The sequence below is a fragment of the Meles meles genome, chromosome 20, assembly GCF_922984935.1.
Source record: "Meles meles chromosome 20, mMelMel3.1 paternal haplotype, whole genome shotgun sequence".
Taxonomy (NCBI): domain Eukaryota; kingdom Metazoa; phylum Chordata; class Mammalia; order Carnivora; family Mustelidae; genus Meles; species Meles meles.
In genome coordinates this window covers 4,413,605-4,474,552 of record NC_060085.1, presented here as the reverse complement: position 1 = coordinate 4,474,552, position 60,948 = coordinate 4,413,605, and the positions used below count along the sequence as shown (strand labels likewise).

The 60,948-nt window shown below is 53.2% G+C and overlaps 6 protein-coding genes across 7 annotated transcripts in view; 3 read left to right on the top strand and 3 right to left on the bottom strand.

Annotated features, from left to right (window-relative positions):
* Positions 1 to 217: 217 nt before the first annotated feature.
* On the bottom strand, positions 218 to 11,166 carry LOC123933116 (adenylate kinase isoenzyme 1-like). The gene is made up of 4 exons (XM_045992070.1): positions 10,775 to 11,166; positions 10,060 to 10,173; positions 984 to 1,178; positions 218 to 300 (listed from the first exon to the last, which is right to left on the bottom strand). The coding sequence occupies exons 1-4, from the start codon at positions 11,033 to 11,035 to the stop codon at positions 232 to 234; spliced, it is 639 nt and encodes a 212-aa protein (XP_045848026.1). The 5' UTR covers positions 11,036 to 11,166; the 3' UTR covers positions 218 to 231.
* Positions 11,167 to 12,697: 1,531 nt separating this feature from the next.
* On the top strand, positions 12,698 to 21,934 carry GTF2F1 (general transcription factor IIF subunit 1). 2 transcript variants are annotated; one of them, XM_045991538.1, is made up of 12 exons: positions 12,698 to 13,104; positions 13,187 to 13,233; positions 13,753 to 13,825; positions 17,241 to 17,434; positions 18,079 to 18,249; positions 19,729 to 19,913; positions 20,471 to 20,624; positions 20,709 to 20,887; positions 21,010 to 21,083; positions 21,162 to 21,300; positions 21,485 to 21,602; positions 21,692 to 21,934. In XM_045991538.1, the coding sequence occupies exons 1-12, from the start codon at positions 13,093 to 13,095 to the stop codon at positions 21,894 to 21,896; spliced, it is 1,551 nt and encodes a 516-aa protein (XP_045847494.1). In that variant the 5' UTR covers positions 12,698 to 13,092; the 3' UTR covers positions 21,897 to 21,934. The 2 variants fall into 2 exon arrangements, with proteins under 2 accessions (XP_045847494.1, XP_045847493.1); XM_045991537.1 differs by having other exon boundaries at positions 20,706 to 20,887.
* A 2,472-nt stretch (positions 21,935 to 24,406) lies between these two features.
* Positions 24,407 to 25,049, top strand: PSPN (persephin). Its single transcript, XM_045991541.1, has 2 exons — positions 24,407 to 24,539; positions 24,627 to 25,049. The coding sequence occupies exons 1-2, from the start codon at positions 24,407 to 24,409 to the stop codon at positions 24,932 to 24,934; spliced, it is 441 nt and encodes a 146-aa protein (XP_045847497.1). The 3' UTR covers positions 24,935 to 25,049.
* Positions 25,050 to 25,204: 155 nt separating this feature from the next.
* ALKBH7 (alkB homolog 7) lies at positions 25,205 to 26,827 on the bottom strand. The gene is made up of 4 exons (XM_045991540.1): positions 26,587 to 26,827; positions 25,801 to 25,974; positions 25,597 to 25,721; positions 25,205 to 25,423 (listed from the first exon to the last, which is right to left on the bottom strand). The coding sequence occupies exons 1-4, from the start codon at positions 26,788 to 26,790 to the stop codon at positions 25,270 to 25,272; spliced, it is 657 nt and encodes a 218-aa protein (XP_045847496.1). The 5' UTR covers positions 26,791 to 26,827; the 3' UTR covers positions 25,205 to 25,269.
* A 2,238-nt stretch (positions 26,828 to 29,065) lies between these two features.
* On the bottom strand, positions 29,066 to 34,362 carry LOC123932030 (caseinolytic mitochondrial matrix peptidase proteolytic subunit). Its single transcript, XM_045989659.1, has 6 exons — positions 34,137 to 34,362; positions 33,965 to 34,036; positions 33,352 to 33,448; positions 32,308 to 32,495; positions 31,249 to 31,354; positions 29,066 to 29,433 (listed from the first exon to the last, which is right to left on the bottom strand). Exons 1-6 carry the CDS (start codon positions 34,320 to 34,322, stop codon positions 29,261 to 29,263), a joined length of 822 nt encoding a protein of 273 aa, XP_045845615.1. The 5' UTR covers positions 34,323 to 34,362; the 3' UTR covers positions 29,066 to 29,260.
* A 23,568-nt stretch (positions 34,363 to 57,930) lies between these two features.
* Positions 57,931 to 60,948, top strand: part of ACER1 (alkaline ceramidase 1) — a 16,923-nt gene continuing 13,905 nt past the window's right edge. Inside the window, exon 1 of the mRNA XM_045989883.1 lies at positions 57,931 to 58,023. Within this exon, the coding sequence (XP_045845839.1) occupies positions 57,931 to 58,023 (93 nt within the window). The remainder of the gene's footprint in view (positions 58,024 to 60,948) is intronic.

Below are 60,948 nucleotides of genomic sequence, written 5' to 3'. Positions count from 1 at the left end.
GGGCCCACAGGCTTGAAGGGCAGCACCAGGCTGGAGCCGCGACAGCTTGTAGCCCACCCCTGTGGGTGCCACGGCCCAAGAAGGGGCTGTCGGTCAGGGTCTTGTGGGAGGTGAGCTCACATTACAGCCCGGCCTGCCGTCGCCGAATACTGTACCTTAGTGGCTGCACCCCTTCTGAGCCCTGCGTGGGTTCTGGGATGAGGGAAAAGGCAGAGCCCCCAGCCCCTCCCATCACTGCAGGCTTTCAACGACCGAGCAGCACTTGGCAAAAATGTTCTCTGGAGCTGCTTCTGCCAAGATCTAGAGGAGGGGGAGCAAAAGGTCAGTTCTGGGGAAGCAGGAAGTGCCGACAGAAAACCGGGAGCTGCGGTTCCTGGGCCATGCAAGTAAGGGAAGAGGGAAACGGGTCAGGAAGGCCGCAGCGCGGTGTTCCGCGTCACTGACAGAGGTACTGGCCCTCGGGGCAGGCGGTGGGAGGGCGGAGGGCTTGGGAAATCGCTGCCCCGGCCCCCCCTCCCATTCCAACTTCATTGGTCAAAGCTAGTTCCACAGGACACCCTCCTTTCACACTCCTGCCTTCAGCTGGAAATGGGGACATCAGCAAAGTTTAATGTCTTGATAGATGGGTCACTTGAAGAATTACAAGAGCCCTGCTTTCCCCCTGGGGGATGTATACGGTTGGACTCGGCTGTGGTTAACTGGGTGTCTAAGCTTACATTGTGCGGATACGTTCGAAAATGTAGTTAATGTTGCCGTTTTGGAGACAGTCGTTCTGTTCAGACCTTAAACGATCTAGCTGTGCCCATACGGCCTGTGCCCCGACTGCCCGATGGAAGAAGTGGAATTTCCCAAACTTCCCAGTGTATGCAGTGGGGTAAACCGGCCCAGAGAGGTCCAGGCTGTGGCCCATGGCATGACCCCCTGGCTTGGTCCCCTGCGGAGTCGGCTCCAGGGGAGGTGAGTGGCAAGCCCGGAGTACCTACATTACAGAGCAGGCTCTTCTGCTGATAGAAGGTCAAGACCGGCTCACACAGCGCGTAGTACGTCTCCAGGCGCTGGCGGATGGCCGGCTCACGGTCATCTGCGCGGTGCTCCAGGTGGCCCCGGCGCAGCACTCTCCGGACCATCGTTTCCATGGAGCAGTCGAACACGATGACGACGTCTGGGCCCCGGCCCACCTAGGCACCCGCAAAGGGGACTGGGTGAGGAAGAGGCTAGGTGCAGTGGCTGCCTGAACCCCTACCCTGGGATCAGGAGTCCAGAACTGTGTGGGCCCCCTGGGTTCATCTGATTCTTTACCTCCGAGTTGCTGTTTACATGTTTTTTGTTTCGTTTTGTTTTGATTTTATTTATTTGACAGAGATCACAATTAAGCAGAGAGGCAGGCAGAGAGGGAGAAGCAAGGCTCCCCGCCAAGCAGAGAGCCTGATGCGGGGCTTGATCCCAGGACCCTGAGATCATGACCTGAGCCGAAGGCAGAGGCTTAACCCACTGAGCCACCCAGGCGCCCCATACATGTTTATTTTTTTGAGATAAGAGGACCTTGGCAGAGCTCAGAAATAAACAACACTAACAGGGAAAAGTGAAGACACCCTCCCGTCCCCAGCCACCCTGTTTCACCCTCCCTGGAAGCAACTCCTTCCTGGAGTTACTTATTTTATTTTATTTTATTTTATTTTATTTTAGACTGGCTTTATTTATTTGACAGAGAGCACAAGTAGGCAGAGCGGCAGGCAGAGGGAGAGGGAGAAGCCGACCACTGAGCAGGGAGCCCAATGCGGGGCTCAAGCCCAGGACCCTGGGATCACGACCTGAGCTGAAGGCAGCTACTTAATCGACTGAGCCAGCCCGGCGCCCCTAATTTAGGCATATACTATAAAGGCAAATGGGCTCCGATGTCTTTTTTTCTCCTTTTTTATACAAGTGGTGAAGATACTGATTTGTCTTCGACTTCAGTCAGTATAACAGGAGATGGTTCCGTATCGGCACATAAGGAGGTCCCGGTTTTTACGGTATTCTGCTGTATGGATGTACCGTAACTTAGTCCTAGGCTGATGGATATGTGGATTGAAAAATTCCTTCTAAGATGGATTTAAGTAGTCCAGATACTTCCACTGGGTAAGATACAAAAGGCCCCAGCTCACAACTACCCATCCCACTGCTCTGCCCTCCCTGACTGCTCTCAAGGAGACCTTTCTAGATCTCCATGGCTGTCCACTGTGAGCTCTACCTCCTAAGAGTTCCTCCAGAACTTCCTTCTAAGATAGACTTCAGTGATGCATTAAAAAAAAAAAAAAAAATTACAGCCAAGTGGGATTCATTCCAGGAAAGCAAGGATGGTTCAATACAATTTGTTGTATTAACCCCTGAGGGAAAAGGCATATGATCATCCTCATAAACACAGAAAGGGCAGTTAACAAAATCGAGCATGCATTCCCGATTTTCAAAGAAGTTAGGAATTGGGGCACCTGGGTGGGTTAAAGCCTCTGCCTTCAGCTCAGGTCATGATCCCAGGGTCCTGGGATCGAGCCCCTCATCGGGCTCTCTGCTCAGCAGGTAGCCTGCTTCCTCCTCTCTCTCTGCCTGCCTCTCTGCCTGCTTGTGATCTCTGTCTGTCAAATAAATAAAAAATCTAAAAAAAAATTTTTTTTAAAAAAGGTTAGGAATTGATAAATATCTTCACCAGCATCTTAATGGAAATTTGCTTTCCCGTTGAAGTTGGAAACAAGACAAAATTACCCACTCCCGCTCCTATGACTTAGTAAGATATGAGAAGATCAGCTAAAGCAATGAGATAAAAGAAATCACTTTGAGAAGCCTGGATTTGAAAGAAGGGAGGTAGAACCATGTGTGTTTGCAGGTGATGTGATTACATTTCTGGAAAACACAAGAAAATCCATGGATAAACCAGTATAGACTTCAGAGAATTTGATAAAATATTTGCTAAAAATAAAAGGATATCACATTAACCAACAGAGGTGAGCAGGCTACATGTATACAGAAACCACCAGCTAGGAAAAGAAGGCCCCGTTGAGAACAGCAACAAAATGAAAAATAAAAAGCTCAGGCAAAACTTTTCCAAAAATATGCAAAGTCTTAAGGACGATCTTTAAGGAAAACTTGGATAAGGTTACCCCTGAATAACTCAAAGGAAACTTGAACAAAAGAAAGATATAAATGTACCTGGATAGGAAGACCATATCACAAAGATGAGAGTTCCTAAATCAGCTTGTAATTTCAACATGATAACATATTTTTTAGTTGAATTGGTTGACTCTAACATTTGTATACAAAAACAAGTGGGGATGTCCAGGAGAACCTAGGCAAAGGAAACCAGTGGCTGGTAGGGATGGGAGAGGAAATATGGAACCCTAACAGATATTAAAGCCTAACAAATTTGCCATAACAAAACAGCAGGGCACAGGGGGACAAACAGATCCCAGAACAGAGTAACATCCAGAAATTGACCCAAGTGAATATGGAAAGTTGTTGCCCGGTGTGGATGGTATCCCAAATAAATGGGGAAAGGACAACTTTTCAACTGGATGATTCTGGAACAACAGGATCCTGATTGGAAAAAAGATTAAATTGAATGCTTAGCTCATTCCAAAAACTAGGATAAGTCCCAAATGGATCAGAGATATCAATGTAAGAAAGGAGGTCATACAAGTACTAAATAAACCATGAATAGGGTCCCTTATAAGCCTAGGATTTGGTGGAGGGGGGATGATCTTAAAATCCAGAAGAAATAACAAAATATGATAAATTCTATTAAAAACTAAAACTTTTGCATGATAAAAAGACACCATAAAGCAAAGTCAAAAGATAACTGACAAAGTGGGGGTGTGTGGGGGGGGGATTTGCAACCCATACCACAAAGGGCTAATAGCCCTAATATGTAAAGAGTTCCTAGAAATCAAGAAGAGACCAACAATCTTTCAGGAACAAAAAATAATAAAGCTAAAGATATAAAGAGCACACAGAAGAAATAAAAATGGCCCTTAAGCTTTGGGGAAGATGTTCGACCTCACCCATAGTAAGAGAAACGCCCATTTCAAACAACCCCAAAACAACATTTCACACCCAAGCAGGGTGACAAACGTTCAGAAGTGTGGCAGCATCCTCTGCTGGTGTGGGTGTGTTGGTGGCAATGCAAAGACCATGGTGGGACCCAGCAGGATGACCCACACGTTTCTCTTTCACCCGACACACCCACTCCAAAGGACCTATCGTAAAGATATTAAAAATTACAAAATGCCACACGCAGGTCACTTCGTGTGGCATTGCTTGTAGTGACACAAGACTGTCAACAGCTTATGGTCTAGCAATAACACATGCTTCGACAATTTATGTCTCTGGGGGAGCAGCTAGATAACATGCCACTGCCACACCATGGACCAGAAAGAACCAGGAAGTCTTCGATGCCGACAGGAGAGCTGTAGCATACACTGTTAATTTTTTTTTAAATTTTATTTATTTATTTGATGGAGAGAGAGAAAGAGAGATCACAATTAGGAGAGCAGCAGGCACGTGGAGGGAAGCAGACTCCCTGCTGAGCAGAGAGCCCGATGTGGGGCTCGATCCCAGGACCCTGAGATCATGACCTGAGCTGAAGGCAGAGGCTTAACCCACTGAGCCACACAGGCGCCCCTGCAGGATATATTGTAAAGTTAAAAAGAAAAAAAAAATGAAGACAAGTACATACAGAATGCTAGCTTTTGTGTAAGGAGGAAGATCTCTCTTTCACACACACACACACACACATTTCCTTTATATTTGCACAATGAAACACGAGAAGGACAAACCCAAAACTAATGAAAATGATTGCCTCCAGGGGGTTGGGGACAGAGAGGAATGGCTGGAAACAAGCTCTCTCCCGCACACATTTTTGTGTGGCGCTGACTTTGGAATCATTAAGTAATATGCAACTTTAAAAGTTAAATTTAACAGGGGTGCCTGGGTGGCTCAGTGGATTAAAGTCTCTGCCTTCAGCTCAGGTCATGATCCCAGGGTCCTGGGATCGAGCCCTGCATCGGGGTCTCTGCTCAGCGGGGACCCTGCCTCCTCCTCTCTCTCTGCCTGCCTCTCTGTCTACTTGTGATCTCTGTCTGTCAAATAAATAAATAAAATCTTCAAAAAAAAAAAAAACCAGGTAAATTTAACAAAGCAATCCCTAAATATCCCAAACCAAACCGAAACAAATGTACCCAACTGGGTGTGATTGTCATCATAACTATGCAGAAAAAATAATTATTCGGGGTAGCTCGGTGTTTTTAGTGTACGTCCACAGGGGGGAATAGTACAAGGAAAGTCAGAGCTGCAACGAATTCTTAAACTTCCTTCGGTCGTTTTGTTCTTAGTAGTTAATATGGGTATATTCCTTGGAAACTATCCTACAAATGATGGAATAATGCAAGTGACCGCTTCATGGTTTTAGGGAAAAAGAAGAAGGCATGGTCATGGTGTGAACTAGAAACATCAGTATGAACTTGTTGTTGTTTCTAGGATTCAGCAGGAAGTGTGACAGGTGGGGGCGGGAAGTCGGCCAGAAATCCAGAGCGCAGGGGTGGGGATGAGAGGGGAAGGTGGCTGTGTCAGAGGACACGTGTGTCAGCGAGAAAGGCTTCCTCTGGCCACCGATGTGACAGCTCGCTCGACGGCAGCGACAAAGACCCCTGAGTTCCTAGTGATGAAAGAGAACAAAACAAAGAAGGCAAAAATGACCAACGTCGTGGTCGCCATTGGAAGGAACCGAACACCAACGCCTTAATCTGAAAAGTGGCCTTCGTCCGGGAAGGCATTAAGCTTTTCTTCCACGTCCGGTAGGAACTGTGTTTCCGGAGAATCCAAGAGCTCTCGATGAGGACAGAGATTTCTTCTTTAGGGAAGAATGCCCATTAATCGATGTGGGAACATTGATCTATCGAACATCCTATCGATTTGTAGGAAATCTAGCAGAGAGAGGAACGTGGTCCACAACGCTGCGCAACCAGGGAAATCCAGGCTGTGCGAGATAAAGAGACCCGAAGACGCGGCTTCTTCGGTAAACACGACGGCAAGGAAAACAGAAGCAGCGGGGATGGGAGGAGTGCCGACGGATGACGAGGAACGCGAGACCCTGGTGACCCGCGGCGGTGTCCGCCTCATCTCAGTCCTCATTAAAGCCAGACGTCCGAAGACAAAGATTTTGAAGATGTTCACGCAAATCTGAATATCGTTTGAGGACGTGAAAGATACCAACGTGGGATAAAGGGAAGTGTTTTGATTTTATAAATTTGGAAATGTACACTGAAATATTTACGGGTTAAAACACACACGTGCACGCACATGCACGCACGCACACGCACGCACCCTGTATTGAACCTGAATCTGAGCAGGTCGGCAGTTAACGTTGCGTGTGCAGCGCCAGCGAAGGATGGAGAGACGAGTAAGGAACTCCCCGAGGCAGGAAGCCCCTGGACAAGTCCGAGCGCGACCCAGGCCCGTTGGTAAGTCAAAGGCAGGAGGGAAGCGAGCGGGGCTGACCGCCTGGCTTGGGTTAGGAGACAACTCGTGAGGCGTGGCCCTCGTTTTCCTTGCAAGTCTAACCGGAGGGAAGCCAAAGAGACGTTCTTCAGGCCCTGGGGAAACTGAGAGGTGGCCTGGACATCGGATGGTCTCGAGGCAAGAGTGTTAACCACGTCGGAGGTGTCGGGGGGAGGGAGCCCCCAGAACGGGACCTGGAAGCTGCTTCGAGCACACAGTTGGCAACCGCAACAAGACTTTTTCGTGTGCGTTTTTTTTTTCCTTCCAGATTTTATTTATTTATTTGAGAGAGAGAGAGAGCCGGAGGGAAGGGCAAAGGGAGAGGGAGAAGCAGGCTCCCTGCTGAGCCGGGAGCCCCGGACCCTGGGATCATGATGTGAGCCGAAGGCAGATGCTGAACCCACTGAGCCCCCAGGCGCCGGCGACGGGGCGTTTTGGCGCAGATGAAGCCAGTGTGGTCCGCCCTGGATGATGGTTGGATTGGGGACGGGGCAGTCCCTTAGATCATCCCCGTTGTGTGCGTGTTTGAAGCCTGGCACCAGAGAGACACCAAAGACTGGAAGCCCTCGCACACACACGTGCATAAGCCCCTCCCCTTCCTGGCGAGGACAGTGAACAGGACGCGGACGCCTTCATTTCTCTTGGGTGCTTCTGAGCACGAGGCCTTGTGGGAGGTCAACGTCCACAGACAAGCCTCTACGTCATGGTCAGCGCTGTTCCTTAAGACACGGACTTCACCCAATGCCTTTTCTCTACGTTTTGCCGGGTGGGGAGGGGAGCAATGAGAGACACTTAGGTAAATGGAAAGGGAGCATCGCTCCGGACAGAACCAACGTCAATGACACAGCGACGCCGACAGTCTGGTGGCGTAGGATGTCACCCCCTGCAAGGAACGAGGGGAAGGGCGCAGGGCAGTTTCCCGCCAGGCTCTGACTAACAAAAAGTTTTGACAAATACACAATTACTTAAAAATCCTCTGTGAACAGGGGAGTCTCCCTGCAGGTGGCACTTTGGGGAGAAACACGGACCCAGAGAAACAGACCTCCCGGGTCTGGGCGTTTCAGGGCGACTGGCCACGGATGCTCCAACCACGTCCGACCTTGATGATACTCCTTGGAGCTGCAGGGGGTCATCTGGTCCCCCTCGCCGCCCCTTGAGCAGAGGGCTTCCCGGTGGGGAGTCCCCCCGTGCTTATTCGACATAGGCCACCCGCCCTGGGACCTCGACCCCCTGGAGCGGTGCTCTCAGACAGGTGCGCAGGGGACCGAAGCAATCTTGGAAACAGACCGGAAACTGTCTCAGGAATCAGCCTTCCCCGTGTCCCCGCTGTGGGGAGACGCCAGTAGCATTTCTGTCCACATTCATCAATGAGGGCCCTGAGGCTTAGGAGGCTGAGTCGGAGGTGGAGAAAGTGACCGAGTGGGACCCGAGGCCCAGTCTCACTGGCTCCCAACCCACATCAGCATCAGAGACCACCCTAAAGCAGACGCTACGGCCCAGCGGGGTGGGGCACGAAGGGCAGAGCTGGGTGCCTCTGGGGACTGACCTGGGTCAGACCTAAGGCAGGGGCCTACCGGGTCCTCAAAGGCTGAAGGGGCGGGGCAGCTCTCAGAGATCTAGAAAATTCCCCACAAAGAAAATGCACTCTCCTAACACAGAACCCCGATATACTGCATTTTTTTTTCACATCTGGCAGCCACACGCACACGAGGAAAGTACACGTCCTGTTCCTCTCAGCATGAAAGCACAGCGCGAGCACAATCAGGTGGCGCTCGGCCTCCATGACAGAGAGGCAACCCTCCGCCCGAGGAAGGGGGAGCCCAACACGAGGTGCAGAGGGGTCCCGCGCCGACGTGGTTAAAAATCTAGGCCTCAGAACCAGCTGCGGGGCCCGAGGAAGGCCTGCACCCACCACCTGAATTGCACGACCCTGCACAAGCCGCCCAATCCCTCTGTAAAAAAGCAGGAGGCTAATGGTGCAAGAGACGTTTTTCTGGAATGTTCCGAAAGATCAGAGCTCCTCTGCGTAGTGTCAAGAATAGTGCGGGGCCCAGGACAAAGCTCAGGATGCGTTCACGCTGCTGTTGCCATGGGGACGCGAGGGCCTATGCCTGCCAAGCGGGGCGATTTTCAAGGGAAGCAGGAGTTCCGAGGCAGCATCTCCCGAGTCTCGAAGGTTGGCCACTACTTCAGGAAAAAAGTCTTGAAAACCTGTAGAGTCCAAACCGAACCCATCGGGGGCCCACATGGGGCCCGAGGGTCGGAGCATGCAGCTTCTCTGCCGAGACCTTGCGGCATCCGCTGAGCTGGCCTCGAGGACCTACCGGGGACCAGGCGCTGGCCCAGGGCTGATGGGGACAGAGAGACTCACCAGCCTGGCCTTTGCCCTCAGAGCGCCCAGACCAGGAGAGGGAGCCCAGTATTTGCCCTGCAAGTCATTTCGAATTGCTCCCGAGCAGGTGCGGACAAAGGGCAGGGCCCCACCTCTCCCAGCCCCGGGCGACTTCTTTGAAAGCGTTTCGACCCAATCCAGCACGTTCCGGAAGAGCCTGGAGGCTGACGACCTGCCACAGTTTCTCTCTTGTCGCCGCTCAGCCGTTTCCAGACACTCCTGTCGGCATGTGTGGCTGCTGAGGTGTGTGTAGGGGCCTGATCCTGCAGTCAGACCCCGGGCGTGCAGATGGAGCCTGGAGAGAGGTAGTCCGGCTCGCCGGCGCCCGCTGGCTCCTGCTGGCACAGCTCAGCTGTCCCGTGTCCTCGCTTCAAGGAGGCCAGCCCAAACAGGCCCCTGTGGCCCTCCAGGACATTAGTCTGTCTCTTGCTTTTCCCTGTGTTACCGCTGCCAGAAATGTCCCTGTTTTGCTCAGCCAGTCACGCATTGGTCACTGCCCGTCTGTTGGCATCCTAAGAGCAGGGACTGAGTCTGTCTCGTGAACGCCTAAGGACACAGCCTGTTCTCAAGCAACCTGGAGACAGGTGGTTACATACACAGATGAATTATTCAACCACGCTTCATCCTCATGGCCCAGACATGAGGCTAAACCCACGTGCCACTCAGCAGGCAAATCATTTATGTGCAGGAAGATATTAATGTGACTTTGGGGCGCCTGGGTGGCTCAGAGGGTCAGAGCCTCTGCCTTCGGCTCAGGTCATGATCCCAGGGTCCTGGGATCGAACCCCTCATCGGGCTCTCTGCTCAGCGGGGAGCCTGCTTCTCCCTCTCCCTCTGCCTGCCTCTCTGCCTGCCTCTCTGCCTACTTGTGATCTCTGTCTGTCAAATAAATAAATAAAATCTTTAAAAAAAAAAGATATTAATATGGCGTTGTCCCGGCCAGCTCACCAGCTATCCACCCAGGTTCTAGAAGCTTCCAGCAATCTCCCAGCTGTCCTTTGACCATATAAAATAGCCTTGCCCCCTCACCATCTCCTCCCCCCATTCCCCCCAGTCTCACCCCGCCTGGACTCCATCCGAGGTGGGGAGGGAGGCGTAGTTTCACACCTCACCACACACTCACACAGCCCGGGGTCACTCACCATGCGCTCGAACTCCTTGGCCTGCCTCAGCTCCCGCGGGAAGCCATTGATGAGGAAGCCCCGGCTCTCCGGGCGAGATAACATGGCTCTGCTGATCATGTCTAGTATGACGCCCTGGGAAGGAAAGAGGCGGCGGATTCAGTGCCCCCGTTTCCCTCACCTCACCTCGTCAAGTTTTCTTCCCCGGTCTGGACTTCAGGTACCTGCCCTGCCCAGGGCCCAGGATTCCGGGTCCGCCCTGGTGCCCTGGGGCCACTCTGACGCACGGAGCCTGTCTGCTGGGCAAATGGCTACTGTGTGCCAACCTTGAGAGGCTTTGTTTACTTATCGCTACCATCTTACAGGTGAGGACAGGGGTGACCTTCATGTTACAGGTGAGGAAACAGGTGCAGAAGGGGCCGGGGATACAGACACCCAAGGTCACGAGAGGAATAAGTACTAGCAAACTTTACCCAGTGCTTGTGAAGTGCTGGGCACTTTGCTACGAGCTTGATAGGAATGACTCCAGCCGACTCTGGCTACAGACTCCTACTGTGGGTCCAGCTGGCCTCCCCTTTTTACAGCTGAGGACATGGAGACCCAGGGCACCAAGGCAGTGGCCAGGCCAAGAGACGTGGCCTTCTATGCCTATCTGCTTCTACAGGGCTTCCAGGGAATCTCCTTCTTACGCGCCCCCTTCTTCTTCCCTCTGCCCCCGGAGCCTGCGAGCTCTCACCGTAGGCACCAGGAGCCCCTGCAGCATGATGTCCTGGATCTTCCGGCCCCGCCGGGTACTGCGTTGGGCCTCCTGCCGCAGCAGCTGGCCCAGGCCCACATGGCAGAAGCCGTATTTGGTTGCCATGTTCTTGCACTGTGTCCCTTTGCCACAACCCGGGCCACCCATCACGAAGATGATCAAGGGGGACTTGAGGATGTCTGGGGGGGGGTGGCCGGGGAAGAGGGGGGGAGAGGGTTTGGTGCCTGCAGGGGCCAGCATGCACCGATGTGACTGTGTCCACCACCTAGTGTGTGTCCCTGGGTGAGTGACACGGGACTTGGGTCTCCTGACACACCTGCTTCTGCCCTAGGATGGTATCTGGGGGTCCATAGCCATGCCCGATGGTATATCTAGACACGACATGCCATTAGTGCTGCTATGGGTCACTGTGAAGCAGACATGAACCCGAGCAGTCCAGGCCCTCTGCACACAGGATCTCCTTGACGAACCTCAATGACTCTACCAGCCCACTTTCCAGTTAAGGGAACAGGCTCAGAGCGGGGGAGGGGGGGTTGCCCATCCTCCAGACCATCCCACACCACCCTCCTCTTCCTCCACTTCCTTGAAGAATCTCAATGACTCTACCAGCCCACTTTCCAGTTAAGGGAACAGGCTCAGAGCAGGGGGGGAGGGGTTGCCCATCCTCCAGACCATCCCACACCACCCTCCTCTTCCTCCACTCTGGTCCAGCCCCAGGGGCCCCTTCTGTCCCTTGAACTTGTCAGACTCAACCCTCTCCTGCTGCTCCCCCTGCGTGGTAATTCCCCGCTCCACGGCCGTCAGGTCACAGCCCAGCCACCGCGCTTTCCCTAAGAGCCTCCCACCCCTTCACTCCATCCCAGAGCCCCACGCCTTCCACAGCAGCAGCCATGAACAGCAGTGATTTTGCCTGTTCACTTGTTCTTGTCTGTCTTCCCTGCCAGCCTCCGTACCCCAGGAGGGCAAGGAGGCTTTCTGTCTTGCTGGCCCTCATGCCTCTACGACGGGGCACGGCTCCTGACGTGCAGGCGTGGGTGATGAGTAAATGAGTGTCCGCAGCTACCGGGCATGACCATGGAGTGCAGCGTTTGTAATGCAACGTTGGGTGTCTTGCTTCCCTCCCCCTCTGTTTAGTGAATCCCTAGGCAACCCCACAGGGCCCAGCTGAAACCTCCCCTCTTCCTCCCTCCCTCAGCGCCGGTTCCTCTTTCCCCGTGACAGCCCTGTCCCCTCCTGCCGGTAGATGCCGTTTTCGGAGACCGTCTCCTTCACTACACTGTCATCTCCAGGCGGCCAGGGAGCTCGCGGGACACATTCACCGCCTTGTGCCCAGAACCCCGCACAGCGGGCGCCGAGTGGATGGAAGCAGGCTGATCCCTGGGCATGTGCCGTTGTGCTCCTATGACGGGTTGGGGGGGCGTGTGCACACTGGACTTGGGGTGTGCCGTGCCTGCACCTCCCTCATGCCCTTCGCAGCCTCCTTCCTTCCCCCAGTGAGCCAGCCCCCCCGCGACGTTACCCTTCTCCTGGGGTCTCAGGGCCCTGCCCCTCTGGGGCAGCTTGGACTTGCACAGACCCATCCCACCAGCGGCTCGTGGGGGGTCGCGCCCCATGCCCACCCAGCCCTGACTCCTGCTAGCTCGGCTCAACGTCACAAGGGCCCGATCATTTGGCGAGGTGATGAAGTGACCCCGGGCCAGAAGGAGGAAATGAACCCAAAGAGGCGCAGGTGGAGAGGCAGCCGCGAGGGGCAGAAGAGGCCTCGGTCGCTATGGTGACGCGCCCTCCTCGGACTCACTTCCGGAGTGGAGTGGCGCATGCGCTAGGCGCTCGGGAGCTCGCGAGGAAGGCCAGGTTCTCCCTCCCCTCCCAGGATGCCCCGCGTTTCCGGGTGTGACGTCAAGGGAGGCGTGGCCACAGGGCTGATTAAATTAACCGCGCTATATAGAAGAGGGAGACCCCCCCCCCCCCCAGCCACGAGCCGCAGAGAAGGTGTGTTGTAGTTCGGGTTCGGCCTGGGGTCTTCTCTCTGGAAAGAGACAGGGAAACCTGAGGCGGAGGAGGTTGCCATCGCGACGCGGCCCGAGTTTCGCTTCCAGGTTAGGCGCAGGCGCAGACGTGGCCGGAGAGGTCCCCGAGACGGCCGGCCGACTGAGCGCTGCTGCTGGGGAGCTGCTCCCGCGATCGGCGGCCCCTCGGGCTTGGGGTCTTCCATCGCGGCCAGAGACACGACACCGCGAGGGCGGCTTGCCCGGGACTGAGGAGCGCGGACGGACCCGAGCCACCGATCGTCACCCATGGCGGCCCTCGTGAGTATGCGGCGGAGTGCGGGGGTCCCGGCGGCCGCCTCTGCAGACCCCTTCCTCACGGTCCTTCCTGCTCTCCCCGCAGGGCCCCAGCACCCAGAACGTCACCGAGTATGTCGTTCGAGTCCCCAAGTAAGTTCCTGAACCCTCCCCGCTTCCCCGCCGAGAAAGGATCAACACCTTCCTGAGCTTCGAGGCCTGCCTGGCTCCTGCTGTGATTCCCCCTCCAACTGGCAGGGACGTGGGGCAGGACTGGGCTTGAGCCGAGGCAGGAATGAATGAATGAGTACAGTAATAGACAGTAGGATGAAGCCTTCCTGGCCTGGCATTCCCTTGGGCAGGAATGCCTTTTCCCCAGTTGTGACTCTTCTTGGTCCTCTAAAACCCAGTTCCAGGATTTTCCTCCGGGAAGCATCCCTGCCTGCCCTCCCCCATCCCCAGGGCAGAGTTCCCCATTATTCCCACATCTTGGGTGCCCCCAGATCTCTGTGCCTCCTTCTGCTCTTCGGCACCCGGTGGGGAGAGTTTGGATCTGTTCCCTGACAGACAGGGAGCCCCTGAGGGCTTTTGTGGGTCCACAGGTTTGCTGAGCCAGGGAGGGTTTGTTAAGTGAACAATGGACTGAGCAGTGCCTCTTCTTGTCCGTTCCAGAAACACAACTAAAAAATACAACATCATGGCCTTCAACGCAGCTGATAAAGTCAACTTCGCTACCTGGAACCAGGTAAGTCCCTGTCGTGAGCGAGAGCCTGATCCTGCCCTTGGTGGTCGCAGTAGACGCTTAGTTCCAGTAGTAACTAAGGCTTGGTTTCCTCCACGTTCCCGAATGGAGATAAAATGAGGTACTAAGGCCCAGGCGGAGCTGCTGGGTATCCCTGGGAGGAAGATTTGGCAGGTCCCACCGCAGGCCTTGTGAAAGGAGAGCACTGCGAAGCTATGTCCACTGACAGGCATGTTTGGCCCTGAGTTATCTGGGCAACGGAAGGGGCTGCGTCCCGCAGATGGTTTCTGGAAGCTGCCATTCTCCGGCGGTGCTACTGTAGCAGAGTACCGCAGACCGGACGGCCATAAACACACGTTTATTTCTCACAGTTCTGATGGCGGAGGTCAAGGTGCCAGCAGATTTTCAGCCTGGTGAGGGCCTGCCCCCTGGTTCATGGATGGCTGTCTTTTCTCTGTGTGCTCCTGTGGCAGAACGGGTGTGGGAGCTTTCTGGGGCCTCTCATGAGGGCACTCATCTCATGCACGAGGGCTCCACCCTCGTGACTTAGCCCCCGCCAGGGCCCCACCTCCCGGTGCCATCACACAGGGGTTTGGTTTCAACGTATGCATTTTGGTGTGGAATGTAGACATTCAGTCTCTAGCAGAAGCCATTAAAGGGTTTTATTTATTTATTTATTTTCATTAAACGGTTTTAAATAGAGCAGTTATAAGGTGATCCGGGCGCTGTCGGGAGACAGGCTGTGCGATCCAGGGCAGACAGTGTGCGCAGGGTTGAGGCATCGGCTGGGGTCCCGGGGACTGACCATTGGGCCTGGAGCAAACAGGGGTATGAGAAGTGGGTGGATTCTAGGGTGCTTCGAAGTAGCGCCCACAGGATTTGTTAATGACTGGATGTTGAAGGATGACGGGGCCGTATGGATGGAGTATTTGGGAACTGTGGGCCTGACATCGTGTATTAGACATCCAGAGGAGACGGGAGGGAAATAAGCAGTTGAGCATATGAGCTGGGAGGCTGGAAGGGAGCATCTGGGCATTTGGGGTGGCATTTAAAGCCACGGAGCCTGGACTGGCCCAGCAGAGGAGTTGGCCCCGAGTCTAAGTGGGACAGCTTCTGGCCTTCTCTCAGTTGGGCGGCTCCTACCGCCCAATCTTGTTTTCCAACATGGGTCTCTCTTTTGACTGTTTTTAAAGGTCACTTCCTCTAATTGAACAGGTGAGACCATCAGACCTTGGGCAGGTGGATGCTTGCTCAGGGCACCCCCTCCCCTTGTAGGGTGCCTGCCTCCCAGCATCTCCGCCTGCACACCATTCATACGCGGACTAACACGCTCCCCCGACCTCTGGTCCCACCTGAATTATCCAGAGAGGGTGTGGTGTTTTCAAATCCCTGATCACTCAGTGGGGGGACCTCCTTTACCACTGATCATCCACGAGAGAAATAACTCACCCTTCGGGGGTACCCAGCCCCCAAACAACACTCACCCCTAAAAGAATAACTTGGTAAATACTTTGGGAACATACTACCTTCCATCCTTCATTAAGTAGGAGGGCCCTTCTCCCCGGACCCTGAGAACCCAGAGGAGCCTACCCCTCGGTCACGTGTCCCTTTGGCGGGGCCGTGCCCCTCGTTACCCATCACCCTGAGGTGCAGCACCTGAGTACTGATGGCCCCTTGAGACACGTGACCTCCCAGCCACCAGGACCTTTTGCACATACCCTGTTCCCTGATCGTCATGGGAACCTCAGAATCTTAGGAGGGGATTACATTCCCTGGGGAAAGACAAATCCCCCGGGTTGTCACTAAGCACCCAAGGGAGGAGGCAGGTACAGGTGTCTAAGCGCTCACAACCACGAGGGATGTCCCCTCCCCCAATAGCCACTCCCCACCCAGGGCAACTCCTGGGCAGAAACCTACCCCCGCCAGATGCATTCTTTGTAGCAGCTATCCCCGAGACCAGCCCCCTGGGCTAGAGGCGAACCATCCAGGCAGGGGCCCTGCCCCCTGGGGTGACCGCCTTCAGGGAGTCAGGCCTGTTGACCCCCCCTTTAGCAATGGAGCGCACCCCGGGCTGGCTCCCTGAAAAGGTGCGGGAAGGACACTGATTCCTCCCATCCGAGGGGGTGCCACAGCCTGGGTAGCTTGACCGCGGACCGAATGCTAGCTTGGTAGCCCTTCTCCCTCCCATTTCCAAGGTTTTGTTCCATCGGCCTCCAGCTGGTGGTGTGGGCTGCCGAGAATGTCCGCCATTCTCCTTCTTGTCCTTTGTATCGGGTCAGCAGGCTTTTTCTGGAAGGCCCCGCTGCTGATTACGCTGGCGTCGCTGGCCAGGGTAATGATAGGTAAATGACTGGGCATGGCCACATGCTGGTGAAACTTTGCTTTCCCTCCTCTTTGTGGCTGTTTGGTCCTCCGGTGTCTGGAGGTGGCCGGAGGTGGCCGCGTTAAGCCTGCCCCTGCTGATGCGCACAGACTCCCTTCCAGTCTCCTGCTGCCGCAGACAGCGGTGCCATAAAGGGCTCGTGTGGGGCCTCTCACCCCCACTGTCTGGGGAAGCGGTGTGCACGTCTCAGAATTTCTTACCTGCTGCTGAATTGCCTGGAGATCCAAATTTGGAAAACAGCCTTTAATGACGTCTCAGTGCAGAGAGAGAAGTGGGCCAGTTCCAAGCAGGTTGTTTTCTTTGCTTTTGCTTTGGTTTCCTCACCAAAATGATCCGTTTATTTATTTATTTTTTAACTGTTGATTTGGAAATAGTTCCAAACTGGGACGCCTGGGTGGCTCAGTTGGTTGGACGACTGCCTTCAGCTCAGGTCCTGCATCGGGCTCCCAGCTCCACGGGGAGTCTGCTTCTCCCTCTGACCTTCTGCTCGCTCATACTCTCTCTCACTGCCTCTCTCTCAAATAAATAAATAAAATCTTAAAAAGAGGGGTGCCTGGGTGGCTCAGTGGGTTAAGCCGCTGCCTTCGGCTCAGGTCATGATCTCGGGGTCCTGGGATCGAGCCCCGCATCGGGCTCTCTGCTCAGCGGGGAGCCTGCTTCCCTTCCTCTCTCTCTCTGCCTGCCTCTCTGCCTACTTGTGATCTCTGTCTGTCAAATAAATAAATAAAAAATCTAAAAAAAAAAAATCTTAAAAAGAAAATAGTTCCAACTTTTAAAAGCTGCAAAATAAACCTAGTACGAGGCTTAACCACATGCCTTCTCCCAGACACACAGTGTCTGGGCACATGGACATACAGGCTAGTATTCTACCCCTTTTTCTGTTTTGCTCAGCAGGAGGTTGGCTCTGAATGCCGGCAGCTCAGCCTGGGAGAAGGGGGGTCAAGGATGTTCTGGGGATGGAGCACAGCACTCAAGCAAAGGCGGGCATCCTGCTGAAAGTGTCTGTTTCCTGCCCGCCCTGCCTTGTTGTCCCAGGCCCGGCTGGAGCGAGACCTGAGCAACAAGAAGATTTACCAAGAGGAAGAGATGCCCGAGTCGGGCGCGGGCAGTGAGTTCAACCGCAAGCTTCGCGAGGAGGCGAGGAGGAAGAAGTACGGCATCGTCCTCAAGGAGTTCCGGCCTGAGGACCAGCCCTGGCTGCTCCGCGTCAATGGCAAATCGGGCAGAAAGTAAGTGGTGGCGGCAGGACGTGCCTCCCGCGTCCCCTGAGTATGCTCACTCCGGTGGGCGTCCTCTCTCAACACCCATGGCTGTCGTGGGGTTTTATTTCTGAAGGTGAACCAAACCGATGCTTATGCAGGAGCCCTAGAGACTGGGGTGTGGGAAGCCTGAGAACCGGCTGATCGCGCATGGCAGGGGGTTGCCCCAAAGGGGTGGAGTTGTGACGATTGGGAGTCCAGGTGGGTGGAGGGCTCTTCAGGAGGAATAGCGCGGGCAAAAGCACGGAATGGCCCACAGACCAGACCTGTAAATGAGGCTAACACAGTTGAAGGGCCAGCCCAGGGCATTCTGGCATTGAATTTTTTTTTAAGATTTTATTTATTTGACAGCGCAAGGGTGGGGAGGGGGCAGAGGGAGAGGTAGAGAGACAAGCAGACTCCCCACTGAGTGCAGGGCCAGATGTAGGGCTTGATCCCAGGATCCCAAGATCATGACCTAAGCCAAGGTCAGACACTCAACCAGCGGAGTCATCCAGGTGCCCCTGGATTCTGCTTCGAGACCTCAGATGGTTCTGGAGACGGGTTAGGCCAGGGGGCATCGGCAGGCAGGGGCCTGGTCCCGAGAGCTGCGCTGTGACCACGACTCTCTGCAGGTTCAAGGGCATAAAGAAGGGAGGTGTGACAGAGAACACGTCCTACTACATCTTCACCCAGTGCCCCGACGGGGCCTTTGAGGCCTTCCCGGTGCACAACTGGTACAACTTCACGCCGCTGGCCCGGCATCGCACGCTCACTGCCGAAGAGGCCGAGGAGGAGTGGGAGAGGTGAGTGAGTCCGGCAGGCCTGGAGGGAGGCAGGACCCAGATGGGAGCTCCTAGCTCCCCAGAAGGGAGCTGAAACCCTTGGAAATGGGGTGTGTCGCGATAGCTTTCTCTCTAGCTGGGAGCTGCGTACTCAGTGGTCACCAAGCCGGACCCCACCAGGCCCTTGGCAGGCCTTGGCAGGGAGCTCCCAGCAGTGAGGGAGGCAGAGCCGGAAGCATCTGGGACACACATGGCCCTGAGCTGAGCTGAGCCCTGGAGCAGGAATTGGCAGAGCAGGGGGGCTCTCCCTGGCCCGCTTGGCTTCCACCAGGCAACAGGGCTCCAGCTGGATCAATGACACGTAAGATCTATATAATGTAAAGTGACCATTTAACCAGCTCTGAGTATCCCATTCAGTAGCATTGAGGACATTCATACTGTTGTACAGCCATCCCTGCTGTTCCCTCTCCAGAACTTTCTCATCTTCCCATCCTGAGATCCTGCCCCCATTAAACAGTACCTCTTTGTCCCCTTTGCCCAGCCCCTGGCTGCCACCATTCCACTTTCCATTTCTGAGTTCGACCTTTCGAGGGACCTCACGGGAGTGGGATCATGCGGGATTTGTCCTTTTGTGACTAGCGTATTTCATGGAGCACAATGTCTTTAAGGTTCAGGCACATTGTACTCTATGTCAGTGTTTCCTTCCTTTTTTTTTTTTTTTTTAAGATTTTTATTTATTTATTTGACAGACAGAGATCACAATCAGGCAGAGAGGCAGGCAGAGAGAGAGGAAGGGAAGCAGGCTCCCCGCTGAGCAGAGAGCCTGATGCGGGGCTCGATTCCCGCACCCTGGGATCATGACCGGAGCCAAAGGCAGAAGCTTTAACCCCCTGAGCCACCCAGGCGCCCCTCCTTCCTTTAATTAAAATACTTTTAATAATAAAAAAACATAAAATTTATCATCTTAACCATTTGTAAGTGTGCCCCTCCGTAGTGTTAAATCTGCTCACGTTCTTGTGAGACAGAACCTCACCCCTTTTCCGCTACTGACGAACCTCATGCTATTCGATAGGATCCGAAGGCTCTCCGTAGCCGCAAGCATATTTTTTTATCACTGTGCTAAATGGAAACACTGCTGTTGCGTCTCATAAAAACAAAGGCACCCATCAACTACCATAAAAACACATGGACATGAATACGTTGTAGCCAAGTTCTGTTGCCTGAGAAAGGCCCTGAGCTCGAGAGAGGCTGGGATACCAACACCGCGCCGAGACCTTCTACCTGAGGGACGCGGGGCAGAGAGGGAATGGAAGAAAGGCCAGCTCTCCCCCAGGGGGTTTCAGGATCGCATTATCTGGGGTCACACCATCCTCAGATCACCTAAGTCCTGTCTGTGGTTTCCCCTTTGGGGGAGCAGCTGGTGGAGATTGCAGGGGGGAGGCCCAGTTTGTGGAGCCAGGCCCCCTGTAACCCCCACTGCACCCCTCCCCCTGCTCCCAGGAGAAACAAAGTCCTGAACCACTTCAGCATCATGCAGCAGCGGCGGCTCAAAGATCAGGACCAGGATGAGGAAGACGAGGAGAAGGAGAAGCGCAGCCGCAAGAAGGCCAGTGAGCTGCGCATCCACGACCTGGAGGACGACCTGGAGATGTCGTCTGACGACAGCGAGGCCAGTGGCGAGGAAGGTGAGGCCGCTGGCGCCCCCGGGGTGGCTGGGTCGTACTTTGTCAAGGTGTCTGGAGTGATGACTCAGTTAATGCCACTGAAGGAAAGTTTGGCCACTCACAGCCCCCTGGGAATGAGAACACGACACGGCAGGGTACACAGGCCACTGGGGAAGCCCCAGAGTTGTTAGGAGGCAGAAAGGAGTGACGACAGCCAGGTCTCAGTGGTGGCCTTCATCGGGGTTTCCATGGGATGGGTAGTGCAGGGGTCGGAGGCGAACAGCTTCAGATCAGCCGCTTCAAGTCATTCTGGCAGGCCCTGGGCTACAGGGGTGGTTTCTGGTTGTCGGTACCTGGTCTCCGGTCCTGGGGGCTGGAGGGAAGGAGATGTTGGGCGTGAGTGTGAGAGTCAGAGAAAGGGAGTTGGGGGTGGAGACTTGGACTGGTCGGGTTTGTGCATGAGACGTGAGTCCTTGGGGGTGTCTCTGCCTGGTTAGCGAGGCCCCCGAGATGCCCAGACATCCTTGGATATGCCGAACGGGATGAGGGTCAGCCTGAGCTCCGCTCTGCTTCCCCAGGTGGCCGAGCCTCCAAGGCCAAGAAGAAGGCACCCCCCGCCAAGGGGGGCAAGAAGAAGAAGAAAAAGAAGGGGTCCGATGACGAGGCGTTTGAAGACAGCGACGATGGGGACTTCGAGGGCCAGGAGGTGGACTACATGTCCGACGGCTCGAGGTGAGGCGGGCAGCAGGCGGGAGGCCTGGGCGGGCCTGGTGCACTCGTTCCCTCACCCTGTGCCCGCCCTCCGTCTTCCAGCAGCTCCCAGGATGAGCTGGAGGGCAAGCCCAAGGTCACCCAGCAGGAGGAGGGCCCCAAGGGCGTCGATGAGCAGAGCGAGAGCAGCGAGGAGAGTGAGGAGGAGAAGCCGCCGGAGGAGGACAAGGAGGAGGAGGAGGAGAAGAAGGCGCCCACGCCTCAGGAGAAGAAGCGCAGGAAAGGTCAGTCCCCTCCCCGCTTCCCGGGGGCAGCCGGCCCCCCACCCCCAGAGCCCCCCATCCGAGGTGGAGCCTGGGCGGGCGGGCTCCCTGACACCAACGTGTCCTGCCTCTGGCCCAAGCAGACAGCAGCGACGAGTCGGACAGCTCGGAGGAGAGCGACATCGACAGCGAGGCGTCGTCGGCCCTCTTCATGGCGGTAAGGCCCAGCCCGGGGCCGGAGCGGGCAGGCGGCCGCCCCGTGTCTGCACTCACGTCCCCAACCCCGTCTCCGCAGAAGAAGAAGACGCCCCCCAAGAGGGAGCGGAGGCCGTCGGGAGGCAGCTCGCGGGGCAACAGCCGGCCGGGCACACCCAGCACGGAGAGCGGCAGCACGTCGTCAACCCTGCGGGCCGCGGCCACCAAGCTGGAGCAGGGTAAGCGGCCACTGCCCCTCGCTGCGTCCCCCCTGCGGTCCTTTGTTCTGTCTCCAGGCCGGAGCCCAGAGTTGGGCCACAGGCCTGTCCACACTCCCCTCCCAGCCCCCTGCACAGGGAACCCTGGTCCCCCCATGCCCTTCCCCTGGGGGCGCAGGACTCAGCCCCGCCCCCACTCCCCCAGGCAAGCGGACAAACGACACGCCGGTGGCCAAGCGTTTGCGGCTGGAGCCGGGACCCCAGAGCCTGTCGGGGAAGTCGACCCCTCAGCCCCAGTCCGGGAAGTCGACCCCCAGCAGCGGGTGAGTTGGCACGAGGGCAGCGGGGGCCGCGCCGGGCGCGGGGGAGCCTCCTGCTGACACGGCCACCCTCCCTGTGCCCCGCTCCGCAGGGACGTGCAGGTGACCGAGGACGCCGTGCGCCGCTACCTGACGCGCAAGCCCATGACCACCAAGGACCTGCTGAAGAAGTTCCAGACGAAGAAGACGGGGCTGAGCAGCGAGCAGACGGTGAATGTGCTCGCCCAGATCCTCAAGCGCCTCAACCCCGAGCGCAAGATGATCAGCGACAAGATGCACTTCTCCCTCAAGGAGTGACGGCCCGGCGCCGCCCAATAAACGAGCTCGGCTCCAGAGCTTCCTGGGTGCTCGCCTCGTCCCTCCCCTGTGCCCCGAATCCCAGAGCCCCGCCTCATCAGTTCCAGGTCCCCCTGGGGGTTTCCTGCGCGCCGCCTCACCTGGCGCGGGCCCCTCCTTCTGGAACCTTCCGCCGCACCTCGAGCCCGCTCTCAGGCCTCAGCCTTTTGCATACGGGGGTGGAGGGAGGTGTCTCTCCTGCTCCGGCTTCTCTGGTTCTGTTTTTGGTTGTAGCTTATCCCCTGTCACCCACGATGCGCTTCTCCAGCTCTCGAATTACCTTGGCTTCCTTTTCAGATCACCTCACCCCTAAGGTCTTTGATCCCTTCTCTCACGTTTTTGTTTCAAGCATCTGTCTTGTTCTGGTCTCTGCTGGACACCTGATTCCTTACCTGATGCCTCCTCACGATTGACTGTCGTGCCGTAGAACTTCAGATGGGGACCTGAGGCCGCCTGGGGGGCTCCGGGGGGGCCCCTGGGCAGTTGGCTTTGCAGGTGGATCCGCCGATGCTTTTGCCTTCACTCCCACCTCCCACCGCGGTGGCCCAGGAGCCCTGGGCTGAGCCCGTGTTTGGTGGTTCTCACCGGTGGCCTCTATCCCGACGCGCCCCCGAAATCCCAAGCCCTTTTGTTGCTGCTGTTGGCCCCTGGGCCCTATTTTTTCAGCTTTCCAGCGATATTTCTAGGGCTCCCCATATTTCTAATGACTCCGTTACACTTCTACTTTATCTCGCATTGCCAGTGTTCTGCCATGGGAAGGTTTTTTGAGTTCGTGGACAGGTTCAGTGCTGGAAATGGAATTTGGCTGCTGGTGCTCCTTCCGAACCCGTTCTGTGTGATCCGGCTGGGGGCGGGGGAAGGATGTGGGGCTTCCGTCTTGCTCGAGGCTGGATGCTAGGTGGAAAACTTCCCCACCCAGTTCCACAGGCCCTTGGCCGCCGAGCAGGGATGCCAGAGATGACAGGCTAATTCCTAGGAATGTCCCAGGTCCGTCCAGCCTCCCTCCCCATCCTTCCGCCAGGTCTTTCTGGGGGCGGCAGGAAAGCAGGGTTGCCCTGGCCTGGCGATTTGACTCCTGGCCTCCCTGCCATGCGACGGAGGGCTAAGGCCTCTCCACAACCGGGCTGGTCCCCGGGGCCCCAGTGGCTAGGAGCAAGGGCCTTGTGTGCGGCAGGATCTGGCTTTGAATGTGACTTTGGACAAGCGACAGTTGTCTGAAGGTGGTCTCAGCAGGTGCCACGGTAACCACACCAGCAAGATGCAGGCCGAGTTGGGGTCCGTCCCCAGCTCTGCTCACATAAAAAGCCCACAGCGGTTCCCGAACCCATGATTCTCTGCTCACCGGTGCAGGACGAATTCCTGAGCTGGTGTTTTCCTGGGGAGGACCTGCGTCGCACGTGTGCCCCAGCCGTGGGGAAACATGCTGGTTTCTGCGTGTCCCCGCCACCCCCCCGCCCCATGGCTGCAGGCTCCTACCTGAGCTCCCACCCGGCCCGAACTTCATGAGATGGAGCAGCTTTTCAAGCGCTATCCGGGTTCTTCGTGCTTCTGAGGCCTCAAAGCAGGCTTGAGGACTTGCTCTCCCAAGCTCCTCCTCAGGCAGTGTGTTCCACGCTAAATGTGCCACCTGTCCTCAGAGCCTCGTGTGGGAAGGCCCCGGGTTAGCCCCCTTTCACGGGCGAGGGAGGGCCTCCTTTCCCTGAGGTCAGAGGGGCAAGGAAGTCACTGGAAATTTCTGCTGCCTCTCAGAACTGGCGGGTGTAACCGCCCCTCCCGCCCTAACGTTGGGAGGGGGCTGAGGTCCCAGGGGCCTCAGGTGGGCCTTCTAGAGACAGGAGTCCCTGCAGGCTGAGCTTCCTGGCCCCGTGTTCCAGTTCTTGGCTGTTCCCCGGGCCTCTCCCTTTTCCTGTTTTGACGCCGGCTCGGACAGGCCCGGAGACAGGAGCGTGAAGCCTTAATCCTCCAGGTGACAGCCCGGCTACCTGCTGACCTTTCCCCCCGCCGCGCCCTGCCCCCACCCCGCTCTACCTGGTGCACAGTGTGGGGACTCCAGACCCCGGGCACCCTGAGTGAGGAAGGGGTCCCACTGTGGGCTCTCAGTGGCCCCTCCAACTTCTTTCCAGAAGCAGGTGGGGCAGGGGGCCCCGTGGCCCGCCCTGAGTTCGGCTCTGGCTGCTGCAACACTCGTAAATCAGGGGCGAAGGGGGTGTCGGAAACGGGTCTGCGGAATGTCTGGATGGGGCGGGGAGGGGGTGAATGCTTAACTCTTGGAGGCACAGCGGGTGGGACAGAGGACCTGGTGGGAAGACACAGGACAGCGTGTGCTGCGGGACGTGGGGGTCATCCTGTGGTTACAGCAGCAGCAATGAAGAGGTGATTCTACCCCCTCCCCGCCTCGCCCCGGCCCTGCCCCGGCAGCGGGATAAATTGAGGGAGCGAGGCCTCCCCACCATCAGGACCCACCTGTCACTATGGGCACAGGACGTGTCCTGCTCTGCTCTCTGCTGCTCCTGTCGCTGCGGCTGGGCGTCACCGGGGGCCCTGGTGCTTGGGGGGCTCCGGTAACAGAGGAAGAGCTCCGAGGGACCCCAAGGCTGCAGCTGAGTAAGGACCCCCTGGACCCTGCATGACTCCCCGATTCCTTCCCGCCCAGACCCCACTAGCTGTCAGCTGCCCCTCTGTCCCCCGCAGGGGCCCGCCCGCGCCGAGCCCTGGCCAGCCCGTGCCAGCTGTGGAGCCTGTCCCTACCCGTGGCCGAGCTGGGCCTGGGCTACGCGTCGGAGGAGACGGTCGTCTTCCGTTACTGTGCAGGCAGCTGCCCCCGTGATGCGCGCACCCAGCACGGCCGGACGCTCGCCCGCCTGCGGGGCCAGGGCCGAGCCCACGGCGGGCCCTGCTGCCGGCCCACCCGCTACGCTGATGTGGCCTTTCTTGACGACCGCCACCGCTGGCAGTGGCTGCCCCAGCTCTCGGCGGCCGCCTGCAGCTGTGGCGCCTAAGGACGCCTGGCCTGGGGCCCCCCTGAGGCTCCTGGAGGAGCTCCGCTGACTTATTTATTGGAGACCAGAGGGGAGGTGGGCCGGGCAAGCAGCATAATAAAGGAACTGCCCCGCATGACTGTGTTCGGTGCATGATTGTGTCCAGCCCCAGTGCGCCTTGCCTGGGGCCACCTCAGCTCCCAGAGCGGGGAGGGGCCGGGGGCCGGGGGTTCCTGGGCTTCCCCAGTCCCGCTCAGCCCCTGCGAGCAGCCAGTGCAAGGAAGGCCAGTCTGTCCACACTCCAACTTTATTCACCAACACGGTGTCTCCGAGAAGCTGCGGGAAGAGCCGGGGGTTCAGCAGGCTGGGGGCGGCTGCCTCGGCTCCAGCCCTTCAGGGAGGGAGCGGCAGATCACAGAGATGCGTCGGCCCCGGGGAACCCGACGCGCCCCAAAAAAGGACTCTTCATCCCGAAGAATCTCATGGGAGAAGTCATAACGGGCTGAGCCCCTGCAAGAGAAAACAGGCTGTGGCTGGGTGGGGTGAGGGTGGCTCCACACCAGGTGGCCTGCCTGCCACAGGGGAATGCTCGTGTCTGCTGGGAGGGCTGAAAACGAGAAACGTGCTGGGTGGACATCTGAGGGGTTACTGGGCGGAATGGGGGCCCCTTGGCTGAGCAGTACCTAAGGATGTAGAGGGAGCCTGGCTCCAGCAAGAGTTCCAGCCACTCCCCTGGCTCCTGGGTGTGCACCAGCCGCATGATGCTGGGAGATAGTAGGGACAGACCAGCGATGGTGGCTCCGCAGAACTGGAAGAGGGGGCATGGCAGCCAGTCAACCTCTGGCCCCAATGGCCCATCCCCATCCAAGGCTCTGGCCTCTGCCCACCTTGATGCTGTCCACGTGCGGCTTGATGTAGCCCCGAGGTTCCAGGTCCAGCACATGCACTGCGGACAGCAGGGTCTGGCCAGGGCTAAAGGCGGCTGCTTGCACACGCTGCAGGATGGCCCGGCTTGCCTCGGACCAGCGTGACTTTTCTGTCTCTCGGAAACCGTGGATGGCCTGCACAGAGAGCTTCCGTCAAGCCAGCAAGCTCGCAGAGCGAACAGGGAAACTGAGGCACGGGGGGGGTAGGGCAGAGTGCAAAGAACTGGCTTTCCCAGTATGACCCTTGACACCACCCTCAACTTACCACCTTGGTCCTACCTACCCTAAGATCCTGGGTCTCAAACCCCAACCCCTGTCCTACTAGGCCCGGCCTCACTTCTCTGTACCCGCCTTCAGGTTCCAATTCAGTCCCAGAGTTAGTCCCCAGTGCTGGCCCCACCGAAACGTTCAATTTTGTTTGTCTCCGCCCACAACTCGATTCCCCTCGTCTTCTGTCTCCGCCCCCAGCCAATGACCCTCCCTCTTCTCGCTCCACACCTGCTTCGGCTCCTAACCTTGCTCCTGTCCCCCACACATCCTAGACTTCCAGGTCAGGGATCCAGCTATGGCCGAGCCCTCATCTCCGCCCGCAAAGGCCCTGGGCATCAAGACCCCGTCCCCAACCGTACCCCGCTACAAACCAGCGCTCCACCCCCGTGCCTACCTCTAACGCCGCAGGCCCCGCCCCCGTCGTAGCTCCGCCCCGCGCGGCATCCCAGGCCCCGCCCCCAGCGCTGCCGGCCTCACCGCGTCCCAGTGATCGTATTCGTAGCGGCGGCGGCGCAGCTCGGGCTCCAGCTCACGGCTCAGCGTCTCCTCCTCGGCCGCGCTTAGGAAACCCGGCCGGACCACGGCCGCGTCCCGAAGGCGGCTCAGTACGGCCGGGCTCGATCCCCGCACCCAGCCGGGTACCGGCAGCGTCCCCAGCGCCAGCCGTCCACTCCCGGCCATAACCCCGGGGCCGGGTCGTGGAAGCTGTCGGAGTCAGGGCTACGCCCCCGCCCCGGAGCCATTGGCTGTGGCCGCACCGAGTCCCTTCAATGATTGGCCTTCCCCAGAGCCCGCCCCCGGCCAAGGTTACTGGCTGTTGCTCTGTTCGCCCTCTCAAGCTATTGGCTCCCCAGAGAACCCGCCTCCTCTCCCGCGCTGTGGGCGCAGTGGGCGCCGTAGATGGAGGCGGCCGGGGGGCGGGGCTCAACGGCGGAAGCCGCCTAGGGCGTGACGTCAGGGGCTGTAGGAGGATTTGTTCAGGGCCCGGGTTGTGGGGTCGGCCAGGACTTGAGATTGAGGGAAAAGTCCGCTGAGATGAAGAAGTCAGGGGCACGGGGTTGAGGGGAGTGACATCAAGGCCATGATGTCAAGGTAGAGGTTGGGGTCAAAGTTTGAAGCCAAGCATCACCCGTTCCCCCTCTCGTCTGCATCATCCCTACCCGTGTACAAACGGGCTGGCTCCCACCTTATAAGTAAAAAGCAAACCCAAAAACCCTCCGCTTGCTTTAAGGGTAGGATTGACATAGCACCACTTTGCAGCCTTTACTGGATATTTAGTGGATCTAGACACGGATTGTCATCGGCCCCTAACGTCACAAAATGAGGCACCACGATACTTTGGGGGCCTCCTGATGGACGGACACACCTCCACTTAAGAGGCCATTTGCCAGAAAGCGGAACCTGAACCCGATCAGACTTCTCTAGGTTTATACGTCAAGTCACAGGAAATATCAAGGACAGACAGAGGTCACAGCCGGTCCTGATCCCATCATCAAAATTCAGATGGGAAGTCCACAAGACCAACGGCTGAATTTCAAGGAAAGAGAAGGAAAAGAGGGAGAGATTGAGAGAGAGATGCAGGAGAAAACCCGCAGTTAAAAGAGGCTTCAGGGAGCATCAGTCAGTTGCAAGGTATGCACCTTACCTGGAGGCTGACTCGAACAAACTAATAACCTAGAGGCAACTGGGGAGATTTGCACACTGGTTGGATTTGGGATGATTTTGGTTTTTGGGGGGATGGGGGTTTGCAAACTGCATTTTGGTGGCCTTTTTAAAGATTTATCTTTTTAGAAATGCATGTTGAAATATTGACCCCAGGATCCCTCCAGGGACAGCCACACGTTCTCTGCTCTCCTTACACAATGGCATTTCTTGAGAAACGGGTCGAGCTCCCATGTCTTCCCGCCCCTCCCCTCTGGGTGCATGCCAGGCTGGCTTTCGGCCCCTACAACCCTGAACGTGGGGCTCCCGCTCATGCCGTCAGTGACTTCCGCTGTGCCAGATCCAGCAGCCGGTTCTCAGGCTGACTGCTACTTTATTGACATACCCAGTGATGTCTTGTCCATTTTCATTCTCAACCCTGACCCCAGATTTATCCATCCCCCCCGGATGTCTGAGGCACATCAAGCACCAGAAGTAATATGTGTCCAAACTGGACTCCTGCTCCCACACCTGCGCCTTCTGGCAGCCTTTCCACTCGTCAGCTCTGCCTTTAAAACCTGGCTAGAATCCGACCTCTCCTGGCCACCCAGCTGGGGCCGCCAGCTTTCATCTGATTATTCCAAGTCTCTGAATTCATCTCCCGGTTTCCACGCTGGCTGCACTCCTCCCAGTACTCCATGGGAACCATAGTGCCCCTGCTTTTTCTTTCTTCTCAGAACCCTTCATGGCTCATGTCCCTCTTTGCTCTGATCCACCAGGCCTTCTAAGCTCTGTCCTCCTTCCTTTCTGTTCACATCTCTGCCTTGTCCCCCCACCACCTCACTTCAGCCACGAGCCTCCTCGGGGGCCCCTCCCACATGGTAGTCACAGTCCTGCCACAGGGCCTTTGCACTTGCTATGCCTGCTGCCTGGACTGCTCTGTCCTTCTCTTACTTTAAACCTTGTTCAAGGATCACTTTCTCACCAAGGCCTTCACTGGCCACCCCACTGAAAGCTGTAACTCTCTTTCTCTTACACACACACACACTCTGCATACCTCTTTCCCTGGTTTTTAAAAAAATTGTCTACCACCACAAGAGTAAGTTCTTTGAAGACAGGGAATTTTGTTTGCCTCAGGATATGTCGTGGCCTCTAGAACAGTGCCTGAAATATCCTTTTTGCTCAGTAGGGTTTGCTGCAGTTAGGGCTTGGGAGGTCAGAGCCTCGGGCTGGGGTGAAGGCAGACGAGGCATCGTGCAGGGCACAGGCGTGCGTGCCAGGGTGGAGCAGGCAGGGAAGGTGCCACAGACGGGGCTCAAAGACTACAAAGATTTAATTGAAAATCACAGTGTCTCATTCAAGATACCTGCCCTGAGGGGCAGCCCCAAACCCAGAGTTTCTCCCGGGGCCCTTGCAGGCTCAGCAGCGAGAGGTGGGCAGGGCTGCAGCTCCAGCTTCTGACTGGCGCCTGGCCTCCCCCGACTCTCCTCTGGAGGGTGAGGTCTGGCTCTCAGATGCTGGCAGGGGCGGGCTCTGCTGCCGTCGCCGCCCCCACAGGCTCCTTCTGCACCAGCTCGGGCTCATCCTCACCGTCCTGGGGAGGGTGCACCAGAACCTTGTCCAAGATGCCAAACTCCTGGGCCTCCATGGGGCTCATGTAGCGGTCCCTCTCCATGGCCGACTCTGCCAGGGGAAGCAAGAAGCAGGGTGGGTGAGGTTAAAGCCGGGGAGACCTGGGGCCAGGTCGGGGGCCCTGTTCTGTCCCTTCTTCGCCAGGTGACCTTGCCTTTCCCCTCTTGGTACCCCAGTTTCCCCATTGGTAAAATATCCATTCCATTTTTCTTTTTTTATGGTTCCTGATGTCTAATACACATCCAGATGGCAAGTGGACAGTGTGAATTTCACATACCCACATGGCCAGCACCCAGACTGAGACTGAGTCCCGGATCCCCAGCTGCCCCTGGGGGGAGCCTCCTTCCAGTCACTGACTCCTCTGGCCCAACAGTAACCGCTAGCCTAATGGTGGCGTGACGGCAGAAATAAGTGTGCTTCTTTTTGTTTTTAAATATGTGGAATCAGCGTATTTACTCCTTTTTCCTGCTTGGCACTCTGTGTCCGAGATTCAGCCCGGCTGCCGCGTGTCCCCATGGCCGGGTCTCTGTCGTTGCCCTGTGGGACTCCACGGCGTAAATTAAGCTCGGATGCACTTGCCCTGCTGTTGGGCATGGGGGTGTCTCCCGGCGTGGGGCTCCCGCACACAGGCCGTCAGGACGGCAGTCGGCACGCCCATCCGCAGCTTTGGTGGACATAAGCACCCACATCCGGTTGCATGCAGAGTGGGAGAACCGGAGCGTCTGGAGCCTTCTGAGCCCGAGCAGGGGGGTGTCAGACGGCTTTCCTCTTCGCTCCCGCCCGCTGCGGGTGAGTGTTCCAGTTCCACATTCTCACTGGTGCCGGGAGTCGGGTTTTGGATGTTACCTCTTCCCCGGGGCCTTAGCTGGCCTTTCCCTCGACTAATGATGCTCTTTTGCAAGAAACAGATGCGCGAGGGGTGCTTGGGTGGCAGTCGGTGAAGCGTCCAACTCTTGGTTTCAGCTCTGGTCGTGATCTCAGGGTCGTGGGATGGAGCCCCTGTGTCGGGCTCCACGGTCAGTGTGAGTCGCTCCCTCTCCCTCTGCCCCTCCCCCCTTGTACTCTGGAAAAGAAATAAATCGGGGCGCCTGGGTGGCTCAGTCGTTAAGCGGCTGCCTTTGGCTCAGGTCAGGATCCGGACTCAGGCATCAGGGTCCCTGCTCAGCTGAGAGCCTGCTTCTCCCTCTCCCTCTCCCTCTGCCTATAGCTCTGCTCTCTCTCTGTCAAATAAATAAATAAATAAATAGATCTTAAAAAAAAAAAGGTAAAAAAAATCTTAAAATATATATATGTTACGTGTGTGTGTCTCTGTGTGTATATATATGGGCAATTTTACTTATTTATTTAATTTTGAGTTATCTCCACGCCCAACATGGGGCTTGAACTCCTGACACTGAGACCAACAGTCACGTCTCTCCCGACGGAGCCAGCCAGGCGCCCCTAATGATGGCATTTTAAAATATCGTCACTAAAGATGATGAGCATCTTTTCTTGTTTCTTGGCCATCTGGAATATTCTTTATTGAGGACCGCGTTCAAACCTCTGACCCATTTTAAGCGAGTTCTTATGAAGATTCTGCAAACTGGTCTTTTTAAAGTGCTTAGGACAGGGGATTTCCACTGGGGGTTGGGGACACTGGGTGACCTCTGGGAGCAGCTTTGGTCCTCACAAACGGAAGGTGCTACGGACATCCAGTGGCCAGGGATGTGGCTCCACGTCCCACAGCGGCCAGGACAGAGGATGGTCCAGGCCTGAGGGTCAGCGGTGCCAGGGTCGAGAGGCCCTGGCTTGGCACGAGGCCTGCCACACGTGTGCGCGTTGGTTAAAATAAAGGAGGGCAGGGGGCGCCCGGGGCGGGGCACTCACCGATCACCTGCAGGCTCTGTCTGGTGTGCTTGGCGTAGATGCCGTAGAGCTGCTTCTTGAGTTTCATGATCTCCTCTGCCTGGATGGCGATGTCTGTGGCTTGGCCCTGAGAGTAGGAGGGGGAAGGTCACAGTGAGCGTCAGCCACTTGCAGGGAGGCTGGAGAGGGCGTTCAGACCGGCAGAGCGGTGCTTTTCGAGGCCCACACACCCTGCGGCATCTTTGCCCCTACCAGGAAGGCTTCCTGTATTTTTTTTTTAAAGATTTTATTTATTCCTTTTAGAGAGAGAGAGATGGGGTGAGGGACAGGGGGAGACGGAGAAGCAGACTCCCCACTGAGCAGGGAGCCCCATGCGATGTGGGGCTCGATCCCGTGACCCCGAGACTATGGCCTGAGCCAAAATCAAGAGTCCGATGCTTAGCTGACTGAGGCACCCAGGCGGAAAGCTTCCGGTATTAACTATATTTTCTGCACGTGGAGCCTCGCCCCTCCCAGGGCAAGCGGATTCTGGGAGCGAGCGGACAGCTCCAGCTCCGCCATGAGTTTTTGCAGTCAAACCAGCTGATCCCAAACGCGCCCCCCTCCTCCGTGGGGCACGCATACTCAGGGCCACTGTCCCCTGCCCCCTTCCCCCAGGGTCCGGGCCAGACCACGCACGAGGCCATCCCCTATCCCCCAGAGCCCGCTGAGATAATTCAGACTAGCCCGTCCCGAGCCCTGAGGGCCCTGCCTCACTGTTCCTTCCTGCAGAAACCACAGTAAAATCCCTATCCACCCCCCACCCCTGCTCTGTGCCTCCTGAGTGACCCTGGTGCTTCCCATGTGGGCAAACGTGACGGGGCAAGCCCCCCGCCCACCCCGCCTGGGGAACTGTGAGTAACAGATGGTCTTTCCAGTGGCAGTCCTTTCCTGATCCGCTGGCCTCACCGTACCTGACATCATTGTGAAACCTACACTTGTCAACGCTGACACTCGCCCGTGACTTCCACCCAGTTGGTCCTTCTGTCCAGACGCCACCCACCCCCATCCCAAAGCAGCCTGCGTGGGCCCGGCACTCACCCGGGCACCCCCGGAGGGCTGGTGGATCATGATGCGGGAGTTGGGGAGCGAGTGGCGCATGCCCGGGGTGCCGGCAGCCAGAAGCAGGGAGCCCATGCTGGCGGCCTGGCCCACACACCATGTGCAGATGGGGTTCAGGATGTACTGCATCGTGTCGTAGATGGCCAGGCCCGACGTCACCAAGCCGCCTGCGGGTGGGGTGGAGTGAGCAGCGGGAGTGAGGGGCTTGTGCCGGCTCCTCCCCCAAGCCTTCCCCAAGTGTGGCCCCGGCCTTGGGGGGGCTTGTGTAGAGGCAGCCCTTTAAAGCCCACGTCACAAACGGGAATACTTCCGAGGGCAGGGAGGCGACAGCAACGGGTGACACGAACTAAATGGGGGAGAGGAGAGCACATGCTCCAGAGCGAGCTGACCCTTACCACCCATGTACACAGGCCCCCGGGGGGACCAGATCTGTCAGAGTTGCAAGGGAAGGTAGAAAGCGGGGAGAGTGGTGGCCGAGAGGGACACTCTGGAGTCGGCGTGTCCTGGCAGTGTGGTCTGGGTGACCTTGGGCAAGTTACCCAGACTGCCAGCCACAGCGTCTCCTTGCAGACGGGGGATCACTGAACCGGACCAACCACAGGCCGCTGCCGCGAGGACCAGATGAGTTCAATGCCTACGGAACGCTTCAAGGACGGGGCTCAGTTGGCGCTCGGTGGAGACGAGCTCTTCTCTTTTGGGAGGGGCTTGGTGCTGGTGGTGGCAGCTACCGATTTTAAAATACGCGGACCACCAGGTCAGGCTGGTAAAATGCCACATGTGCGATCCGAGGCAGGCTTGGCTGCCAGTTTGGGAACCTGGACTTAAAAGCAAGGACCGGGCAACTTTTGGAGGTTCCGAGATAGTTTTGGGACTCTGAAGGAAGCTCAGCACCCTTTCTTCCTCCAGAGGGAGAATGTTCCTGATGGAAGTGGTGGTGCTGGTGGCGGGGGGGGTCTGCCCCCTGAGTCACCTGGAGTGACCCAGGAATCGGCCCTGGCCCCCCGGGGGGATGGCTCTGCTCACCCGGACTGTTGATGTACATGTGGATGGGCTTCTTGTTGCTCTCGGACTGCAGGAACAGCAGCTGCGCAATAACCAGGCTGGCCACGCTGTCGTCGATCTGCAAGCAAGCGGGGAGGGTGGGTGCGCCCAGCTGGAGGGCAAGGAGCAGGCTAACCCAAGCAACTCTGAGGTCGAGAACGGGGATGGGTGTAAGAGCCCAAGGAAGACGGTTGGGGAGAACTCAGCACCAGGGAGCGGAGATGGTGAGGGGCGGTAGGGCCCCAGGGGGTTGGGGCACTGGAAGTGGGGGGAGTCAGTGGGCTCAGGGCAAGGAAGGGAAGGGGTCAGGAGGGTCAGACTGGGGCGGGGGGGGGGGGGGGTAGGGGGGATGGGGATCACTGGTGAGGGAAGGAGTCAGAGATCAGGTAGGGAAAAGCAGAGGGGCTGAAGGACTGGGGTGGGGGATTGGGGCCAGAAGAGGGGGTTGAAAGCTCCTGTGCCCAGGAAGCGGGGTGTCAGACTGGGACCAGGGCGGAGCCTTGGTGGGAGGTCAAGAGGTCAAGGGGGTTCGCGGAGGAGGAAGGGCGCATGGGGTCTGGGCAGGCGCAGAGGACAATCCCGGCAGGGCACTCACTGGACCCATGACACACACGATACGCTCCCGCAGCAGCCGCGAGTAGATGTCATAGGCGCGCTCGCCGCGACCCTGTGGGAGAAAGATGGCGGTGGGGGTCAGAGGCCGGCAGTGCCCGCGGCCCGGAGACCCCCGACTCCCACGCCGGGCCGAGTTCCCGCGGCCGCTGTACCGTCTGCTCCACCACGATGGGAATGAGCGGGAGAGCCCGGGCCGCCGTCGCATGCAGGCTCCGTTGCAGGGCCAGGCCGGTCTTGGGCGTCCGCCGCGGGGGGAACCGGGCGGCGAGGCGAGGTCCCAGCACCGGGAACCTACCTGCCGCCACCCGGGCCCCCCCAACCAATATTCCGGGCCACATCCCGCCGCAGTCCGTCCCGGCTTCCGTCCGATGGCGGAACTACAACTCCCGGCGTGCGTTGCGTCTAGGGCGCATGCTCACCGGCCGCCCACGTCCGGGGAGTGGGACCGGCGTGCTTAGGGGCGGGGCGAGGGTGGAGCGGAGCCTGAAGGGGAAGGAGGCGGAGGACCCTCCATGAGCCCAGTTCTAGTCCCCTTCCCAGTGAGTGAGTTATTCCTTAACTTAAAGATCAGCCTCAGGGGCGCCTGGCTGGCTGAGTCTGTGGAGCATGCGACTGCATCTGGGGTTCGTGAGTTCAAGCCCCACGTTGGGCTAAAGCTTACTTTAAAAAAAATTATAATAATAAATAAATAAAAATAATTTCCTTTGTGTCCACTGGGCCCCCGGCCTAGCCAAGCTTCCAGCGTGGTGGGGCTAACTCCTACCGAGACCTTTCCATTTATCTATGGACCCCGGGCTGTGGGAGCCCAAGGATGGGTGTTGCAGACTCTGCGTGGGAGATTTGTGTGGAAAGGTTTCCAAGGAGGAGTGAGTATTGGAGCTGGGTTTTGAAGGATGGATAGGAGTTTGTTAGGTGGGGAAAGACATTCCTGGCAGGAGAAGAACGGGCAAAGGGATGGAAATAGGAAGGCTTCTGGTAAGGTTTGAAACCTCTCTTTCCCCCCAAATCAGCTCAAATGCCGCTTCCTCGTCCTCCTCCTCCTTCTTCTTCTGTTTAAAGGTTTTATTTATTTATTTGACAGAGAGATCACAGCAGGCAGAGAGGCAGGCAGGGGGCCGGGGGAAGCAGGCTCCCCACTGAGCAGAGAGCCCAATACAGGACTCAGTCCCAGGACCCTGAGATCATGACCTGAGCCGAAGGCAGAGGCTTAACCCATTGAGCCACCCACGCACCCCCAAATGCAACCTTCTTACAGAAGTCCTCAGAGCCTAGAACAAGGGGTGATAAGGGAGGAAGGTTAAGAGCTGAGAGCTTTAGAGGCAGCTGCCCCACCTGCCAGACTGGCTCAACCCAGGACGTGCTGTGTGATCTTAGGCACGTTGTTTAACCCCCTCTGAGCCAGAAGTTTCTCATCTGGGAGATAGCAATGATCACACCAATCTCACAGGGACGGATTTAAAGAGACCTGCCTCGGAAGCAGCATACTGAAGTCCTCCGAGTTCAGATTTGGGCCCCATTACTTACTAGCCATGTGTCCCTGAGCCTCCGTGTTCCATCTGTAAATAGGGATAATGATAACATACACCCTAGGGCTGCTGTAAGGCCCTCGGAATGGGGCCCGGAACATAGTAAATGCTCAGTTTGCATTCACTATTGATGGGTTTTAATTATTGATTGTGTTATCCGGGAACCTCAGCCGTCCAAGAAGTCCTCCCTTAGGAGGGTCCTTTTGAGGTGGGTTTTGACAGATAGATAGGAGTTCACCAGGCAGGCAGACAGAGCCTAAATGCTGGGCCCTAGCATTGATGCTGGGTGCCCTAGGTAAGGGTAGTTTTTGTACCCTCTGTGTTCACAGCGTATCCCAGTCTGATGGAGAGAGAGAACAGGACACGGACACTTATGCCTTATGGAAGCAGGGCAGGACTGAGAGGGCAGGACTGAGAAAAAGACCTGAAAGTGGAAGAGCTTGGAGGAGGCCCCAGAGGCACCCCTGAAAGAAGGCCTAGATCTAGGCATCACTGACAGGGGGTGGCGGTCGGGGGGAGCCAGTGTTTGGGCCCGGGGTGTGGCACTCCCCGGTGGGGACTGTGGACGTAGGTGGGCAGCATGGGCTGTCCCAGTTTCTGCTGTGAGTCAGGTGGGTGGCCCTGCCCGGCTGGTTCCGCTAGGTCCCGCCCTGCCCTGGGGAGAAGGGTGGGCCGTCCCCGCAGTCCCTCCCCCCACACCCCCACACCCCCTGACCTCACTGCTTCCCTTTGTTCACCCGCTCTGCCTGTCCATCGTTCAGCCACTTTTCACCTCCTCCGTGGGCAACAGCCCCTGTGTGTTCCAGCTGCTCCGCGGGTCCTGGAGTCACTTCTCCCTTCAGCAACCAGAGAAAGCTCGCCGTAACCCTCCCCTGCCTAAAGCCCTCCGCTTGGCTCCCCGTCACCCACGCTGACCTCCTCTGTCACCTGCTTCCACCCTCCCTTCCCCACTTGGCTCCAGCGGTGACCCGGGCCAGCTTTCCGTTCCTCAAACAGACCAAGCCCCGTCCAGGCACCTGGGCTTTGCATGGGTCCTCTTCCTGAATCTAGCTCCTTCCCAACACATCAGTCTCCCTATCTTCTCTTCCTTCCTATCTTCTCTTTAGTAAAGAAGCCTTCCCTGGTTCGCCTTGCTGATACCCCAGGTCCACTCTGGAACCCCTGCCTTCTTTAAACGGCTGTCCATTTAGTGACACCCATTCATTCTGTCTTCTTTATCCCCTGTGGCATGGGAGCTCCTGGAAGCCGGAGGTCGGAATCAGTTCTGTGGTCCTCGGGACAGCATTCGTCCGGCCTTTTAGATTAGGACTCACAGGAGAGAGACATCTTAGATAGTGTCCGAGGACACAAAAATACAAACGTTTCGTGAAATATTTATCCTGACGTTGGGCAGTGCCTTCTGATGTTTTCTAGTCTTTTCCTCTTCTGTTCCATTTACAGTGGGGTTTCTCTTGGGACCTTGGGCATTGGGCATTGGGACCACGGGCATTCTACGATGGGTAATTCGTTGTTTGGGGAAGGCCACCCTGGGCCCCTCACTAGATGACAGTATCAGTCCCCCATCACAACAGTCAAAGATGTCTCATTGCCGAGTCTCCTCCTGGTGGGGGCGGGGAGCGGGGAGAATCGATCGCAGTTGAAAACCACTGATTTAATCAAAGTTATGGGGCACCTGGCTGCCTTGGCGGGTTAAGCATCCAACTCTCAGTTTTGACTCAGGTCACAATCTCAGGTTTGTGAGATCGAGCCCCGTGTTGGGCTCCTCACTCAGCAGGGAGTCTGCTTTCCCTCTCTCTGTCTTCCTCCACAACCCCCTCTCAAATAAATAAATAATTCTTAAAAATAAATAAAGTGGATAGTGACCTGAAATGGAAAAAATTTGGGGGCGCCGGGGTGGCTCAGCCGGTTAAGCATCTGTGTTCAGCTCAGGTCATGATCCCAGGGTCCTGGGATCAAGTCCCTCACAGGGTTCCCTGCTCAGTGGGGAGTCTGCTTCTCCTCTTCCCCTTGCCCTGCTCATGCTCTCTTTCTCTCTCAAAAATAACTTTTAAAAAAATTTTAAAAATTATCAAGTATTGGTATTGTGGAATATCACTGGTTTTTACTTTTTTTAAGATTTTATTTATTTATTTGACAGAGAGAGGGAGAGCACAAGCAGAGGGAGCAGCAGGGAGAGGGAGAAGCGGGCTCCTGACTGAGCAGGGAGCCCGATGTGGGACTTGATCCCAGGACTCTGGGATCATGACTGAGCTGAAGGCAGACGCTTAACTGACTGAACCACCCAGGCGTCCCTTACTGCTGTTTCCTGATTGCCTGTTCTGATTAGGTGTGATGGGACAGAGGCTAACCCCATGTCAGTGACTTAGATAAGATAAGAATGTCTTTCTCTCCAAATAACAGTCAGGAGGGTGGCACCCAGGGTGGGCAGGCTGGCTCTCTACCATGAAGTCTCCAGAGACCTTCTCCTTCTGGCTCATACCTTGGCCATTTCGAGGGTCTCCAGAATCCAAAATGGGATTCACCTGGTACATTTCCCTTCCAAGAAGCTGGATGGAGATAGAGAGGGAAGAAGAGCCAAAGGGCGCATGCCAGCTAGTCTTGAAGGAAGGCTGCTCTGCTTTTTTGGGGCCACATAACATTCCCTGACGTATCTATGGATGTATATAGATCGTATACGTGTATATGTTAAATATATATATGTATTTAATCAGTTCTTTGTTGACGGATGTCTTCATTGTGATGAAATTTTCTTCTCTTATCAGGTTTGTATTTTTTTTTTTTTTTAGATTTTATTTATTTGCTTGAGAGAGAGAGAGAGAGAAGGAGAGCAAGCTCGAGCAGGGGAGAAGGGCAAAGGGAGAGGGAGAAGCAGGCTCCCTGTTGAGCAGGGCGCCCAATGTGGGGCTGGATCCCAGGACCCTAGGATTATGACTTGAGCCAAAGGCAGATGCTTAACTGACTGAGCCACCCAGGCACCCCCAGATTTGTGTTTTAAGGAGATTCCCTGCCTTGGAGAGCGCTTGGCCTCAGTCCAGTACCCTTGTCTTTATCCACACCCCCTTGATAATCTCCTCTGGTCTCTTGGCCTTCAATACCTGTGTATCTGATGCTTCCCAGGTTGGTGTTGCCCACCAAGATATCTCTCCAAAGCTCCAGACCTCCCTCCCTCTCTTCTCCCCTGGGATGTCTAATTAGATACCAGAATGAACTTTTTTTTTTTTTAAAGATTTTATTTATTTACTTGACAGACAGAGATCACAAGTAGGCAGAGAGGCAGGCAGAGAGAGAGGAAGGGAAGCAGGCTCCGTGCTGAGCAGAGAGACGGATGTGGGGCTCCAACCCAGGACCTTGGGATCATGACCCGAGCCGAAGACAGAGGCTTTAACCCACTGAGCCACCCAGGCGCCCCCAGAATGAACGTGTTTGAGGGGAATTACTGACCTTCTCTCCCACCCCAAAGCATTGCTCTTTCCATCCTTCCATTTGCTCATACTAAAAAAGAAAAACAAACTTGGAGTCATGCTTCATTTCTCCTTCTTTGTGGCACCAAATTATGTTGGCTAATCCAGCAGGCTCAACCCTGCAAGTATACCCGGAGCTCAGCGTCTTCTCGCACTCGCCAGTGCGGGCTGCCTCCCCGGCGTGAGCCACCATCACTCCTGCCTGGACAGCTGGAGTCACCCCTTCCCATTTACCCCAGCTTCCACCCCTGCCCCTTTGTAAACTGTTCTCCCTGCAGTGGCCAGAGGAATCCTTTTAAAACGTACTTGAGCTCATGTCATCCTCCTTAGAACCCTCCTGTGTCTCCCTGACACACTCAACTCAAAGTCCTAATAATAGTCCACAGAATGGTAGATGCCCTCTCCTGCCCCATGCCTGTCGGGCTTCACCACTTCCTTCTCTCTCCGCCTTGCTCACTCCGCTGTAGCCACCCCAGTCTCCTCACTCTTCCTTCCCCCTTTTTTTTTTTTAGATTTTTAAAATTTATTTATTTGACAGACAGATCACAAGTAGGCAGAGGCAGGTGGAGGGGGGAGGGAAGCAGGCTCCCTGCTGAGCAGAGAGCCCGATGCGGGGCTCGATCCCAGGACCCCGGGATTGTGACCTGAGCCGAAGGTAGAAGCTTTAACCCACTGAGCCACCCAAGCGCCCCTCCTCACTCTTCCTTTCACTCACATACTAGCCTCAGGGCCTTTGCACTGGCTGTGCTCTCTGCCTGGAATGCTCTTCTCTCACATATCCCCATGGCTCCCTCCTCATCTCCATGACGTCCATGCTCATTGTCATCTTCTGATACCCCTATTTAAAACTGAAGCTCACCCTCATCTCCCAGCGCACCTTATCCCTTTTCTCTGCTTCGTTTTTCGGAGACGTAATTTATTAGCATAGCCCCTCCCTACTCAGAGTGTGCTTCGTGGACCAGCAGCAGCAGCACCTGGATCTTATTAAAAATGCAGACTCTTAGGGGTGCCTGGCTGGCTCAGCTGGTAGAGCATGAAATTCTTGATCTCGGGATTGTGAGTTCGAACAGTGTTTGGCACGTAGTAGGTTCCTGGTAAACATTTATTGAATTAATGTCCAATTCCCTGAATGAATGTCGAATGGGTAGAGAATAGGTTGTATGAGGCAATGATGCAGGCAAAGGAGCCGGTCAGGGCTGTTGGTTGAAAGCAATAGAAACTATCTTCAGCAGAGAGAAAATCTTATAGATACAAGAAATTTCGAGCATGGGTGGCAGTCTGGAATATCCACTTGGAAAAAATAGGCAGAAGGTTCCAGAGACTGAGGATTAGGGACAATTTTTCTTGAAGGTCACAGCTGCCCCTGGACAGCACTGCCACCATGGTGGACACAGCTACAGGCAAGGAACTGCCCACTCCCAAAGAAATGATTACATGTTGGAAAGTAAAACAAACAAGTAAACAAACCAATAAGATAAAAAGATATGACACGTGTCTTCTAAAAAAGGAGATCAGAGACAGGGTAAATGTAGTCATTCAGAAGAGAAATGTGGTGGCAGCTTGTGGGAGACAGAGTGTAGAGGAGATGGACTTGTGAAAGGAGTAGGAGGCAGAAGAGACATAGCTTGCAGACTGCAGAATAAATTGTTTTCTAAAAGTCATGCTTCTCCTTTGTAGCAGCTATCCACAGAACAAACGACCCCATAATCTAGGGGCATAAAACAAAAACAAGAGCATTAAACATTATCAGTCTGCCATTTCCGTGGGTCAGGAACCTAGGGGAGCTGAGCTAGGTGTTGTGACTTGGTTGTTGTGACTTTCATAAAGGTGGAGTCAGATGTCAGCCAGAGCTGTCGTCCTATCCAAAGGCTTCACTAGAGTTGAAAGATTTGCTTCTGAGATTGCTCACATGGCCAGCAAGTTGGGTCCTGGACAAGCTGGGTGTCCAGCAGTTGTCAGGAAGCTTCAGTTCTTCCCCATGTGGACCTTTTGATTAATTGAGTCTCCTAACAACATGGCGGCTGGCTTTCTTCCTGAGCAAATGACCCAAGAGAGCAAAGTGGAAGCTATAATAGCTTATACAGCGTAGCTTTGGCTGTCACACATTGTCACTTCCACATTATTCTAATGGTCACACATGATTCAGTGAGGGGCAGGGGACTCTGCAAGGGCATGATACCAAGAGGTGAGCATCACTGGAGGGCGGTCATCCCACCCTTCTACTCAGGGACTACATTTCCCAGCATTCCTTGCATCGGAGGAGCCATATGATGAGTTTTCATTAATGGACTCTGCAAGGAGATGGTATATGACACTTCTAAGCCAAGGAGCTTAAGAAACAGGTGTGACTTCACTCTCATTCTGCTTCCACCGGCCTTTGCAGCCGAATGCAGTCGCCTGATTAGGGTGGTGGGACCATAGAAGGAACCTAGGAGGGGAACCACCTGCCATCTAAGAACACTCCCTTTGGGGTTTGGATGAGTGAACAACAAACTTGCGTCATATTTGAGTCATTAAACATCTTAAGATTTATGCATTGCTGCAACTAGTATTACCTAATTCAGGAATGGATTGCCTATGAATGACTGAATTCAATTTTATTGTTGAATAAGGTTCATAGGTTCTGGCTGGAGCCATTGGGTGTATAAAGGTGCCTTTTACTGAGATGGAGGCTTAGGTTCGGGAGAAGATAATGACCCAGTTTAGGACAAAGTTTCTCTACTTTGGCACTACTAACATTTGGGGTTGGAGAGTTCTGTGTTGTCTGGGGTCACCCTGGGCAATGGTAGCATAGTGGTTCAGTAGCATCCCTGACCTCTACCCATTAGATGCCAGTAGTGTCCCCAATCACGTCAACTAAGAATGTCTCTAGACGTTGCCCAGTGTCCCCGTTTGAGAGCCTGTGGATTATGATCTGAGAAGTTTGGGCAGCCTGTCCATATCCAAGTGGAGATTTCCAGGAAGCTGATGATTCTGTAATTCTGGCGCCCAGGGAGCAAGGAAGAGGTGAGATCTTCCCTGCCCACCCCGAGCCCAGGAATGGAGTGAAGTGAGAGGAGACCAAGGAGGGCCTGCCCATCAGAGAAGTAGGAGAGGAGTGGGGAGGGGGGCAGTCACAGGTCCATGGAAGACAACGGATCTAGCAGAAGAGCAAGGCTGGCAGGGGCAACAGGCTGCTGAGAACTTCCATCAGCTTCAGAAATGTCGAGTGCTTTGGGGAGCCTTGTTAGTGGAGAGGGGAGTCATTTAAATGGGGTCTCAGCAATAAAAATAATGTTGCAATTCATTTTTATTGACATGAAAAGCGTTCCGTGGTATGATTTTTAAAAAATTATTAGAGTATAACATACACTCAGTGAAGTTCATGCATCTTAACTGTATAGCACAGTTATTTCTTTTTTACATGGATGTACACCCATGTAACCACCATCCTGTTCAAGATCCAGAAAGTTCCTTCATGCCCCTTCTCAGTAGGTATAGCCTGGATACTCCAAGATACTACCATTTTTATTCCCTTGATGTAATATCTAAGGGGGAAAACAAGCAGATAATTAGGTAATGTAGACCTCATAATTCAAAGACCACAACTCTGGGCACCTCTGGTTTTCTCTCTTGTCTTTCCCTGTCCATCTTGTTTTAAAGCCCACTATATTGAAGTATAATGTCTGTATAATAAAACAGGTTGTTTTAAGTGTACAGTTTGATGAGTTTTGACAAAACCCTGTAACAACTGCCACAATCAAGATAGAAAACGTTTCCTTGGGCGCCTGGATGGCTCAGTGGGTTAAGCCTCTGCCTTTGGCTCAGGTCACGATCTCAGGGTCCTGGGATTGAGTCCCTCATCGGGCTCTCTGCTTGGCAGGGAGCCTGCTTCCTCCTCTCTCTCTGCCTGCCTCTCTGCCTGCTTGTGATCTCTCTCTGTCAAATAAATAAAATCTTCAAAAAAAAAAAAGATAGAAAACGTTTTCCATGACCCCCCCCAAATGTCCATTGGGCCCCTTTGCAATCAACCTCCCCTCCCATCTCTTCTCCAATTATTGGTCCAATTTTCTGTCACTCTAGATTAGATTTCCCTGAACTAGAATTTCATAAAATGGAACAGTATATTGTCTTTGGTTCTGGCTTCTTTCATTCACCATAATGTTTTGAAATGCACTGTGCTATTGTGTATAGGCTTTGATTCATTACTTTTTGTTGTATGGATGTGCTAGATGTACTAGAATTTGTCCATTCACCAGATGATGAACATTTGGGTTGTTTCCAGCTTGGGCTATTGTAAGTAAAGTTGCTCTGAACATTTGTGTACAAGACTTTGTGCAAGCGTATATTTTTGCTTCTTTTGGGTAAGTATCAAGTGGAATGGCTGGATCATGTAGAAGGGTTTAACTTTTAGGAAAGCTGCCAATCATTTTTCAAAGTGGTTCCACCATTTTACACACCCACTAGAGACGTACGAGAGTTCCAGTTACTCTTCATCTTCTACATCACTTTCCAGAGACAGGTTGTTGTTTTAAAATCTTAGTTCATCCAATGGGTGTGTAATGGCATATCCTTGTGGTTTTAATGCTCACTTCCCCGGATGACTAATGATTTTAGGCATCTTCTCCTGTGCCTTTTGGCCAGCTCTGTGTCTTCTTTTGTGAAGTGTCTGTTGTGAGCCGTTTGTCATTTGTCTTATTATTGAGTTGCAAGAGCTCTTTGTGTATTCTGGCAATAAGCCCTTTGTGAGATGTAAGTATTCCAAATATCTTCTTCCAGGTAATTTTAGTAATCCTCCTCAGATCTTGAAATGTTTCAATTGTGCCCTCAGGGAATCACAATTCTTCCTAAGGAAAGTTCCCTGTATTCTCAATCTCTTGACAAAACACGCTCTTTACCTTCTCCCCCAACAGAAGCTTGGCTCTCCCCCAAGGACTGTGAGCCTCTAGGTCATGGTTGTTTTCTCTCCCAGCTCCTCACACCCATGTGCCTCTTGGGGTGAGGTAGGCATCCTTCCTCCATCGTGGTTTCTACCTCTTCTCTGACATTCTGCACCTTTCAATCTTGGTCACCAAACAATACCTACAGCTTGTTTATCTTGTTTGTATATCTATTAGACTCAGGTGGTGTCCTCTCATGTCTTCTCAATTGTATGTCCTGGTTTAATTTTCCTTTCTCAAATACCTCTCTGGGCATAATTCTTGGTGATTTCGGTATCTACATAGACCAGGGTTTCCCAGCCTCAGTACTGTTGACACTTTGGGACCAGACCATTCTTGGTCATGGGGTCTGCCTGTGCACTGTAGGATACCGAGCAGTATCTCTGGTCTCCACCCACTCCCCAACACCACCACCAAGTTGTGACAACCAAATATGTCTCCGGAGATGGCCAAGTGTCCACTGGAGGCAGAATAGCCCTTGTTTGAGAGCCATTGAGCTTGGTAATCCTTCTGGGTATGCAACTTCCAGTTCCTTCCACTCTTCTTTCCCTTCCGACGTGTCCTCCACTCTACCTCGGCCCCCACCTCTCATGGTCTTATTTTAGACCTTGTCATTTCCAAAAATGGCATCATTTCCCGTGTTCTCAAGCACCCTACTCATCAACCCACACTTCTTTTCTTTCTAGCTCATTCCATCTGGTATTCCAATCCAAACAATCCTTTAGCCCTGCCAGGATTTATAATCCATGAGCCCCACCCTCCCCTTTTCCTTTGTGCCCTCAGTCGATTGACATGGGCTGTCATTACAATCACTCCTTGACCTATGTCCTCAACTCCCTCATCTGCCTCTTCCCTCATCACATTTAGGTGGTCAGACAGCCAGATTAAAGCCAGGCCCCCATCTACTCCTCACCCGTACCTGGGAAGCCTCATATGCAGCCATGCTCAATGGCCTCCCTTGAGATTTTTTTTAAAAGGTTTTATTTATTTATTTGAGAGAGAGGCAGTGAGAGAGAGCATGAGCGAGGAGAAGGTCAGAGGGAGAAGCAGACTCCCTGTGGAGCTGAGAGCCCGATGCGGGACTCGATCCTGGGACTCTGGGATCATGACCTGAGCCAAAAGCAGTCGTCCATCCAACTGAGCCACCCAGGCATCCCTCCCTTGAGATTTTGGGCCAACGATCTGCTGCCCAGTGACCCTGCTCTGTGCCCCGGTCCATTCACTCATCCACTCTCCCATATGGTAATGTCTCATCTTGCCTTCTCCCCTCACACCTTCCCCTTCCTCCTCTCAGTTCTTGACCTTGCCTCCTATCTTCCGCACAAACAAAGCCACAGAAGGTTCACTTCCATAGGACTTAGGCTGTCAACATTGCCTTCTTTCTTGTTATGATGACGGAGCTGTCCAGGCTCCCAGCCAAGGCCAACTCGCTACCTACATCCTGGATTCCATTCCACGCAAGGTCATCGCTCTAAATAAGTCTCTGCTTTCTATTACTACATCAGATGTTCCCTCTCTCCTTGAATATTCCCATCTTAAAAAAATACAGACCTGTGATCCCATAGTACCCTCCAGTTATTACCCATTTCTCTACGCCCCTTTACAGAAAAAAAAAACTCCTTCTAAGAGTTGAATCTTTTTTAAAAATTTTTTAAAAGATTTTTATTTATTTATTTGACAGACAGAGATCACAAGTAGGCAGAGAGGCAGTCGGGGGGGGGGGGGCGGGGAAGCAGGCTCCATGCCGAGCAGAGAGCCCGATGAGAGACTCAATCCCAGGACCCTGAGATCATGACCTGAGCCGAAGGCAGAGGCTTAACCCACTGAGCCACCCAGGTGCCCCTAAGAGTTGAATCTTTTCTTGGTTTCCACTCCTTCACTTTTCATTATCTCTTGGACCCACTCTAATTGGGCTCCCCCTCATGACTCCACTGAGACACCAGCTGTCAAGGTCACTAATGGCTTCCAGATGGCCACATTCAAAGACCAATTTCAATAGCCAAATCAGAGGTCACGCAAGGGAAATCAGAAAATACTTTGAGAAGAAAAAAAAGACATAACATCAAAACATATGAAATGCAATTAAAGCAGTGCTTTGAGGGAAATTTATAGCTATAAAGATCTATATTAAAAAAGAAGAAAGATCTCAAATCAGGGACCAAAAGTTACAACAAATTCAATGGTCAATCAATCATCAGTTCATTGTGTTGTTAGTCCTGTCAGCAGTTTTTGACACAATTTATCACTTCATCTTTTCTTAAAATTATAGTAAAATATAACCAACTAAGCCACCCAGGCACCCCATCTGTCCTAGTCTTTGATCCTCATCTTCTTTAAAAGGAAAATTAGCAAATGTCAGTGAAGTGTTAAAAACATGTCTCTGAAAAACTGAGCCTTTCTCCAAATCGTAGTCAGAAGAATCCAACAATTGGGGCGCCTGGGTGTCTCAGTTGGTTAAGTGTCTGCCTTCAGCTTGGGTCATGATCTCAGGGTCCTGGGATCAAGTCCCACATCAGGCTCCTTGCTCAACCCAAACTGGGAAAGCCCTGAGCAGAAGGGGGTGAGTTATTCACCCTACTGGGAACATTTTGCCCTGCCCCGTGCTCTGGGCAGCGCTATCTCACCCCACCAAGTCAGTTTCAAGATGGAAAAACAAAATCCTCATGATTTCCTAGAGTTACCAAAGTACCACAGACCTGGGGGCTTAAACAACAGAACTTTATGGTTTCTCAGTTCTGGAGACTGGAAGTTTGAGATCAAAGTGTTGGCAGGGCCCTGCTCCCTCTGGGACCTGTAGGGGAGAATTCTTTCTTGCTTGTCCCAGCTTCTGGTGGTTTTCCGGCCATCTTTGGTCTTGCTTGGCTTGTAGCCGATCCCTTTAATCTTGTGTCTGCACATGGCATGCTCCCTGTGCCCCTTCACACTGTCTTCCCTCTGTGTGTGTTTCTATCCAAATTTCCTCTTTTCTAAGGATACCAGTCATTTGGATTACTGCCCGTCCTAATGACTTCATTTTAAGTTAATCACCTCTGTAAAGACCTTGTCTCCAAATAAGGTCACCTTCTGAGGTCCTGGGAAGTTACTACTTCCATATACCCTTCTTGGGGGGTGGGGAGGGGGGCATAATTCAATTCATAACTTAGGCTTTAGGGGTGGGGCTCTCCTCCCTCCCTTTGAAAGGGAAGGGACAGACAGAGTCTTTCCCTTTGGACCGCAGGGATCTTGGCTGTGATGTTGGAGAGAAATTTTAAATTTCAGGGCTAGATTTACAAGCTGAAATCCTTTGAACCTTAAAATCTGGCAGAAATCCCAGATGGCAATATGTTTCCCAAACTGTCACTGTTCTCCTACAGGTGAATAATAGGAATACAGCAAAAGGTTAGCCTTGGAATAACCATTGGGGGTTATTGGATCTCAGAAGTGGAGACAATGAAAGATACATTTTGTGAAACTCTATTCTTGGAGGGATGGATGGAGTAGGGGTCTGGTTAAGGGAAAACTTCCAAAATGGGATTGTCAGATTGAAAAAATGAGAATACAGGATGCCCATTTAAATTTGAATTTCAGATGCACGAGGAATACTTTTTCAGTGGTTCAATCAATCCCACGCAATATTTAAGACATACTTATGCTAAAAATTATTCATTGTTTATCTTATCTGAAATTCAAATTTAACTGGGTGTCCTGTATTTTACCTGGAAATGTTTCTGCAAATAATTAACAGAGTTAAGCCACATTAGAAAGCCATTCTGATAGATTTCTTGAAGCCACTTGGGGATGTGGCTGAAGCAGAAACAGTTCACAGGGCTCTGGGAATGGCTCCTAATGGGGCTTAATGATATCTTCCTTCGTTGTCCTGGAGTATTGGGAGGGAACCAGGAAGGAAGCACACTGACCCCAGTAAAAACCTCTGTGCAACTCACTAGATGCGACCTTTCCCCCGATCCTCCCACCGAAATAACCTCTATTCTGGAGTTGGTGTGCACCATTCCTTTGCTTTTTTTAAAAAACATTTTTTTGTTAATCACATATGCATGTCTCCCTAAACCTAAGGCAAGATTAAAAATATTTACTGGATCTTAACCCTTGAGCTTCTGGGTTGTGAAGATGTCTATGGGGTCATGGGGACAAAATCATGGTGGTCGGGGAATGCACTGGAGTGAGGGGAGGCTTGAAGCAGCAGCTAGGTACCAACCCAAATTGCCATATTTTATGATACACTCATATACGTTCGATGAGCAACCCCATCCTAAATATTATTTGTTTAATGTAGCCTGAACTTTGGTCACTTTATAAATAGATATACTGTTTTGTGACCTTTTTTTTTCCTTGGTCCAGCATCATCTTGTTGAGAGTCATTCGTGTCAATGCATGTCCCTGTTTGTTTATTTATGTGCATTCCATTAAATGAAAATACTGTCATTTACTTATGGAGTCTGCAATTCATGAGTATTCAGGGCAATTCCAGGGTTTTGCTAGGACTAGTAAGGCTACTCTGAATAGTTGTGCCTGACTCGTGAGTCCATGTGTGATGGTTTTCTAGGAGGACATAAATCCAGGAGGGAAATTCCCAGTTGCAGGACATGTTCATCTGTGACTTTGGTGAATGTGGCAGAGGCAGCCTGTTCTGTCACAAGGATTCAGGCTCCCTTTCCGTTGAGTAGAGTTTTTGTTTTTGTTTTTTTAAGATTTTATTATTTATTTGAGAGAGAGAGAGAGCAAGCCAGGGGAAGAGCAAAAGGAGAGGGAGAAACAGAATCCTCCCTGAGCAGGGCGCCCCACGCAGGGCCCGATTCCAAGGTCCCTGGGATCGTGACCCAAGACAAAGTCAGACCGTCAATCAACTGAGCCACCAGGTACGCCTCCATAGGGTAGAACTGTAACAGAGGAGCAACTGCACAAGACTACATTTCCCAGCTCCCCTTGCACCGTGAGGTCATGTGGAGTCATTTTGACCAATAGAAAGTCTGCTGAAGTAAGGCAAGCCCTTTTGCACTGAGGAGGTTACGAATCCAGTGTGTCTTCCATGCATTTCCTACTGGGGTTACTCTGAAAAGTTCATGCTGGGGGTGGAGATCCCATGTTGAGAATGGAAGCATCACAAGATGGGAGGAGCCTGGGCCACCTGATGGACAGCCTTCCAGGACAGATACACAGACTCAGTGAATTTTGCTTAGGTGAGAAATAAACTTTTAAGACATTTTCTTAGTTTAGCAATTGACCTATTCCGCTCAGTACTACACTAGACAATGTCAAATTGTTTTCAGGGTGATTGACCGTCCCACGTTTCCACCAGTCAGGGATGAGAGTTTCCCTGCTCCCCATCCTCATAAATACTTTTAATTAGCCAACTTTTTTTTTTTCTTGAAATATATCTATGGCAACAGAAAAGCCACAGGAATATAATGAACTGCCATATACCTTTCACCCAAATACATCAATCACTTCCATTTTGCCATATTTTTCTCTCCCTTCCTTCCCTCACCAACCCCCACCCCCAGTTTCCACAGAACTATTTCGAGGCAAGTTGTGAACAACATGTGTCCCCTCGTTCCTAAATATTTAAGGATGTATCTCCCCACAACTGGGACATTCTCTTACATAACTCCACATCATTTATCAGTTTCAGAAATCTTACTCTGGTAGAGCACTCTTATAATATACGTCCGTAGTCACATTTCAACTGTGGCTCAATCACGTCCTTCACAGCCTTGGGCATTTTCAGATTTTAAACTTTGTCCAACTGAATCTGTCACCATGATTGACCTAAACACTGTTTTCAAATAAACTCACTTTCCAAAAATGTGAATCCACACATTTATTTCAAAAGGACAATTTTACAGGGCTCCCCCAAAATGGCAAGCTAGGAAAGTAGATAAACAGCAATTATGAATTAGCAATTAAGAAACTTATGCTAAGATGGGTCTGTCCCCTCTCTGGATTGTGGTGGTGGTTTTAAAGGTGTGTGCTTGTGTCCAGGTGTATTGAATTATATATTTAAATTTTTTATTTGATAGACAGAGATCACAAGTAGGCAGAGAGGCAGCCAGAGAGAGAGGAAGGGAAGCAGGCTCCCTGCTGAGCAGAGAGCCTGATGTGGGGCTCGATCCCAGGACCCTGAGATCATGACCCAAGCCGAAGGCAGAGGCTTTAACTCACTGAGCCACCCAGGGGCCCCTGAATTATATATTTTAAACACATGTAGTTTATTGTATGTCAACTATACCTCAATAAAGCAGTCTTAAAAAGCAATGCAGAGAAGCCAAAAGGTGAAATTCTAGCCCAGAAGGGGAGACCAGGAGCAGAACCAGGCTCTGAAGTCACCGTAGCACCCAATGGAGCCTTTCTCATTGACCAAAACTGCCAGAAAGAGAAATCAAGAGACTTCGACTTTCTCACAATGGGATCCAATGTTATTTAATGCCATAAAAAGGTTCCCACCCTTTGGGAAACAGTGTCCCCTCCTTGTGTGTGACTCTGGAGCAGGTCACTTGAACCTCCGTGAGCCTCTGTTTTCTCCTCTGTAAGATGACCCTGTGAGGTAGGGTTGGGGGTAGAGGGCATCTTGGTGATTAAGGGCACCACACCAAAGAGGCAGCTTTAGCTCCACACCACGGAGCTCCTGTGGTATCTGGGACGAGGAAATGAGATCGCATTCGCAACAGTGCTTGGTGCTGCCAATAAACAGAATTAGCCCAGTACCATCCAGTGGAAATCTTGTGAGCTACATATATAATTTAACTTTTTCTAGTAGCCACATTTTGGGAAGTTAACAGGATCTACTGACATGAATTCTAATAATATCCTGTATTTAACCCCATATCCAAAATCCCGTTGTTTCAGCACATGGTACTGGCCCCATTTCAAGTGCTCAGTAGCCACCATGTAGTCAGAGGCTACCATATTGGATAGAGAAGCATTAGATTTGATTAGTATTTGTTGCCTGAAGATTAAACCTTCAGACACACTCACCATAGCACTATTATTATTTTTAAAAGATTTATTTATCCGTTTTTAGAGAAAGAGAGACCGTGCACACAAGCAAGGGGAGGGGCAAAAGGAGGGGAAAGAATTCCAAGCGGGCTCTGACTCCCCACTGAGCACAGAGCCTGATGCGGGGTTTGATCCCATGATCCTGAGATCACAGCCTGAGCCAAAACCAAGAGTTGGACGCTCAACTAACTGAGCCTCCCAAGTGTGCCCCTTACCGTAGCATTATTTATAAGAGGAAAAGAAAAGAATACAACTTTCCAACATAGGAGATTATCTCAGGTACGACGAAGCAACCATTCATGCAATACGATATTCTACAGCCATTAAAATGTTACTGTAACACCCGCTGTGATGGTTAATTTTGTGTGTCGATTTAACTGACGCTCAGGTACCTGGTGAGACATGTTTCTGGTGTGTCTGCGAGAGTGTTTCTGGGAGAGATTAGCATTTGAATCAGTGGACTGAATAAAGAAGATTGTTCTAACGCAGATGGTTTCATCCAGGCCACTGCGGACTCAAAGAGAACAAAAAGGTGGATAGAGTAAGGGGGAGTTTTCTCTGTGTTTGAGAGAGCTACTTTTCCTGCTCTTGGACATTGGCACTCCTGGTTCTCTGGACTTCAGACTGAGACTCAAACTTCCACCGTCAGGTAGGTACTGGTTCTCAGGCCTCTGACTTGTGTTGAATTATATCACTGGATTATATTGTTTTTTCTGGTTCTGTAGTTTGTAGATGGTAGATCATGGGGCTTCTTGGCCTCCCTCATCAGGTGAGCCAATTCCTATAATAAATCTGATGATAGATGATAGATAGATAGATAGATAGATAGATAGATAGATAGATAGATAGATTCTGTGTATTAATCAGGTAATTAATTAATTAATTTTCTAGATAGATAGATTCTGTGTATTAGTCAGGTAATTCATTAATTAATTTTCTCCCTGATTAATACACCCATGTTCATAGTAGCCCTATTCATAGTAGCCAACAGGTAAAAACAACCCCAATGTTCATTGTAAACAAAATATGGCCTATTCATACAATATTATTCAGCCTTAAAAAGGAAGGACATCTGACGCCTGCTACAACATGGATGAAACTTGAAAACAGTATGCTCCCTAGAATCATCCAGAAGGACAGACAGCAGATGGTGGGAGCCAGGGTCTGAGTGGAGGGGATGGGGAGTTAGTGTTTCATGGGAGAGGGAGGTTCATTTTGGGAAGATGGAAAGTTCTAGAGATGGACGGGGGGGATGGTTGCACATAGTGTGAATGCTTAGCACCTCTCAACTGTACACTTGCACGTGGTTAAGATCGTAAGTTTTTTTTTTTTAATTTTATTTATTTATCAGACAGAGATCACAAGTAGGCAGAGAGGCAGGCGGGGAGGGGGGGATCAGGCTCCCCACCAAGCAGAGAGCCCGATGCGGGGCTGGATCCCAGGACTCTGGGATCATGACCTGAGTTGAAGGCAGAGGCTTTAACCCACTGAGCCACCCAGGTGCCCCCATAAATGATTTTTTTTAAAGATTTTATTTATTTATTTGAGAGAGAGACAGTGAGAGAGAGCATGAGCAAGGAGAAGGTCAGAGGGAGAAGCAGACTCCCCGTGGAGCTGGGAGCCCGATGCAGGACTCGATTCCGAGACTCCGGGATCATGACCTGAGCCGAAGGCAGTGGCTCAACCAACTGAGCCACCCAGGCGTCCCCATAAATGATTTTTTTTCTTTTTTTTTTTTAAATATTTTATTTATTTATTTGTCAGAGAGAGAGAGGGAGTGAGGGACCACAGGCAGACAGAGTGGCAGGCAGAGTCAGGGAGAAGCAGGCTCCCCGCTGAGCAAGGAGCCCCATGTGGGACTGGATCCCAGGACGCTGGGATCATGACCTGAGCCGAAGGCAGCTGCTTAACCAACTGAGCCACCCAGGCGTCCCCCCATAAATGATTTTTTTTTTTAAGATTTATTTATTTGACAGATAGAGATTACAAGTAGGCAGAGAGGCAGGCAAAGAGAGAGAGAGGAGGAAGCAGGCTCCCAGCCAAGCAGAGAGCCCGATGCGGGGCTCGATCCCAGGACCCTGGGATCATGACCTGAGCTGAAGGCAGAGGCTTTAACCCGCTGAGCCACCCAGGCGCCCCCCCCCATAAATGATTTTTTAAAAGATTTTATTTATTTACTTGAGAGAGCACAGAGAGAGAGGGAGAGGCAGACTCCCCCACTGAGCAAAGGTCCCAGCACAGGGCTCCATCCCAGGACCCTGAGATCATGACCTGAACCAAAGGCAGTTACTTAACCAACAGAATCCCTCAGGTGCCCCTATAAATGATTTTTTAAGCTGAAAATATCTCACTATTAACAGCAGTTATGTCTGGGCGGTAAGATTATCGGTGAGCTTTCTACGATGCATGTATGTTATTTGATGCTTATGATGATTTCGATAAGGACAAAAATCAGCCTCTTTCCCACAAGGCTCATGGCGGGGGTGAGAGGAGAGAACAGGGGTGAGTAGAGTCAGTAGCGGCTCTGCAGCTGAGTATCATGGCGGGGCTGGGATGACTAATGGTCTTTGTGACTCGTTACGTGGGCCACGTGGTCGCTGGTCAGTGGACAGCCCCCAGCTTCAAACCTGGAGAGGGTGTTGAGGGGAGAGAGAAGAGTAGGAAGGAGCCCCTAAGTAAGAGGAGGACATGAGACCTTGTCTGGGGGAGTGGGGTAGTCAGAGCACATTGGCAGCCTCCTGGCTACCCCCAGGGGCGTCTGCCTCTCTCTACAAGTCCTTGGGAGTTCCTTCTTGGTACTGACCCAGGGTGGGATGCCCATGTCCACGAGAGGCAGAGTTCCAGCCCCACCATCTCCACACTGTCCCTTTCCCCACTCCCATTTCCATCCCTGGCTCCTCTAACTCCAATTCTGCCATAAGACCCATCTTGGTCCCACTCCTAACCTCATTCCCAGTCCTCACCCAGTCTCCAGCCCCTTTCCAACCCCCTCTTTACCTCATCTCCCTCTCCATTCCCAGTCCCCAACTTCGCTACCCCCAGACCCTCCTCCCCCCGCCCCGTGGTGCTAAGTAGAGTAATGATTCCGCCCAAATATCCATGTCTTTGTTACTGAGTCTTGGGAGTATGTTCCCCGCAAAGAGGCTTCGCAGCTGTGATTGACTTAAGGCTCTGGAGAAGGGGGAGCGATCCTGGAATGTTCTGGTGGGGCCCAGTGTCATCTCGGGGTCTTTAGGAGAGGGTCACTATCAGAGAGAAGGAAATATGATGATGGAATTCAAAGGGGAGCAACGTGCATTGAAATGGAGGAGGGGCTCAAACCAAGGAGTGCAGGAAGCTTCTAGAAACTGGAAAAGGCAAGGAATGGATTCTCCCCCTAGAGCCTCCAAGAGGAACTAGCCCTATGGACACTTGGATTTTTGCCTCAGAAGACTCATTTTGAGCTCCTGGTCTCTGGACCTGTAGGATAAGATACGTGTGTTGTTCTAAGCTACTATCTGGGAGCTCACCCACCGCACTACCCAGGCTCTGGCGCACCCTCCCTTGCCTCCTTCTCTCCTCCGAGCAGGGAGAGAAGCCACACACTTGCCCGGGTGTCCTGTTTCCCTAGTCAGCTCCGTGCAGGCTGATTTCCCAAACTCTTCAGGCTGGGCTGGGTGTGGGCACCCATCACCACCTTGCTTCCTGATGCTAACCAAACCTTTCACTGACGTCCCGGAGAGCCGGATCCCTACAGTCGTGCCCTGCCCTGGATTTGAGCATGGGGGGAGGTCAGAGACCATGCTGACCTGGCCCAGCTACGGAGGGGATTGGGAGGCCAAGGCCATGGCTAAATGGTGGGGTTTCAGCTGCTCTAGGGAAGGCGAGACCCACTTGGGCAGAGCCTTTAATTCAGGCTCTGGGAACTTCTCGCCCCCATACCTGGCCTCTTTCCCATCTCCCCAAAGGATCTCAAAGGTTGGTAGCTCCAGGCACCTGGCAGGGAATGAGCATGGAAGTTTTGACAACTTGTGGGTAATAATAACCATAATAATAGTAGCAACGATGATATTTGTGTCTGGGCTAAGGCCAAATATTTGACCTTCACAGACCGCCCTCAAGATTTTCATATTATCCACTTTCTGCCTAAGCTCTATTTATATTTTGTCAAATAAAACCCTTTTTAAAAACCCTAAATCAATTACTTTTTAAAAAATCTGGAAAATTATGCATAACATAAAACTGATCATCTTAACCATTTTTAAATGTACAGCTGTGGCCTGAAGCACTTTCACATAATCCTGCAGCCACCCCCACCTTCTGTCTCTACAATTTTCCATGTCCACAGAGACTGTCGCCATGAACCACGGAATCCCCATCCCCTGCCCCAGACCTGGCTCCCACCAGCTCCTCTCTGTCTATGTGGAAGGGACTCCTCTGGGGACCTCCTGGGAGTGGGGTCCTACAGGACATGTCCTTCTAGGTCTGGCTTCTCTCACTGAGCCCCGTATCCTCAAGGTCCCTCCACATTGTAGCAGGTGTCAAGATTCCTTCCCTTGCGAGGCTGAATCATGTTGCATTGTATTGCTATACCCACATTCTGTCGATCCGTTCATCCACCGGTGAAAAGCCTAAGTCAATTACTCAAAAAGAAACACAGCTCTTTATTTTGGGATAATTATACACTCACAAGAAATTGCAAGAATTCCACAGGTCCCCTGTACATTTTACTCAGTTTTTTCCCCAATGGTGCATCTTATATAGCTCTACAGTTCCCAAAACAGGACATTTACCTGGATATAACCTACAGATCTTATGCAGATTTCAACAGCGCTTATGTTCATGTGTGTGTATGTGTGTATGCTATTTCTTCACATATATGGATTTCGGTAACCACCCCCAGAATTAGAAAGCTTAAATCAGGGGCGCCTGGGTGGCTCAGTCAGTTGGGCGGCTGCCTTCAGCTGGGGTCATGATCCCAGGATCCTGGGACTGAGCCCCTCGTTGGGCTTCCTGCTCAGCGGGGAGCCTGCTTCCCCTCCTCTCTGTCTGCCTGCCTCTCTGCCTACTTGTGATCTCTGTCAAATAAATAAATAAAATCTTTAAAAAAATTTTTTTAAATAAAAAAGAAATTTTGTAACCCTGCCGTGAGTGAAAAGTGGGTATCACCCCAGTAAGACTTTAAATAAGTGGGGCTCCTGGGTGGCTCAGTGGTTTAAGCCGCTGCCTTCGGCTCAGGTCATGATCTCAGGGTCCTGGGATCGAGTCCCGCATCAGGCTCTCTGCTCGGCAGGGAGTCTGCTTCCCTCTCACTCTCTCTGCCTGCCTCTCTGCCTACTTGTGATCTCTCTCTGTCAAATAAATAAATAAAATCTTTAAAAAAAAAGACTTTAAGTTTTAAAGCTTATTTAAAAACAAATACAATGTGAAAATGTCACTGCATTCTGGTTGGATACTGTTGCCTACTGAAGGACTTCTTATCAAACAAAGAGATTAAGTGTTAAGGGGCATAAACATTTATTAACACCAATTAAGCCCCACTCCTCGAACTATTAAGAATGGAAAAGGGAGTGGATTACTTGCCATACAACTCACTGAGTCTCGGAAGCAGGTCGAGCCATCACCCGAAGTCTTTCTAGGGAAACACTGTATCAGCTCATTAAATGGGCACAGCAGCCCTAAGAGACAGGTACTCCTATTATCCCCATCTTACAGATGAGGAACCTGTGGCTTAGAGGGGCAAAGTGGCTTGCCCTGCTGTCTCACTTTCTAGCTGTGTGACCTTGGGTCAAAATTGCTTGGCTTCTCTGGACATCAGTTTCCTTGCTAGTGACGTAGAGGTAGTGAGTCTCTCGCAGAGCTGTCAAGAACATTAAATGAGATAATACTGAACGCTGAGCTCTTAGAAAAGAGCCTGGCACCAGCAAGTCATCAGTAAAAAATGTGCTATTATTATTATTATTATTATTATACCCACAGGTTGCGTTCAAGTTCAAGGTCAGCTACAATAAGAAAACCCATTACCTTGATCTTGGGCCCACTTTGGGCCAGGCAGTGAGCTAAGCTCTTGACTTGTATATTTATGTGTGTTTTTAGAACAGCTGGGTCTAGCTTCATCCTCCCCATGGTACAGAGGAGCAGATCGAGGCCCCGAAAGGGACTCACTTGCTCAGGGTCATACAACTTAGGAAGGGGAGGAACTCCGAATTCAAACTCAGGCCTTGCCGATTCTAAAACTAGAGCTTTCCACCGCCCCTGGAACCCAGGACTAGGGGCCCCAGGCCAGGAGCTCTACAGATTCCTCCTTTCACGGGGGCTTTGAAGGCGCCCCCCGGTAGAAGCTGGGCTACTCTAGGCATCTGAGGTTTTGACCACCCAAGACAAGCGGCATCGGTCCAGCCCAGCCTCCCGTAACACAAACAGAAAGACCTAGGCCCCCAAAGATGAAATGACAGGGCAACCTTACATTGCCAAGGACTCCAAGGTAGCTGAGCCAAGCCCACTACTGCTGCCCCTGGTACAGGAAGTAGCCTTGCGGAGCTTTGCCGGTATGGAGGTGGTTGGACCTACTGGTTCAGAGCCCAGAGCCTGGACTCAGCTGCCTGTTTTCACGCTGTGGCCTTACCGTCACCGCGGATGCCCTCAGCAAGTGACCTGGTGCTCTCTTTCTCAGTGTGCTCTGCTGTAAAGTGGGGAGAGCCAGGCTACTCCTCCCAGTGGGCTCGCCATTACTTTAAATTACTGTTCTAATACCAGTCCCCCTAACTCCCACTCCTAGTGGGTAGAGATGGGAGGCACACTCCCTGCCCACGCCCCCTCCCCCCTCCGCCCTCCCTGGATGGTGCCGGCCCCTCCACTTCTGCCCAGGGCGGCCGCCACCGCACAGCGAGGCTACCCTGGTGCGACGGGGGAGTGGTTCGGCAGGTTTTTCCTCTCAGTCTGCCTGCCTGCCTGCCTGCCGTGGGGCAACCAGCTGTCCTCTGCCTGTCTCACCTGGGCTGGGCTGTTCCAGGCTCTCATGCTCCTCTCTGCCAGACTGAGCCAGTGGGCAGCGGGCGCTGCGTCAGGATGCCCAGCATCTTCGCCTACCAGAGTTCCGAGGTGGACTGGTGTGAGAGTAACTTTCAGCACTCGGAGCTGGTGGCCGAGTTCTACAACACGGTGAGGTCCGGGCGGGAGGGCTAGGGCTGACCGTCGCAACAGACCGGGTTCCGACCAGGCGTCTCCGCATCACCGCTGGGGAATCCTGCGGGAGGATTCACCCCTCTGCGCTTTGGCTCATCTGCTAGGCAAGGAGTGCTAGCTTTCATTCATTCATCTGCATGTGGCATCAGGCTCTGTGGAAGGTTTTGGAAAGGTGACCGTGGCCAGGAAAACAGCCAGGCTCCCCCCCTACCTGCCCACCCCGCCGGAGCAGAGGACACAGATGTGACTCCAGACATTCACAACCCAGGAGGACGGTGCTGTAATGGGAGTTGCACGGGAGCGGGGAGGGTAGAGGTGTGATTTGTGAGCCCATTGGAGGGTGGATCACGGAGGGCTTCCAGGAGGAGGTGACTGTGTCTAGCTTGTTTTCAGCTGTATTCCCAGCCTAGGTTGACCAACTCATTCCAGTTTGCTGGGCACTGTCCTGGTTTTAGAATTGAAAGTCCCATGTCCTGGGGACCCCTCAGTTCTGGGCATACCAGCCCCGTGGGTCATCCTTCCCCCAGCTCTTGCCATGAGGCTACGTTGGAAGGGCTCAAAATGCCTAAATGGCAGAGGCATTTCAGCAAAGCTTGGAAGACACAAAGCAGTGAAAGCTGCATGTGGGGTGTGTTACTACCCCCGTGTGAGGTGCTGGGAGACTGCCAAGAGTGAGGCGGGTTGCCCACCTTCCTGGAGCCATTGGCATGGGCGGGGTGATGCGGGCTATGGGCTTTGCTCTGTACCTTGCACATAGCGAGGGTGCTCAGTCCATGGTGAGTGAGGCGAGCACACCTTTACTGAGTGCTTCTGCGGGGCTGGCGTTGTACTAAACATTTCAGAGGAAAAAAATCTCAGTTTAATCTTCACAGTGACTTTGGGAATCAGGCACAGTGTATATTACATAAAGTTAATCCCATTGTCCGGGTGAGGAAATGGTCTTCAGGGAGGATGAAAGACTGATACCAAGGGTCATGCTGGCACTTAGAGCTGTGATTTGAACTTGGTGGTTCCAGGAGATTCTTTTTTTGAGGGATGGGGGAGAGGGAGATCAGTCCTGGGGTGCCCTGGTTGCTTTTGCCTTGTTTGGCCCCACCAATTTCCAGAGCCAGGAGGTGGGAGTTTAAGATTCAGGGTTCCCCGTCGTTCCCTGAATCTTGTTTCTCCTGGGCAGAAATACCGCCTCTGGTCCTCCATACCCTCACCTGACAAATGGGAGGGAGGCTGAAGGTGCTGATCTCCCAGGCGGAAAAGAGGTTTGAGGTTCTAGGAGCCTTCTTTCTGGATCTCCTGGCAGCCCACCCCGAGGCAGGAGTCCCCACAAAAGGCACCGAGAGAGGGATGACCTAGGGCTGGGCTGAGCCTCGAGCCTAGCTATGCTTGGCAATGCAAAACGCTCCCCTGTTCAGTCTTCCTTCAGCCTGTCTCCAAATGCAGCAAACGGAGGGACTGGCAGACTGGCAGACACCCTTTGAGGCTACAGGAGACGTAGTCAGGACACATGCAAGGCTCCAACCCCATCATCTCCCTGTACCTGCACTTCCAGATACTTATCAAAGAGAAACAGAAGTTATGCAAAATAGTCGTTATCTTTCCCTGCTGTGAACACACTTGGACATTTCCTCTCCTATTGAAAAGTCTCTTGCAAAACAGACCAGGGCACAAGGAATTGGATCCGAGTTATGTTACAAAGGGTCTCCCCCAGATTTTCTCTTCCCAAACACTTCCGAGTATCCCAAACCCATCATCAGAGCTAATAAGTCGAGTTCGGGAGTTGGCAAACGTCTGCTGCAAAGGCTAGATATTAACAATTTTTGGCTTTTGGGGCTGTACAATCTGTATGGAAATGACTCAGCTCTACCATCGTACCTGGAAAGCAGCCAAGGATAGTATGTATAAGCAAATGAGGGTGGCCGTGTGCCAATAAAACTTTATTTATGGACACCGAAGCCCGCATTTCATGTAACTTTCACGTGTCACAAGATATCATTCTTCTTTTAATTCTTCAGCCATTTAAAATGGTAAATGTCGCTCTTGGCTCATAAGCCATACAGAACAGGACAGTGGGTGGATTTGGCATAAGGCCAGTTTGCCAGCTTCTGATATTGTATTTATAATAATCAGCACCATAGAAAACAATGAGATCTTTCCTTTTTGGCCTCCTCAAATCAGTAATTAAAAATGGATTCATTTTGTAGTGAATGGGCACTACGAACGGGCACTCGTATTTTGCGGCTTCCTGCGGGCAATTTGCCAAGTTGCGTGGCGATATGGATTCACAAACAGCGCCCCCTCTCTTCCCATTCCGTCACTGGACCTCCAGGAACTCGCATCAAAGAGATGATTCCAATAGAAAACAAAATTTATATATAAAGTGCCGTCTGAGTCATCTTTAATGGCCAGTAGTGGAATACATAAAAAAGGAAGCCATAACATGTCCACCCGCCTGTGTAGGGCTGAACACATTCCGGGCAAATACGGTACAGCTTTTTAAAGGCACGTTTTGGATCCAGGTATGTAAGTGAAGACAAAATACATAGCAAGAATTTTCTTAAAAAAATCTGCTCGTGTTGATCTCATCATGACCCACCTAGGAGTCAGCTCCCCTCTGCAGAAACTTTCACTTTCCCAATGCCCTGCTTGCAAGATTGGCTGTCTGGGGTGGGGGGAGGCGGAGCCCAGGACCAATCGATCAGGGTTTAGAAGAAGGCAGCCCTCGAGGACTCCGCCCAGGTGTTGCCCAATTTCATCGAGGAGGGCAATGAGGAGTGGGTTTTGAAAGATGAATAGGAGCTTGCCTGGTAGGGTAGGTGTCGAGGAAAAGGGAGAAGAGAGAAAAAAGGATTTAATGCGTCTTGCAAGTAAAAGAGCCTGCACGTTTGGGAAAGGGAAGTGTGTTTC

Coding starts and splice junctions, on each gene's coding strand:
- GTF2F1 (XM_045991537.1), top strand. Junction 13,234..13,752: donor TATGTCGTTCGAGTCCCCAA/GTAAGTTCCTGA, acceptor TGTCCGTTCCAG/AAACACAACTAAAAAATACA. Junction 20,888..21,009: donor GGAGAAGAAGCGCAGGAAAG/GTCAGTCCCCTC, acceptor TGGCCCAAGCAG/ACAGCAGCGACGAGTCGGAC.
- ALKBH7 (XM_045991540.1), bottom strand. CDS start 26,790: ATGGCCGGGAGTGGACGGCTGGCGCTGGGGACGCTGCCGGTACCCGGC. Junction 25,975..26,586: donor AATACGATCACTGGGACGCG/GTGAGGCCGGCA, acceptor CTCTCTGTGCAG/GCCATCCACGGTTTCCGAGA. Junction 25,722..25,800: donor CGCACGTGGACAGCATCAAG/GTGGGCAGAGGC, acceptor CCCCTCTTCCAG/TTCTGCGGAGCCACCATCGC.
- PSPN (XM_045991541.1), top strand. CDS start 24,407: ATGGGCACAGGACGTGTCCTGCTCTGCTCTCTGCTGCTCCTGTCGCTG. Junction 24,540..24,626: donor GACCCCAAGGCTGCAGCTGA/GTAAGGACCCCC, acceptor TGTCCCCCGCAG/GGGCCCGCCCGCGCCGAGCC.
- LOC123933116 (XM_045992070.1), bottom strand. CDS start 11,035: ATGCTGGCCCCTGCAGGCACCAAACCCTCTCCCCCCCTCTTCCCCGGC. Junction 10,174..10,774: donor AGGGGCTCCTGGTGCCTACG/GTGAGAGCTCGC, acceptor TTTCCTTCCCAG/GGCGTCATACTAGACATGAT. Junction 301..983: donor AGAAGAGCCTGCTCTGTAAT/GTAGGTACTCCG, acceptor CCCCTCCTCTAG/ATCTTGGCAGAAGCAGCTCC.
- LOC123932030 (XM_045989659.1), bottom strand. CDS start 34,322: ATGTGGCCCGGAATATTGGTTGGGGGGGCCCGGGTGGCGGCAGGTAGG. Junction 34,037..34,136: donor CCATCGTGGTGGAGCAGACG/GTACAGCGGCCG, acceptor TTTCTCCCACAG/GGTCGCGGCGAGCGCGCCTA. Junction 33,449..33,964: donor TCGTGTGTGTCATGGGTCCA/GTGAGTGCCCTG, acceptor GCTTGCTTGCAG/ATCGACGACAGCGTGGCCAG.